The sequence below is a fragment of the Arvicola amphibius genome, chromosome 5 (genome assembly GCF_903992535.2).
Source record: "Arvicola amphibius chromosome 5, mArvAmp1.2, whole genome shotgun sequence".
NCBI classification, from domain to species: Eukaryota; Metazoa; Chordata; class Mammalia; order Rodentia; family Cricetidae; genus Arvicola; species Arvicola amphibius.
This window is the reverse complement of record NC_052051.1, coordinates 98,123,009-98,183,997: the sequence shown is the minus strand read 5'-3', so window position 1 is coordinate 98,183,997 and position 60,989 is coordinate 98,123,009. Positions and strand designations below refer to the sequence as shown.

At 40.5% G+C, this 60,989-nt stretch overlaps 1 protein-coding gene across 1 annotated transcript; it reads right to left on the bottom strand.

Moving 5' to 3' along the window:
- Positions 1-10,261: 10,261 nt before the first annotated feature.
- Positions 10,262-38,205, bottom strand: Dsg1 (desmoglein 1). The gene is given in 20 exon segments (XM_038331577.1): positions 10,262-10,413; positions 10,465-11,335; positions 12,372-12,580; positions 14,338-14,410; positions 14,728-14,864; positions 17,244-17,588; positions 19,081-19,220; positions 19,554-19,814; positions 21,225-21,259; positions 21,261-21,323; positions 21,325-21,402; positions 21,404-21,418; positions 21,727-21,801; positions 21,803-21,862; positions 23,138-23,304; positions 24,957-25,101; positions 26,947-27,102; positions 28,312-28,440; positions 28,911-28,946; positions 38,158-38,205. Coding segments are annotated over 20 exon segments (3,195 nt in total).
- Positions 38,206-60,989: the final 22,784 nt, after the last annotated feature.

Here is a 60,989-nt window from a genome sequence, read left to right as displayed (position 1 = left end):
CCACAGTTCAAAAAGCAGCCCAGCCCAGCGACTGTGGCCCGAAGCCTCTGAGGCTAAGCACCCTTTCTCTCCTAAGCTCACTCTCTCAGGCACCTTGTCCTCACAACGGGAAGTGACCAGAACCTTGTTCTTTATCTATCTATGGCACTCACTGAACTTGGGACATATTTCTATTTTACTATGATTTTGGTTTGAACAAAATCACATCCTTTACCCCATTTTGAGGGTTTTTTTTTTTTTTGGTTTTTCAAGACAGGGTTTCTCTGCAGCTTTTTTAGAGCCTGTCCTGGACCTAGCTCTTGTAGACCAGGCTGGCCTCGAACTCACAGAGATCCGCCTGCCTCTGCCTCCCGAGTGGAGAAAGTCTTTTTCAAATATTTAGAAAATAAACGTTTTTTAAAATTTTTTATTATTTTTTCAGTTGCCTTATGGTTTGAAAAGACACTAGTCAGGTCAAATATTTCCAAATACCATCTTTCTCTTGAAATATTTAAAACACTTGACCAAAACTCATCTGCATTCTGACAAAGTTAAGGCGTTTTGTTACTCAATTCACAGAGACCTAATCACACCAAGGAACAATTCTGAGTAAGCAGCCATCTCTGAAGGGATGGGCATTTGAGGGATAGCGTGATGTGGTCCAGGGCTCAGTTCTCACGCATACGTCAGAGCAAGGATGGATTTCAGGATGATGTTGTAATACTCTAAGCTAACCTATAGGCCCACCTGCCAAGGACCAGATAACTTCCTGGAATGTTGGGAGTTGTAGTTCTTGAAAAACAACAGCAAAGCTCCATGGGAAAGTATGGTAGTGGCCTTTGGGTTTTCCTTAAATAGCTCTGTAGCATGTATTTGTGGGCCACTGGCTGGGAAGTTCCAGGGAGTGGTTCTGACCAAAAGTCAGTATTTAATATTTAAATAAAGCTTGCTTTAAATTTGACTCAAAACTGCTAAACTGAGTTTTCTCTAGTGAATGCCAGAATTAAAAATGTAAAGAGTGAACAGCCAGCATTTATTCACATCCAGCAAGCAACTCTCAAACTTCTATTCAACATGTTAGTTTATAAATTGTTGTTTGTTTATTCAAAATTTGCTACTTAACTTTATGCATATATATATGACATATGCATATATATATATGACAATGTAATTCTTTGGTGTGCCCCATTTTTCCATTTACAGTGTCTTATTTTATTTACTTATACTGAATAAATTTAGAAATCTCGTTATTAAGCAGACCCATATTTTCAGATTTTGCCTTGTTTCATGTGGGGCTATGACCTATAGATCTAACTCTGAGTTTTTCCATTTTCCAATTTAATTTTTTAACTGTACAAAGTTACATGAGGGCATTTCCATGTATGTATGTAATATAGTTTGAACATATTCTCCTCACGCTCTCTCAGTATCCCTTTTCTCCTTCCCTTTATTCCTGTGAGTTAGTCCCCCTTATTTCCCGGTTAGCTTGCTTCTTGTCATCAGCACATCTATGCTTCAATGTATCTATACTGTTTAGGGTCCAGAAATGAGAGGAAACATGATATTTCTCTTTCTGAGACTGATGGCTCATCTAAAATGACTGCCACCAGCCTCCTGCACACAACAGTTTCTTTCTTCTTCATGGTTCTGTAAACGTCTGCTGTATATAGGAGCAACGTTTTCTTTATCCAGTTCTCTGTTGTTGGACATGTAAATTGGTGCCATTACTTAGTGGTGAATAGCGCTGTATTAAACATTGAGGTCCCCTTTAAAATAAGCTACCTGTAAAGTTCTGTCTCATTCGGAGCACACTGGCATGATGCTGCTAGCGACGTATTGGAAGACGCTGGGATTACGGCTGCAGAGACAACTTTGATGAGCCAGCCACCTTTATTTCTCACAATAAACAGATTCTCAAACATTCATCTATCCAGATCATTCCACAATACGCAAAGTCATGTATTAGAGGTGAGTGAGAGCCTGGGCTCCCAACAGGGCAAGCATCTAATTGATGTAGGTGCTATTAATATCAATGTTAGTAACAAAGGGGCCTTTACACCCTCTGGCTTTATTACTCAATACACCAGTACCTTGGATCAGGTCTCATCTTTATTTATAGATGGGATGCCCAAGTAAGTCCTGTCCCATCAGGACATCCCGATGTAGGTGACAGATGCCAGGTGACAGACAGATGGTCTTGATAAAGTGCTCTCCATGTTTTGCTCATATCCACCTATTCAAACAATTAGCACATGCATTTTTTTTTTTACTTCAGTGATGCCCAAGTTGCTTTACCCACCTAGGTGGCTGGTGGCCTGGGTTATTAGCTGCAAGCAGTTGGCATATAAATGTACAATCTTTCTCACAATTTGTATGCTCCTGCGGTGGGCATAAGATTCACCGGCTCCCAGTTGTTGGTCAGGCAGCCTGAACTTCGGTAGCCTGTGGTAATGATTGGTACTGTATTGTGACTTTCATCGGCTGCCTTCCCTTCCGCTTCTCTTTCCATGTCTTTCAGTGAGTACCTTTCACCAGAATCATCCCAAATTCTGTCGTGTGGTCCAGCTCTGAGTAAACCTAGAATTAGAGCACAGCCTGGATGAACCGAGAGGCCCAGGCCTGCAATTGATCAGGGCATTTGTCTGAAAGGAATAGCTCAAAAGTTGAATACGAAGGTGATTTCCTGTGACGAAGTGTGACATTTGCATCCTGGGTGGAAGCACATGTGAGTCCTGTTGAGAACAGAGCCTGGCATTCTGACGTTCTGGGGGCAGAATCTTTTTCCCCTGGGTTTTGTATAAGAGAATCCCAAAGAACAGTTAGCATTGGGAAACTGGGGTGCGCAGACTGAGTTATTCAGACTGGGGGGCAAGATCTGGGGTGTGTGGACTGGGGTACACAGACTGGTGTGCCCAGACGACTCGGGTACGCAGACTGGGTGCCAGACTAACAAAAGTCGGTCTCCTACGGTGTCAGAATTTGTCTTATTCGAATTCAGAAACCAACTGTTTGGCAAGAAAGTGGCACCATTAAAGGCGTGCGCCACCACGCTTGGCATTTCCATAGCATTTGATCAATGGAATGTTCTTACTATTCTCAGCTTTTCCTCAAGGCAATGCACAGTGAGATTTAAATCGAAGTGGCTGACTTGGAGTGTGTGCACACCCTTCTCTTGGACATTCTTCCTGGGAGTCTCCTAAGAGTAAACCTCGTTCACTAAGGGACCTTGGGATCTAGGATTTAGGTCTCAAACTGAAGTAACCACTAATGCTGGTCAGGAAATACCCTAAAATTTCCCCAAAGCATTTCCTCATTTTCCCAAAACACAAAGTGTCCCTAGATCCCTTCTGAGATGAAACCTCAGAAGCCTCCAACACAAGTGTCTCCAAAGACATTCAACTCCTACTCTTTCTTGAGAAATAGGACACACTTGTGAACCCCGTCTCTCCTATGAGAAGCCCCCACACACTCTTCGATTTCTCTTTCCCTTTTTCTGAGCTCCTCTCCTTCTTTTAATCCCCATTTTAAACCTGTTGAAAAGTCTGCTGAACTCCAGCTTTGCTCCATACTAGCTCATCCTGAAATTCTTTGCTGAGGCAAAACTAAGACTTCTGCTTTTGCTGGGTGGAGATCTTGGAAAAGACCTGCTGGGCACTGCAGGAGGCAGCGGGGAACAGTGCTTCTGCTGCTGCCAATGTTGACATCATTGTGGGTTTGTCCATCATCTATATGAAACATTGTTGGTGTGTTTCTTCAGTGGCTGTAGGTGCACTGTCATGCCCTTTGCTTGCATGTCTCTGTTTTCTCCCAGAGACCCGTGTAATGTTCAATGAATGCCATTGACCCCAGAAAGAGAAATCCACTCAGGGCTATCCATACTGTACTCCCGAGGCAAATGAAACAGTACACAGACAGTCCTGAAGGGCATCATTATAAGGACTCTTCCACCAACATTCTAAAATACCCTTTTGCCTCCAGGAGATCAACTTGAGACTGCTTTGAAGCAAATTGACTTGGGGTACACCCAGAGGAACCTCTTTTATTAAACAGCACATCCTGGATCCAAAACACATCTTGCCTCTAAAAAGAATTCCTTCAGCTGTTGATAACATCATGGAGCCGTACCTCATGTATATATCCTCCGCTTCAGTGACTGGTCTGTAGAGGAAAGCTGCAGGCACAGGATGGAGCCTGCTCCTACATAGAGGTCTGAGTGCGGTAGGAGGCAGAGTTGAAAGGGAGGATCTACCCAGGCCCTTTGGAGCCCAGACAAATCCATACTAGACAGGTGAAGCTACTTGGCATGCAGGTATAGGATTTGGTACTTTCTACTTTGCTTTGGTCCAATCTCTCCTTGCTGTGTCTCTACTTCTCACTGTTGGAACTAGGATTTTTACTCTGGGCTGTTGTGTACTGACAACATGTAACTTGTGATTTTCCAATCCACAGACTTAGGGGGTTGCCTTGAGAGTATCGTGCAGTTGGTGGACTGCTTAGTTAGCATACATAAAGCCCTGGGTTCAGTCCCCAGCCCACAGAAATTTAGCATAGAAGACACACCTGTAATCCCGGCATGTTGGATGTGGACAAAGAAAAATCACAAGTTCAAACTCATTCTTGGCTGCCTGGCAAGTTCCAGGGGAGCCTTGGGGTGGATGGGAGAGAAGAGACTGCCTTGGACCTTTGAGTGTCAGGACTGTTACTGACTGTGGGCTCTTGTGGTACAATGCCATCGAAAGCCCGTTGCCGGCAGATCCCGGACCCTCATGGAAAGGCTGCTGTTGTTTTGCTAAATGGACATGATGAACCCGCGGAATTATTCTCTCCATAACTTGTTCACACTGAGGTTAGTGCTGTGTTAGCTTTGCTCAGAGAATCTCTGCAGTGCTCAGTAGTGACTGCTAAGATTCATAGCTGGTGAATGTCCTGGGAATAAGGGACTGATGGAGTCTTAGCTATAAACGGGATGCCTGTATCACTTCCTTGGAGCTCAGGGAACATCGCAGAAGAGATGGAAAGAATGGAAGAGCTGGAGGGGGCAGGGATTGGGGAGTGCTACACAACTTCCAGACACAACATAGCCATTGACCTCTTGAACTCCAGCAGCTGTGATTACATTGACAAGATCTGGACAGAACTGGGTCTGTCAACAATCCATCATGGAAGGGGGAGGCACTCACGAGGTTTTCTCCCTCCCTCGCCCTGAGGATTTATATACACTTGATAGTTGATGGAGGCAGGGGAGATGTTTTCTTCAGTGGTGCAGTCACTGGTAAAGTGCTCACGCTCCTGGAAACAAACCTCACCTGCACTCATATAGCCAAGCCTAATGAAATACACTGGAAGCTCCCCTCCCCCTCCACCCCCTCCCACACACACCATGAAGTAGAAAGGAGACAGAGAAGAGGAAGGAGATTGGTGAGAGTGGAACTGGGGCTAGAGAGGGATATGGGAAAGGATTAAATATGATTGAAAAACATTATATATGAAAATACCATAATGAAACCCAATATTGTGTATAATTAGTATACTGTAATAAGAGACAAAAACCCAAACCAAGCAGATAAGACAGGCTATGGAGACTCGTGAGGTTGCAATGAAAGCATCCTCCTCTATGAGCTGGCCACCAGTCCCCCGGGGCAGGGGCAGAATGGCTTGGTTTAAATGTGAAATGTCCCCAGAGATTCGTCACGTTGAGTAAAGCTCAATCATAGTTTGAAGATGAGCCAGTACGAAGGGGAGCTGCCGTTTATCAAAGGACGTTTTTCACAGAGCTAAGAACGTCAGTTCACAGAGGGAGTCACTGAGGGAAGAATTAAAGTGAGCCTGAGAGGATGACTGGGCTCTCCAAGGAGAACTGTACTCCATGGTCTTTATAATAGCAATAGGCAGGATTTGGCTCATTTACGACATTATTCTCTTAAATGACTGCTAAGGAATTCCAATGAAACCCTGGGGTGGTTTCTGAGGGCCACCTCACAGGCTCCCAATGGCTGACGTGAAAGTGCAGACACCAGGGTTGTAGGAATAGGGTACCTTCACTGTCCACAAGGCTAATAGTCTCATTTGTGAAACTTCCAGAAAATTCCAGGGGGTGAGGGGAGGATATCAAGTACACTTTGGCCTTAAGCGTGGTTTATTGCTGTTGTAATGCTCTTGTTTACAGAAATATTTCCATATAAAAGAAACACTGCCTCTTAAAAGTTTAAATGCACGCCTTATTATTGTACTTCTGAGTGTGGTGAGTGTGCTGGTGACGGCTGCTCTGTGTGATCACTAGGCAGTGTTGGGAAGAAGATGCCTACCAGTAGACACAGAATGAAAGGAAGCTAAAAAAAATAAGAATGAGAAGATATGTAAATATCGTGACAGTAAAATAATGATCTCCCTGAATACAAAATTAAAATAATAACTGGATTTGATACACTCTAATTATTTCTTCTAATCTAAAATCTCCCCAACCATATAATTTCAGGAAGAAATAGAGGCATATTAATCATTTATTGTTGCAAATACAACTGTTCAGGAATTACAAAGTGTCTTAAAATAGTCAGTAGATGATGAACTAGCATCAAGTGTTTACAGTGAAAGAAAGCACCTTGTCTCTAAAGACTGCAAAAGCTGGACATGAGAATTTAGAAAGTTTGGAAAACAGTTTAAGAAAAATGTGTTAAAGTAAGTACATTTTGGTAAGAATGTGTTTATGCAAATACAGCTAAAAGGAAGGGAATACAGAGAATTAAGAAACAAATTATTCATCATTTTAAAGTATTTGGTGGATGGTTGGATGATCTCCTTGAGCTTTGAGTAATCTGGAAGCAGTGGTGGACTGAGCTTCATGGATGTGAGAGCTGTACTGTGGCTACCCCAGGGCAATATGCAGTGGGCCTCCAGACACCAGAACTATCCCAGGGGCTGGGGCTTATTAAACACATGGGGAAGTGTGCTAAGTACTTGGGAGTTTATTTGGATTTTCAATGTTTTTCCAAAAGAGACTGTAATGTTTTTAAGGTTCTACTAAAGTCATGCAAGTTGTACCCTGGTTGTCAACCAGATCTTGGCATGAATTCAGAAATAAATGGTATAAATGAAAACATCTACTCAATATAGCAGTGTGATTTTTGAAGATATATAATTAAAATTCTGTTAGCACATTACATTGTGTGAAATAGGACAGTAAAGTCTTTTTACATAATGTTGAACAGATGTCCAGAGGAACTTATAGCAAGAATACTTTTTCTGTAAAATTTTCTGTGCAAACATAGTGCATCCAACAACATTCATGGGAGAGGTAAACAGCACACAAGGACACTTCTGGAGGTATATATCAAAATCAACTGAGCATGTCATTTGGTTCATATTCAACAATAAGGAATTTGTGGCACACCTTTTTCTGTCCCCAGGGACCACCTTTACAGAAAGTCAGATGTTGGATTAGGGTTTATTTTCAAACAACACACGAATAGTATCATGTTGCTATTTGCTTCTTTCTCCTTTGGTTGAAAGAAAGCATGTTGGTTTAAGATTCAGCCTGGATTATGAATCTAAAATTTATCTATTTATTTGTGGGAGGATTCCATGTCTTTCCTTTATTGGTGGAATAACACTTGTGATTCAGATTAAATCACTGAAAGAAAGGAGCAAAATCCTTCCCAAAGGCCATTCATGAACAACTGCCTTTCAATGATGCAATGATTTAAAAAAAAAAAGCTATTGTAGGTTGCAGGGCTAAACAAAACACTGTTGTTCAATCCTGAAAGGAGTTTGATCTGAAGTTAAGTTTCCTAGGAAGGTAGGAGATAATTTCTCCATTTAAAATTTTATTTTCCCAGGTCTTATATAACTGATGAAAGCTAAGCACTTTTATTAAAATGTGCTTATTTTAATGACAAAATGGCCATATTGTCACCCCCTTCAAAATCTTTGGCAGCAGATACCTAAGTAAAAATAGATGGGTATCTTTAAGACAATGAATACACTTTCTGTAGCAGTAGATCTTTCCTTTGGATGAAGTAAATATGTAAGTAAAAATATATTAGTTTTATCTGTTCAAACTTCCAAACTGAGGCATCCCAAGTATATTTCAGCAAATATCTTTTGAGTTTATTTCTTAAAAATGGCATATTGGGAGGAGGTTAGGGAGTAAAAATTGGAATTGGTATGTAAAATGAAAAAGATTGCTTAAGGAAAAGAAAGAAAAAAGAAAAAAATGCCATATCCTCAGTGTATTAACCTAAATGTTAGAAGAAAACAGAAGACTCCCCTTGAGTGACTTTATTTACACCTCTGCATTTTAGCTACCTTCCAGTTAGCAAAATTTTACATGCTCTCTACAGTTGAAATCAGACACACTGTGATGTTTACAATAGTCACTGCATCTGCTCTTATGTAGATCAAAGTAGCTCCTGCTGGGCTCATCAGCTCCTAGATCTTTGACGCGTGCTGGAGTTATATACAGATGGTTTGATTCTGTAGCAACGGAGAAATGAGTAGTAAAAGAAAAACAAATCTTTGAAAGTTGCATGTAATTCACTACTCCAGGGCCATTGTTTTCTCTGTCTTTATTTTGCCATATCCCATTTCACTTTAGTGCCCTTATTTTAACATTGAGTTTAAAAACAAGAAAAGATTCCTCTACCTTGCCATAGTAAATGTACCTGTCGCTTAGAAGGCTTTGGTTCTTCTGAGAGATTTTAACTCAGGTAACACCACATGTCAAACACACAGAAACAACGCATCATAAATAGCACATAACGAAATTTCAAAGCTAGAAAAAATATATCACACCGTAGCTTGTAAACTGTCTTTAAGTCAGAACACTTAGAAGTCCAGAGATTACTGACAGATCAGATGAAGAATTTCAAAGTTGTGTGTGTGCAAATCTTAGTTAAGGAGTGGATTTGTCTAGCTACTTTCATTCTTCCCAAAACGGCATCTGCTCTGGGAAAGGGTCCTGGGTGATCACTCCCCGTGACAGCCGAGGACTATCCAAAGAGACGCACCCGTCTCAATTATCTTTAATAGTAGGGTATTCCTTAACTGAACAAACAATTCTGTTCTAACATCCCACTCAAGACAGTTTTTATGTTCCAAAACCAAACAGGTTTTTGCCCCCTCAGATCCCCTTAAAATATTACCCTAAAGCTTAGCCACACTGCAGGCGCTTCTCCCTCCACCCCACCCCACAGCTCAGCCTTAGAAAACTATTTTATCTTCGAAACTGTGCACTAAAGAGCTGCATAGGAGCGAGTGTCACTTCCTGCTTAGACTGAAGATTTAATACCGCCCCGTCTGCTTACTGAGGAGGTGACTTAACACCGGTGATGGCAGCCACATCATGGTCACTTGCTTTGGTCTAAGGTAAACTTGGCAACTTTCCTTTATTATTAATTCACTACAGTGGCAAAGAGAAAACAATGAGCATTTGCCCTACCACCTCCCCAGTAAGCAACACTCTTCAAAATCATACCCATTAAATATAATTAGCACCTGAGACACTCCTGTGAACAACCAGAGCCTGAAACACCACACCGTGAAACACACGGAACCTGGGAAGTCCTTGACTCCACACGAGACTTAATGAACTCAGTTTGGGCTAAATAAGTCTCACCCTATTGTTACTGTCTGTGGATTCCCTCCTAGGACATTATTTCTTAATTTGAAAATTATTCCATCAAGTACAGTTTAGATGTGGTCAAGATAAGGATAACTGGGGTCTTCTACACTTAACTATGTAGTTACAATTTCATTAGCCTTGACCTGAACCTGTGGGAAGGTTTTTAATTTGGATTACCTGTGAAACAGACAAGTTATAGGTGAAGAAAATGTCAGCCTCTCCTCACCTAAGAGAGCACAGCCACACAGCGAAATCTTTTCGGTTACTTTCTGAACAGCAAGAAGAATTCCTCCAGTTGCCACTTAAAGTCAATGCTTTTACATAACCACATTTTATTCATGCAACATGCTGGTGATACCCTACAGGGCACACATATTAAACAACTAAACAAACAAAACCAACCCTGTAGACCTCATAGCCACAAATAAGACTGTGCCTCAAGTTCACCATCCTTATTTCATGAGTGTTAATATAAGAAAAGTTTCCCAATGCGAGGGAGCATTCTGCCCCATGCAATGTTTCCCTTTACTCTCACTGTGGCTCCTCACCTCGCTCCACAGGTCTCCTATAACCTTCTCTGCGTCATAGATTGCACTGTTAGATTTGGGGGGCAGGAGTTGAATGTCAGTCACCACGATGGTGACGAACACTACTCTGGGACCCTGACTACTTGGTATACTGTACCGTACTGTACTTTGTGATTCGACTCCGAGCCATGCTAGGGGAGGCAGACCCAACTGTCTGGCTAAAGTGATGGTCAGAAGAGCTCCTCATGTGGCCAATAGTGGCTGTCCCGCCCATGCTGCTCATGCCCCCGCCTCCACTAAAGCTGCTCAGCCCGGTGGCTCCACCACCTACTCCAGTCCCACTCAGACCCCCGCCACCAGCACCCATGGTGCTGCTAACCAGGCCGCTGCTGCCTATGCCTCCAACACCACCTATTCCAGTGGTGCCGCTAATGCCGCTTACACCGGCACCGGAAACCACCCTCTCTGTCACAATCACGTTGTGGGCATTTGATAGCTCAGGGCTCATGCTCAGGTTACCCACCATGCTGGAGGTTGGTTGGATCACCCTTTCTGTCACAACCACATTTGAAGACTCTCTAGGATTAGGGAGGGTCAGAGAGGTGGGTAGACTCGAGCCTGGGGCTATTACCCTTTCCGTCACTATGACATTGGATCCATCTCTTAAGTCGGGGATTTCTAACATTCCATGCAAATCAGCACCAGAGATGGGGCCCACTACCCTCTCCGTCACCACCACATTTGAAGCCTGTCGGTTATCATGAAAGTGGACAGAGGGCTTCACAGTGCCAGAGGTGGTATATGACTCCATCACAGTGACATTACCATAGCCTAGAGGGTCAGGAATCTGCATAGGGTGCTGTACACCAGGCCCGGAGGGGTAGGTGTTCTCAGAAATTACCGTGGTAGTGCCATAATGTGAGTGCCCACTAGTAAGGGGCTCTGTTTGCTGGGGGCACATGGGCTCAGTGCTTTGAGGAGGCCAAGAAGGTTCGGGATCTGGATATGAGTCTATTTCTTTTCCCAGGCTGATGTCTGCCAGTTTCTTAAACTTGGGCCCCAGGGTATCCAGGAAGCTTTCATCTAGATCTTCTCCAATGAAGCTGCAACAGCCCACGGAGCCTGCGGGGGAGCCCACACCTTCAATGTCGTAGATGAGTAAACAGTCATTGGACGGACGTCCCTCATCTTCATCAGCGTAAGCGTAAGCTTTCTGAATTTGCACAGGAAAGAGAAAAGAAAACAAAGAGTAACAACAGTTTAGAGTTGACTGTATCTAAATTCTAATATTCACTAGAATCACTTTAAACGTGATTTCCTGGATGCTTGAAAGAGTTCAGGTCAAAGCTGTTTTAGCTACAATTCCAGGACATTTTGATCTTTAAATTTTTTCTGGAGATGAACTTGCTTTAAATAGTGCACTTTGAACACAAAAATCACATTCAAATATTCGCATCCTTATTTTTATCAATAACTTAGAAGGAGGGACATAAAAATAGGGTGCACAAAAAGTTAGTGGGAGGGACGGTTTTGGTCTAAAGGGATACTTAGAGTTGACAGGTTCACTTGGGATTGCATTTTTTTTTTTTCATTTAGGCAAGATGAATGCAATGATTCTGGATGCCAGTTTTGATATTTTTTGATAAAATGGAACAATTTGATTCTGGATTCAGGTTTTATTGGCAACATCATGTAAATAATTCTTGGGTTGGAATTATAAAAATAGTGGCCATAAACTAACAAACTTTTAGCAATGATAAATTATAAACTGTGTTAAAAAGAAATCACAACAAAGTGTGGAATAAAGGTGGATCCTGTTCTGGACGAGAGAGTTCACTGCTCAAGACAACAGCAACAACAGCAAAAAAACAAAACAAAACAAAAAACAAAAACAAAAAAAAACAAAAAAGCAAGAACAACAACAAAAACCCAGAATTGCAGAGTGGACCAGAATGACCAGAGGCTCCAGGTGAGCAGTCGGCTGTGAACAAGACAAGTGAGCTGAAGCTGAGGGGTGGATGCCATTGTGAGGTGGCACCTGAATCATGAATTAGAAATTCATACTAGAGACAAAATAGAGCCGTTGGCAGGAGAGTAATGCTCCGGCCAGAGCTTCAGAAACAGTCAGCAACAAGAGGGACATCCATGCCGTCGGGCATGAAGATTAGTCTCCTGCCACAGCCCTCGGGGGAGTCGGTGGAAGCTTGGAAGATGACAGATGGAGAGAAGCACATGACTAAAAGCCTTACCTGACAGAAGTAGCTTTCCATGAAGTTCATGTTGAGACCTCCGTCTCTACATTCTCTCATTGAGTTTCTTCTTAATGTTCCTGAATAGTCTTGGCAGATCTCAGGTGCGGCGGATGTTTTAACGCCGTCCATCATTTCAAATCCTGTAGTTCTTTCTCCTCCTCCCAGGTCCTGCATTTCTCTGCCACAATACTCATTTGTGTAAACTCCTAAAAACATTGAAAACATCAAATTCATTTTTCTAGTGTAATGTAAGCGAAAAGCTAACTTACTGTCGTGGATAGTTTCTCCATTCAAGGCTGTATTTGTGAGCAGTGAGATGAAGTGATGCACGAAGGATAGATAACTGTAATATTTAATTCCAAATACTATTAATAAAACCTTAATAGTAATTGGTTTGCTAATTTTAATTATCTGTTGGCAGACTTTTCTATATGATGCGTGGACAGACGTGCAATGAAATAATAAACATTTGTGGACTGAATAGTTTGATCTCAATCTGAATTAATTTGAGTTAAGTAGCTCTAAATCTAAAAGTTAAATAACGACATCAGTGTCCTCCCAATGGGTTCCTGGATGCACGCTGCATCCTGTAGAAGGCATAAGAGCCACTGGGTTTCCAAAAGAGGCCGTAGTTACGAGAAGAAAGATTTCCGGAAGTATCTTGGATAGCTCTTGGGTAGTAGAAGGGAAAAGAATGTACATGCTTGAGGGGTGAAATAAAAGGTGACACAGCACTCTAACTTGAGTTCGGGAGAGTCATACTTTTCATATTCTAATTATCCTGATGCCTTCCATGCTACTTTAAAGCTGTGTGAAAACTCAAAGACTTAATAAAAAATCAGTGCATAAATAAATATTGGTGATTTTGGTGAATTGATGGGTCCCGGGAACCAACTAGGGACTGGTGGGGTAGATGTGATCCAATGAGGACATATTGGCAACACTAACAAAAATGGAGACATCAGGATGAGAAATGGGACTGGTGATCTATTGTATAGGAGATATACAGACTATTGAATCCAATTCTACAAAATAGAATCCTTTCTGGTGACTTTTAGAGTGCTCAAAGAAGAAAAGTAATTTTTTAGGGGCTGAGAGATGACTCATTGGTTAAAAGCACTGGCTGCTCTTGCAGAGGGCCTGTGTTTGGTTCCTAGCCCCACATAACAGCTCACAGCTGTCCAACTACAGCTGCAAAGGATCTGACGTCCTCTTCTGACCTTTGAGGACACTACACACATTGTGCAAAGACATGCAAGTAGGCAAGCACTCATACATATAAAATAAAAATACCAAAATCTTTAAAAAGCAATAATTTCTCAAAAGATTAAAAGAAAACTGATGGACTAAGTAGCATTTACTGTTATAAAGATAAAATAGTAAGACTATTTCTAAAAATATAAAATAGTAAGACTATGTCTATTGACGGAAGAAGAAGTTATTTTAATTGTTCTTTTTATTACAGTAGTAGCTTCCTGGTTTCTGCTTGGGAATTAGTCTATAGATATTTGGTTCAAGATAAGTTGTAGATACCCAGTCTTAACTCTATGTAAAGAGGAACTTGCCCATGTGTGCACAACCTTAGCTGAAGGCTTTAAAAGGTTTTGAAAGTGTCTTGTCTACTTGCTTTCAGTTTAATAAATAAAAAAACTGTTTAATAGGTCAGTGTTTATACTAATGCCAATAATAGACATATTTTTCACTGTAAAAAAAATGAGTAGGTAGTTGGGTGGTGGTAGCACATGCTTTAATCCCAGCACTTGGCAGGCAGATACAGTCTGATTTCTGAGTTTGAGGCCGGCATGGTCTACAAAGCAAGTTCCAGGACAGCTAGGATTGTTATACAGAGAAACAATCTCTGTTTTCCCTGTCTTGAAAAATAAGGAAAACAAACAAGGAAAAAAATTAGGTAAAGTAAAACAAAACAAAATAAAACAAAACTGAACCATCTTCTTTTTCTTACCTGAGTTGTCAATACATTCTATAATATTGGCATTACCAGGTGGCATTTGTGGCACACAGATGGTAGCTATGCCCTAAAAACAAGAGACAACATTTTACTATTAATAATGAGTCTTTTCTTTCTCTACGTATGTATTCTTTATTCTAAAATTTTCACAGAATTCCTAAAGAACACTATTTAGGAAGGTTTTGAATTCTTCTTAAAAGTCAAATCTCTTGTTTAAATCTTCCCTTGTGACTTCTGCCAAATTTTGATGGCCGCTCTTCTTCCTTATTCACTACACAAGAACCAAGACTTGTGTAGACTGAATGATTCCCACCATTTTAGGCCATGTCTGGACACTGGGGTCTAGCGAGTCCCCAAATTCCATTCTTACAGATAAGCACTTACATCGTGGGGTTCAGGCTGTGGGCCTTCTACTGCCCATGTGTGAATTGCTCCATCAGAACATTCTGGCACAGGCTCAAAGCCAGCTCCACCACCAGGGGCACCTCCGCAATCACAGCAAAGCAACAAGAAGGGGACCACTGTGGGAGAGAGAGAAGTGGGGTTAGCAGTGGGCTATGTTGAAAGAGAACAATCTGGTTTCCAAGCATTACATGAGAATATGAGAAATTAATAATAGTCAGACCCCCAGATAAACATGAGATTGGAAACACCAGACTGCAGTGGATTTTAATTTGTTTTATAGTATTAAAATTACAGATAGAATCATATGATTAAAATAGTTGATTCTTTTCCCCACTATCCCTCAGGAAAACAAGAGAGACTGAAGAAAGTTAAATTCAGGCAGCGCTTTGGAACCTTTGTGCCTGTACTTACTATTCCAATGCACACATTTTTCTTTCTCCTTTTTTTAAAAGGGAAAATCTCATTCAATTACTCAGTTATCCTCACGAAGGTTATTGTTTCCCCCCATGAAGTCCTTTTTTTTTTTTAGAGAAAAATATTTCTCACATAAATAGACACTGTCATACTTTGGCAATGTCTTCTCTTTCTAATCTGTATGAGGTTTCACTCATGTATTTCCTATTGTCATAGAAGCTTGCTAGATCTTTTTCAATGAATGGATGAAAAGGGAAGGTTTGTAAATGGTAGAAGGGAATAAAGATGGGCATAGGTAAGAGGGGAGGAGAGGAAGAAAGAGAAGGCAAAGAATTTGATGAGTCTTGCTTGCTTTGGATACCTGTAAAGCTCGGAGAAGCTTCTCGACCCAAAGGCTTATGTATAACATTGAACGTCTTTATTGGTCACCTTATCTGATGTTGGACAGTGATATTAGGGAAACTGAAGATGAAAGTTGGCTATTATTTATGGTGGTTAGCATCAGCTCTTTGTGTTTAGTTTGTTTCAGTAAAACAAAGACTGGACTAGAAATTGTGTGCATTATCTCAGCTCTTGTCCACGTCACATTCACTCTGCATTCTTACATCTTCCTTTATTTGCTTCATTTTGATGAAAAAAAATGTGTTTTTAAACTTGTTATCTTTCTCATAGAACTTTTCCTGGTCCTTATTTCTTTTTATTTCTATTTATGATGAGCCAATAGCAATGAATTTTTGTTATTTAACACAGAACGATCATTTTATCTTAAATGTATTTCAAATTCTTGGGACAGTGCTCAACTTTAAACTTCTCTCTCAGCATGTCCAAATTTCTCTGTGATTTAGATGGATCTAAGTCAATGAAACATTATTTAAAGTCAGAGAAAACCTAGTATTCATTTGTAGCTACTCGCGGCTTAAGAGAAATGAAGAGCAGTTAGGGAGGTGGCTCAGCAGCTAAGAGCTCTTGCTCTTGCAGAGGACCCAGGTTCTGTTTCCAGGTTCTGCACCTCTCAACAGCTTCAGTTCCAAGAGATTTGTGGCATCTCTATGGCCTCTGCAGGCACCAGGTCCACATGCTTTATGTTTGCATATGTGTAGGCAAAACAGCCATATGCATAAAATAAGAACAAATATATCTTTTTGAAAGAGAGAAATGATGGCAGAAAAATATTTTAAAATTTTGTATGTGAGGTATCTCAATGAACATTTTGTGAATAACTAGTTAAATAGGTGAGATATGGTTTACCACCAGGATTTTATGATTCTACACTTCAAAATGGCAATTTTCACATTTTTTGTATTTATTTACTTGGAGTTTGCTGTATATATATCATGCTTGTTTCAAACTCACGAGCCTCCTGTCTCCACCTCCTGATTGTCTGAACGGCAGATGTGTGCCAGCTCACACAGTTGCAAATGTCAACATTTGCGTTAACTTAATGACAGTGTGTAGGCTTCAAGACAGTACCCTCCTCCCTTTCCACTGCAGCTCCCATCATAACCCAGGGCAATGGTGAAGTCCACCTGGAACATCCAATGGACTCTGTGTATGTATTTCTGTCCATAACTAAAGCTACTGTAGTGGCCCCAGGACGTGCCATGGACTTCACGCGTGCCATTTTTCCATCTACTAGTGGTGTTGTGAGGGAAGTAGCAGGAATTATTTTTGCAAGAACAATAGCAAAACTCATAACTGTTAGGTAATCCTTGGAAGACATGCCTTGTTAAGTTGAACTCCTGCCCTGTTTGGTTCTTTTCCTTAAACTTTGCCACCCTGCACTGCATGCGATCCTCCAGGATCCAGCCTGGCTTCCTAACTGATCCCTTACCACACAGACTGGCACAACTTTAAAGTCTTCACCATGGGAGTTCTCTATTTTAATGTGAAGCCTTTCATTCTCTTGGCTTTTTTTTGTATACCCTGCCGCCCCCAGTAAATTCAATACCAAGTACAGACATTTCTGGATGATTACACACTGTAGGAGGATGTAAATTATATTTTATCAAAGAATGAAAATCCTATTACTTTCCCCATCTTTTTCGAGAGGCCCATGCCAAAAAAAGTGTTGAAGCACTTACATCCTAGGATTAAGAACCCCATGACGAGCAGCCCGATGCCTGCAGGACCCAAGTGAACGTTGTCTCCAGGCAGTTGCCGGTCAGTAATATCATCATCACCATTATTGTTGGTATTATCGCTACCACCGCCACCACCGCCATTGTTGTTATTGTTCCATGAGCCTGTGGTGACTTGTGTTTCTTCAGTGGAAGTATTTCCACTTGTGTCACCTCCGGAACTGCTACCACCTTCTGTACTGCCTCCTGTATTGCTGCCACCACTTGAATTGTCCTGTGTGCCTGGCACATATCCAGAGCCACTAAGCTCAATGATGACTGTCCCAGTGCAGGTCCTTTGCAGATTATCTGTAACAAAGTTCACAGTGGAATAGCTGTCTGTACACAGCCTAGTAATCGTCAGAAACACAGAGCCATTTTCTTTTCCCACCTCAACTTGTTTCTTTCTTTACTCCCATCAACTCAGTAACTTCCCTCAGTTGGTGTGGCTGTCATGCATGAGTGGCTGGGTGTGGCTGGGGGATAACCTCAGGTGTGGAGCCACAAGTGTTACCTACTTCTTGTTTGATTGTACAGAGGTCCTCAACAGCCTGAAACTCCCGGAGTAAGGCTGGGCTGACTGGCCAGCAAAAGACTCAGCCCGAGGATCACCTCCCCATTGCCATTGAAATTATGATCGGTGACAGACATGCCCAGCTTTTTGTCCAGGTTCTGGAGACTTCACCAACCTATCTGTCTCCTTTGTCCTTCTACTCAGATTTTAAACCAGTCAATGACTGTATTATTTTAACTAACTTAGCCATTATTACCAGCGATATTGTTTACTGGATAGTTTATAGTGTTGTTAGTTAGATATTACATCTAAACTGAATACTACAAAAACACAAGCAGATGTGAGTCGAAACCCATAGCGTCAGTGTCAGTACATAAGGATAACTTTGTAGATGCTGTCATGATCAGTTGTCCTTATGCTAAATCTCAAGTTGCTTATTTAAGTACATTGCTGGACCTTATGGTCCATCCTACTTTGAATGGGATTTGAAGGTTGTTTTTTTAAACTTTAAGCTGCACACACTCTTTCATGCTTAAGTACTCATTTGATTAACATAATTTCTGATGGGTACATAATTTTGTATCAAATGGACGACAGTTTCTTTCCTCAGATACCTGTGCATGTTGCTTTCAATAGTCCCTGGGGAAGACAGTGCTGCCAGCATCTCCGTGCAATCAGCCTTCTCTATTTAGCTCTTCCCCAAAGATTACTGAAGTGGGATCATCAAGAGGAATCAGGACATGAGTTGGAGTTTGGGTGGTGCTATTGCAAGGCTATGATATGAGTCTTACTTTCACCGACAGAGCCCCAGAGCCTGGCCCAAAAGCCAGAATGTATTTAGTTAAGACTCAGTCCATACTTCCTGAAGAAAAGAATGAAATCTCTGGAGATGTGCAGCAGGCATAGTTCTAAGGCCACTTATCTGGCCTTAAAGGCTATCCCACACATTCTATTACATTCATGCTATTGTTACATGCTTTGCTATTTTTATCATTATCGGCATATATTGTTATTGACCCATTTTATAGAAAGCCGGGGTGCAGATGGGTGAGATGGCTTCTAGAAGATCGAGGAATAAGTAGGTGATGGGGCATGACAGCCACCCAGTCTCGCCTCAGACTTCAGTCTTAACCTCGTGCTATTGACAGTTTGAATACACATTGCTCAACATGACATGACAACTTTTATTGAAAAGGGGACTTCTTTAAAATAGAATAGTAATTTTTAAATCATATGAGAATATTTAAGCTTGGTTTACTCTGGAAAAACGTTAAATTGATTTCTTACCATCTATTGACAGTATTGTTCCCTCATATTTCCATTAAGCATGTCGTATTGTTTCCTTAGTAACTCTGTTTCTTAAAGTTATTATGCCTGATCTTGAGACAATAGCCAGCAGGTCAGCAGGGTTATTTCCCATTACATATCTGTATTCAAAAGAATTACAATAGAAATTAAAGCTTACCCTTTTAAAAGAAACTTTGTACAATTAACTTTTAAGGTTAGAATAAAATAATAGGTTTATGATTGTTGTCTTTCATAAGTGTGTGTCACACACTTGGTTCTCCTCTATCCCTTCTTTCCACTTCCCACCTCACACCCTGCCTTCCTCTGACAGTTTCCCTTCCTTCTCCACAACAGCTCTTGCTTTCTATCACAAGCAGTCCGTTACCCACCCCTTCCCCCGCTCCCTTAAGGTTGCTTCTTCCCTTCTCACGATCACTAAGATGATAACTTTAGCTGGAAGACACCAGCTCTACCTAACATTTGTTGAAACTTGGTTTGTGTCCAGGTCCGGTGGCTACGAACTCTCCCACTTGTAGTTTTGCTCCCATCTGGCTGTTGATTACAACGTCTTTGAGCCTGGCCGGAACACCGAGCCCTCGACTACGTTCATCACAGTTACAGTGATCATAGTTGCTGTGATTCTGTACTGAGAAATGATGGACTGGTGGAACTCAGCTACGTTTCGAACCACAATACTAAGTGCAGATTCTGTGTGGCCTTCATAATCTAATGGCCTAGAGAAACACAAAAAGAATTAGTTTTCCTGTGAGAATCCCTTCAGGCGGACAGAGAGAAAACCATTGAGACTAGTCAGAGTAATTATTGTGCTCTTCTTTCGGTTATAAAATTGAACATAAATCAATTTGATTTACCTAGTCTACCTTTTATTTGGTTGGGTATTTAGTTCAAGATGCAAATGTAGTAAGGGAAAAATCGAGTTGTCTTGGATCTTTTGTTGAAAGTTTAAAAGCACAGGACATGAGTCCTAGTTGCTCACAAAAGCCGTAATACTTAAATCAACATATGATTCAATTCATATATTTGTAGTAGAAAGACAATAATATGTTAGCTGACAGCATTGCGTGTTCTGCGAAAGTCGCTTTTTTCATAATAAAATATGAGTCAAATATATCAGAGACTGATCATTTAACTAGTTTATCCTGGTAGAGTTATTTTATAAAATTGACTTCAATGTGGACTTTTTGAATGTCAATGATAATACATACATATATGTATGTGTGGGTATATATAAATAAAAATATTTATTTTTCTTCAATATGTTCTAAAAAATTATTTCATACTGTAAAATAATCAAGCAGTAAGTTTTCTTACGGAAATGATACCCCAAATCCAACCATTCATCTAAAATTTGCCAAATACCTGATGTGTTCCCCCATATACCAAATATATTTTGAATGTTTATTGTATTTTAACTAAAAATATCCATTAAACTGAGCTCTCCTATTCATCTAAAATTTTATGTTAAATAATTAGTTTTATTTTCAACTTAAAATACCAATTATACACATATCTGTGTTCAGCATGAATGCATATATATACACACACCATAATTATATTACCTCTCTATAATTATAATAAATGGATTTAAAATATACATCATATTGGGAGAACTATTCTAGTTTTTACATAGATATATTAAGAGCAAATAGGTAAATAATTTTAGAGTAATATAAATTGAAGTGAACTAGATTAGAGATTATTTTCACTAGTATCCAGTCCTAGATAATATTGCTATACTCATGTGCACACAACCCACAGAGCTATAGGGACACACACATGTAATTAAAAATGATAAAATAAATCTTTAAATAAATACAAATAAAACCTTAATTTCAAAGGTTAATCATACTTGGTTGTTTGAAAGCCCCTCGTTTTACAAATTACCTCGATGTGATCTTTGGAGGACTGTATTGAAAAAAAGGGTTTCAGATTCTTAATGTTTATTTTCCTGAAGCAATATAAGTACATACATTCTAATTAAAGATATTTGTATCTTATATAATTTTAAAGCACGGCAAAGTTTATCATTTTTATAGAATCATTAATAAATGATGATATCATTTTAACTTCGATATTTTTGAAAAAGAAAAGACCACAAAGCAAGTTATTTAGGATAATTATGCCATACCTTGACAACTTCAGAAACTCCTACATTTGTTTCTTTCGTTCATTTCTATTTCAAACCAATTTCCCTCATTTCCAGAGATAAAAAAAATGACCGACCTTCCAGTTGTCTGAGAATTCCTCATCCAAGTCAATGACTCTGATCTGCACTAGCTGCGAGCTGCAGCGGTTTTCTTCAAATTTTGATGTCATACTGAAACAAGAGGTAGAATATCAGAACTACCAAAATATCCAAAAGCAGGGGAGAGAGAACCCGTACCAGGCTGTCCACAGCTTGTTAACTATTCAAGAAGCAGCAACCTTGCTTATAAGTGCATACTTCATGGTCCAACACCACTTTTCTTACTGTAGAAAACCAATTTAAGGAAAGCGTGTGTCTACACCGGGTGCTGTAGACAGCAAATGCAGCAAGCACACCCTGAAAACTGAAGGGGCATCTAAGGAGTTGGAATGCAATGGATGTAGAATCATTAAATCTAATTCCCAAGAGCAAATGCTTACTGATGAGTGCTCCAAGTATGGGATGTTGTCATTGACGTCCAGGATTTTGATGACACACTCACATTCGGCAGACATTGCCATCTGCCCCACCATCACGGTCTGAGCCTCTCACCGCAAGAGAATACTGGCTGTATTGCTGAAAAAGACACATTGCAGGCTATGGCACACTGGGCATTGACAGTCTGTCCTATGCAGTGGTCTTTTAAAACACTGGCTCAACATTTACATACATCCACGATAGAAGACAAGGTAACAGAGATGAAGATAGAGACCTCAAATCACTCAGTACAGAATTGGTCCCTTCCATTTCCAGCGATTTATCCAGCATAATTTCAAAAGAAGCAACAGTTTTGTTAAAGACTTCATTTCTTGCTCATGGAATGTCCAGAGGAAGGAGAAAGTTCTGAAGGGTGAGATAGGTCAGAATGTTCAAAACAAGAAAGATTTGATCCATCAAGGATGCATATTATGAAAATGCCACACTATGAACAAAAATTCACTAAGTGCTCAAGGCAAATAAAGAGTATCTAGTGACAGGTGGAGAGGGGGGAAATGGAGTTGCTGATGATGTTTCTAGTTTTGTTTCTATTCAGGGGTGCTTCTACGCTTAGAAGTCGGTGAAAGTTATGGAACCTTCCTTAGACTTGTGCATAAACATACTAATTCCCATTTATGGATATAACTTCAGAACATCTTTTCATGATCCCTGAATCCCCTATGATTGTGGAGGGCCATAAAAATCCCCCAAATCCCAGCACCGAGGAGAACTGGACACAAAGAAGCTATTTACAACTGATACCAGCTGGGAAAGCAAAATCAGTTTTCTCCGATGGAATGACACTAGACACATCAACTACACACAAGGACAGGGCCCCTGTCCAGGACTAAGCTGCTCACCACAAAACAGACCCCTATTTTTGTGTGTGTATGTGAATCTTTTATTTTGATACTTTATCTTATTGTTTTGTTTTAATTTGCTTTGATCTTTGTTTTCTTTTGAGAGAGAGAGAATGAAATTGAGAGGGTAGGGAGGTGAAAAATCTAGGACGATTTGGAGGAGGGAAAAGAATATGATAAAAACATATTGTGCACAAAACATTTAAATTTAAAATTTGATATAAAAAAAACAGGACTAGTAAGATGGCTCAGCAGATAAACGTAGTTCCCACAGGGCCTGACAACTTGAGAGCCATCCCGTATGCTGGAAGGAGAGACACAGCCCTGAGAAGTTGTCCTCTGACCTTCACAAGCATGCCACCGCTGGACATGACCACATTCCCCCCAAATAAAGAAATAAATATAATGCAAATTTGCAGCATTTGAACACATTCTTTTAGTTTTTTCCTTTGAGTATTTTTACCTTTATAACCATCACCTTTTGAATAAAAATCTTTTAAAGATGAAAAATTACCTCTCTGTCTAGAAAATTGTTCATTGTTCGTATTTCTCCAGTTTTTCTGTTGATGATGAACATTGGTGACTCTGAAGGTTCTTGTCTTATGATCTTGAAAGCTATCTGTGAGTTCAAGTTATTCGGCTCATCTGCATCGGTAGCGTCGAGTTTCATGACCAGCGTGTCTAGAAATCAAGGGTAATTGCCACAATTGGAAAATGAACATTATTATGGTCCAATATGCTATCTGTGATTATGCAGTGTGCATTCAACTTTCTTTGATTTGTACAACATCAACATACCAATATATTAACTCCTTTCTTTCCTTTTGTCCTGATAAAAAGACCATATTTGAATAGGAACCTAGACATTACTGAAGGGAAATAGAGTCTTATATTCTGACTTTATTTCTTATTCTAACATAACTTCTTTGAAACAAAACACTTATGGTGAAATAAAGTAGCATTAAAACTCAGTTAATGTTTTCCCCAACTGTGCTATGTGACCTTATTTCTACTGTGTGATTCTGTCCTTACTTTCCATAGTTACAAATGAGAATTGTAGTAACACCACACTCGTGAGAATTCAATAGCAAATGAAAATATTGACCAATGCGTCTACTGAGTAATGCACTTTTGATGAATATTATTGTCCATTTTGGGCTTTTTTTTGTTGTTGTTTTAAGTTGGAATTGACTCTTGTATAGGTGCTGTGTACCTAGGAGCTTACATGAAATAATTGTTTAATCACATACACAGCCCTGTCCTTCTCTTCTTTCTTAATCTAATAAAGAGTTTGATGAATGATATTAGTGGGCATGAAAAACTGCAAACATTTGTTTATTAATTGGAATTCTGCTCCACTTTCTAAATTGTTTCCAAAATAATTGCTAAAATGCTAGGGCATCCATCCCTTCCCTTTTCTCCTCTTTCCCCCTCTCACCTCTCCCCTCATAGATCCACACCTCTTGAATAATCTTCAGTGGTGTGCAAATGGCTAATATCCATTGCAGTCATCTAGAAATAATTTAAAACCTCTGGAGGCATGTATGTGAGTTGCAAACGACATCATTTGTAAAAGGATGCGAACTCCATAGATCTCTTTATCTTTAGGGTTCCTGGAGCCAAACCCAATAGGTAAGAAATGAAGACTGCATTCATTATAGGATGCAATTATTTCTTGGCCTTTATTTGTTGTTAATGAAGAAATGTTCTTAGCATCAAAAGAGATGACTTGGAACAGATATCTTTGAATGACACTAAAATAATAACCTTCTTTCTCTTTCCATTACTCACTGCTCCCCAATCTCGACTGGCCACTTGTCCCTTCATCCTTCTGCAAGGGTGCTTTGGAAATGAGTGAGAACACATGATATTTGTCTTTCTGTGCCTGGCTTGGCTTGTATAAAAACAATGACCATTAAAACGCTCAGTGGGGTGACCAAAGTTACAATGTATGAGCTCTTTGGGGTTGTTGTTCTTCAGCTGAATAGGGTAATCTATCATACATATCAGAATGATTATAAAAGATGAGTATGGAATTCTTCAGTGCTTACTGGTTATAGACACAGAAATGCTCTTGATTATTATTTGATTATTACGCATTGTATTGAATAATGTACACCCCAAAAGAGGTACATTTCTTTTGTCTGAGTAAACAACAAATTTGAAGTAAGGGTGATGACCACATGTGAGTGGGATTGTTTTTTTTTTTTTTTTTTTTTTTTTTTAACAGTTTCTCTCCCAGTTCATGTTTACCTGGACACATCAGCCCAGTTGCCTAGCAACAGTAACTTAGTCATCAACACATTGTTTCTTTAGTAGTGCAGGTGACTCACTTGCATTAGAATTTTCTTCTATTTGTCCTGTAAATGTAGTCATGGAAAACACAGGAGGGTTGTCGTTTATATCCATAACCCTGACTCTGAGCTCCAATGGGTTCTCCAAATCTTGGCCTTGGGCATTCAGTGCTCGGCAGTAGATCTAGACATGGAAGAAAGGGATCTCTGGTGAGGTATTGCATTTGTTAACTTCTTACAGAATGAAGGTACTGCCCTGGTACCACATAGGATTAAGGGGCACCATATTATTATTTCCCACTAAAATATAGACATGAGCAAAACATATAACGAATAAGAAAAGGCAAAGAAAAGCATAAGGTGCCAGTTTAAAAAGGTAACTTGATACATTGGGCAGAGGAAATACTGCGGATTCTTTGTTTAAAATCATGAAAAAGAGTAGCAGGGAAGGGCTCTGGAGAGTGTGATCACAGAGGGTCAGGGAAGCTCTTCCCAAGCACTGTGGCATTCTCAAGTGATGGGGTAGCTGTGTGGCTTCTGATTCATCATTACTACTTCCCTTGTGCAGACGTATAATGTGCATTAGTTCACAGAGGTCATCTGTTCTGTGTAACAATGCATTGTGCCTTAAGGTGGACTGTTTTGCTGATTTGCTGGATTCGTAGGGAGATGCAGTGGCAGGAAGAAGTCAAGAATCCGTATTTGGAGTTGGAGGCTAAGAAATTAAAGTAATTCTAGAAATGCAGATGAGCAGTGTGAATGAAAACAGCAAGGACTAAAGGATATTTGGAGTTAGTTTGGAATATTACTTTTTTCAGGGCTGGGAAATGAACCCAGGTTTTCACAAACAATAAGCAAATGCTTGATAGTGAGGCTACTTAAATTGCATTCTCAGACATTTGATGGGATTTTTAATAGAATAGATTAAGATCATTGAAAAGATTGTTTTAATATTATTATCGTTGTTTGTTGCTGTTGTTTTTTAGACAGGGTTTCTCTGTGTAGTTCTGGTTGTCCTGGCACTGGCATTGTAGACCAGGCTGACTTCCACCTTACAAAGCTCTGCCTGATTCCATGTTCCAGGTGCTGGGATTAAAGGCATACATCACCACTGCCCCGCTTATTTTATTTTATTTTTTTTGATTAAGAAGTGTTAGCCATGATGACAGATGGAAATGGAGGCAGCCAATGGCTAAGAAGAACACAAGGAAAAAAGTAGCTGGTAGGATAATGCTCTTCAAGACACAAGTAGCAATGGGGAGGCAGATATGTCATGGAGAAAGAGCCAGGAGGACAGAATGCTGATCATGTTTTCAAACTCAGCGACGAATATGTCTCAGCCAGAAGACAGAATGCTATGAGTTTCTTTATTAACCAATGAAAGTAACACATAGACAGTCCTATTAAAGGGCCAAGGCAGTTTCTTTATTAACCAATGAAAGTAACACATAGACAGAAGACCCTCCTCCATCAGCTATGTGTACTTATGGGAGGTGTTGCGATAGGTGGCTTGGTTTTGGAGTGAGCTACTTAAGAGAAATGAGGGGAGCATTAGAAGAGAGGCTGCTTAAGCTATGCACCTTCTACAAGGAATGTGAGAGAGAGATTGAGGATGAGTGAGTTTCTGAAGTTTCTTTAGAGCCTAGATGATCTTGACCAGTGTAAAGTTATGACGATTTATGTTCATATGGAACAAAGAGCCTCAAGGAGCTCCAGGCTCATAACTTGGCAGTGGAGTGAAAAGGAAGCATCAATTTCCACTGACTGTCTGTTTTAAGATAGAGTAAAAGTTTGCCCTTCTAAACAAATACTCTAATTTGCCATGGAGCTGATGTTAACTAGGATGTTTGTGAACACGTAAGGGAAAAGTTTCTATATTAATTTATTCTCATCTATTGGGTACCTGTGAATTAAGAAAGATCTCAGAATGTCTGATTTAAGGACTCTTGAAATCAAGTCTGGTATGGTCTAAGATTTTTCCAAGAATAATTTATACTCACATACAAATATTGACACAAAGTCCACTTACAATGAAAAAGGGGGTGACTTCACGATCAACGATGGATGTTATATTGATTTCACCCGTTTTTTGATTAATAACAAAGATTCCATAAGGTGGCTGGTCAATCCCGACTCCAGAGATGCGGTATGTCACTTGCTGGTTTGCGGCACAGTCAGAATGAATCTGTACAGAGACACAGGTTAAGACATTACAGCAGCTACGTGGATTTCTACATGTGCTATATGACAACCGATTCCCCTGAGAACTGTTGAATGTGCTGTCTGTGACATAACTTGAGAAGTTTTGAAAACAGGGAAATGTACTTGTGGTAGGTCCATGGTCAGTGCTGTATTATTAATGGCAATTAGCAGTGGAATAAAATAATTCCATTTCTATGTCTTTTTTACTTTTGTTTTTGTTTTTTCGAGATAGGGTTTCTCTGTGTAGCAAGTCCTAGCTGTCCTTGAACTTGCTTTGTAGACCAGGCAGAGATCTCCCTGTCTCTGCCTCAAGAAACAAGTATCACCCTAAGAAGTCTTTACTGGTATCATGAATAGATGCCATAATCATTGAGCATTTATAGTTTTATTTTTGTATTAGTTTTGAACTCTATGTCAGCTCTTTGTCTACAGTAGGTTATTTCTTACCTTCTTAGAGAGTTTTATAATGCTGTTATCACATAATGTTGATGTTTAAATTAAAAAATACAAAGATTCAGAAAAAATATTTAAACAGATTTTTATAGTAACAAATTATTTGAAGGTTTTAATTCTGAAAGCCCTAAAGAAAAGGAAAGAGCCCACTCAAATAAAGGATCAAAGTCTGGCCTTTTGTCCAAATAAATATTGCATGAGTATAAGCAAATCTTACAAAGGCGTTGCCACATCTCTCTGTATGATGGTTGTGTTTGCATCTGTGTGTCTCTTTATGTCTATGACTGTGATCTGTGTGCATGAAGGAAGTAGTTTCCTGAGTTTGTGCTTTTGTGCACGAAGAAAAGAGGGCAGGGAAAATGATAGAAATTTGAGATTATGAATGAGGATGCTTTGAAGGCTTATACAGACAAGTAGGAGTTAAACTCTAATGGGTTACAAAGTAGAGAACACCCACACGCTGAGCAAGTTGAATTCTAAATCCATCTGTAAATTATGGTCTTATGGGAGTCTAGTATAACAAGTGTTCACGTGCATCACTTCTGTCAATGAGATGAAACCATGTCTGTTTACCCAAGTGCCCAACTTCAGTGGTTTACACCTTTAGGAATTTTAGTTTTCGTAGTTTAAATGGGGAGGAGCTGATAGGTCATAACTTTTCAGTAGTATGTGTGCACTTCCAGAACTGTGACCCTATCCATTGGGCTGTTTGGATTGATGCTTTAGGGTTCACACTTACTTTGGCAATTGGGTTTCTCTTTGAGTTGTCTTCACCTTCCCGACAAGCTGCAGCGAACTTGATCCATTCACGTTTCTGCCTTTTGATGGAGTACCACTTGGTACCATTTTTGACATTATAGTCTCTTGCCTTGAATAGAGAGAGTAAAATAAAGTGTCTGTTAACAATTATTTATTATTGATATTCCACTGGAGATTTGGGAGAAAGAGTAATCATGTCAGGAAGAGAAGATGGTTAAGTGGAAAATTAAGAATTCTGATGATTTTAACATTGGCAATAGTAAAATTGCAGTCATTTCATATTTAGAAGAATGCGTTTTTTCTTGAGTATAAGTTGTTACTGCTAATCTGTCTTTCCCTTTGGTCTGTTTCCTCTCTCCCTTTCTCCCTTGTCCTCCCTTTCCTCTTTCTTGATTTTATTTTGTACTGTGTGTTCATCATGTGATTTTGAGACAAGGTTTCTTTATGTATCTCAGGCTGGCTTCTAATCCACAATCTTCATGCCTCAGCCTTGGGAATTCTGGGATTAGAGGCAAGCACTACTATACCTGGCCCTTTTATTTTTTAGTTTGGAATAAAAAAATAGATTTTTTTTCTTACCTGGATTTGAAATTCACTGTTAACTTCAAGTACCACCTGCAAAAAACAGTCACAATAGTTTATTTTTAATGAATGTGTTCAATTCTAGGTTAACCGATAACTAAAACACATAACAATAGAACCAAATAGTGCATGTGTGAGCTAGGTTAACGGCAGTAGATGCTTCTTAGCTGTTTTAGTCCTGACTAGGGAACTTCTCTCTGCACCAAAGCATGTACTATTGAACAGAGCTCTGCTGAAGTTTCAACTTTTGAGTGTTGCACAGAACTTGTACTGAAGTATCAGGATATATTAAATTATTTTAATCTAAAAATTGGAATAATTTCTTTAAACACCATTATTCACTTATCAAAGTAATGTGTCTGTATACTTGTTTAAGACATGGAAAATGTATGTTTAAAAGTTGAACTTTTTTGCATTCGTTGTTTTAAATTGCATTGAGGATCATTTAATACCAGTGTACACCTTTAAATTTTGTAAATATCTTTTCACATAAGAGGTATGGAACTTCTAATTGAGTTTTTTCATAACAGCAAAGCCTTGAAACCCATGCGCATGATCAGATGTTAGCACTTGTATTAAAAGCTACAGTGTGCATTAAAAATATAAATATTAATAAGTTTAAACATGATGATTAGTTTTTCACACCTCGTTTCAGTTTCATCCTTAAGGAAAATATAAATTTCAGTTTCTAAGAAGAAGTTTTGAAAAAAATGTCAAAACAAAAAGTTAAACAAACAAACAAACATATATTTATGGTCAACATAAGTTGCATGACAAGAACTTTTAGCCATGATGCTATGTTAGTCACTTCAGTTGTTACTATTGCCATTAATTTGATGATAACTAAGTGCAAGGCAATGTGGCCAAAGAACTCTGTCTATCTTCATCACAAACCCAGTAATGGCCATTCTTATTATTTCCTTTATACCGGAGAGGTAACTGAGGCCTGGCAAGTAACTTAAGCCAAAATGCAATCCCATACAGTTCAGCCTAAATTTATGTTTATTTTACAATCAAGTATAAGATAGCCTGCTTTCTCAAATAAATTATTAAATAAAACATTACCAAGAATTGATATTATATTTTTGAGAACTTCAATGTTACTGTTTTGGTCTGGTCTCACAGTATTTTTATTAATTACTTTTTTGTTGTTTTTGCTGTGCGTGTGTATTTGTGTCTGTGCATGTGCGTGTTTGTGTGTATGCGTGCATGTGCAGGTGTGGGTATGTGTGTGCATGTGTGAGTGTTTGTTCGAGAGTGTGTGCTTGTACGTGTGTGCGTGCACATGTGCGCACACGTATGTGTATGTGTGCGAGTGTGTGAATGTGTGCGTGTGTGAGTGTGTTTGTGTGTATGTGTGCATATTTGTGTGTGTATGTGTGTGTGTATATGTGTGTATGTGTGTGTATTTGCGTGTGTGTATTTGTGTGTGTGTGTCTGTTGTTGAGCACATGTGTTTTCAGGTGAAGGCCTGTTCACTTGTGCAGGAGAGAGAGAATGACACTGAGTGTTCTGATCCTAATATTCTTAGCCTTATTCTCTAGAATCAGGGCCTCTCCGTGAACTCCACCCCCACAGCAGTAGGGTCACAGGCACTTGTGGCCATGCCAGCTTTTCATGTAGATGCTGGGACCTCAGATCCTCATGGGTGAGCAGCAGCACTACTCTCTCGCTCTGGACCATCTCCCCAGCCTCACTGGTGCTGCTCATATGGAAAGAGCAGCCACAGCAGCAACAGTGATACACGGCCACAAAGGAGTCCACGCAGCTTAACGGTTAGGGTGTCCAACTGCAGTGTTGTCTATGGAGCCGAGCTTGGTACAGAACTCCCCTATTCTAGTGAGTTCTCGCTGCTGTGGGATTTTGAGCTCTTTTCTCGAGCTCTTGCTTGTGGGTGGGACAGGGCTGCAGGGCTGCCTTATCTCTCTCTAAGGAAGGCCTTTCTTCACAGCTACAGCTCTGTTTACTCCTCTGCTATCTGGTATTGCACTCCCCTTCCCGGAGTGAAGCGCCAGTGCCTACTGCTTTGGGTAACTGGCCAGATGACTAAGAACTCTTCACAACTTTATGAAGCCAGGTCATCCTCTTTCCCATGAGAAGCAGCTTAGGCAAAAGACCAAGTAGGTTTCACCACAGTGTCAGACTCACAATTGAATGGGTAATTAAAAAACCGCCTAGTCTGCTTTTTAAATGTGGTGGGTTGATGAGGTTTTTTTTTTTTTTGTTTGTTTATTTTTTTTTTTTTTTAGAGTGTAGAATAAATTCAGGTACAAAATATCAGGCTTTACAGACAAAACAATGACATGGAAGAATGATTGGGCAGTCAGAAAAGGATATATATAGTGATTCTCTGAGCTTTATCTCATTTGAGATGTGTGTGGACAGACCACACATAAATCCTTTTCCAGGTGTAACACCAAATCCTTAGGTGCCATAGAAGGATGCTGAAGAATTTTGGTCATGGGAAAGGCATGCTGAAATTATAGGTTAGAAAGATTACTTGGACAATCGTCTATAGGGGCAATGGGAAGACTTAGAAATTACAGGCTGAAGGCTGTTGGGTTTTCTGCACCAATCAAAGCAGAGGTGAGGAAGAGCTAAGTAGATGCAGAGGCAGTGGGAGCCACAGGGAAAGATCAAGAGGGAGATTCTGGAAAGACAGGATCCACAAGATGAGGGAACAGATGGGATGAGAGATAAAGAGAAGGAGTGATCCCCAGAGCTAGCAGTCCAAAAGAGGCCAGAGGTAGGACAATGTTTGAGGTGCTGGAGGAACGCTGCCGTTGAGAAAAACCTAGCTTGGCTATAATGTCCAGGTGCATCCACTCTGGTAGAGCTGTTGAAATCATGGGAGAATTCCATGCTTGTAAAGCACAGGATGCAGCAAAGAAACAGCCCGTGGGTGTGGGTGGCACAGGGAACTCCCGCCTTTGTTTAACTGGGAATCAGTGGAAGAAAGTAGGGGTGTGGAGAGGTGGGGCGTGGTGGTGGTGGTTTTGAAAGAGGGAAAAAAGAGGGAGAGATATACAGAGAAAAAAAGAGAGAGGAAGGAAGAGGACAGGAAGAAGGGAGAGAGGAAGGAGGAAAAAAGAAAGGCAGGAACGAAAGTGTGCTGTACGGATCGGAGGAAGTAAAATGATGCACAGATGGACCAGAAGGGGCCATGAGACGTGAATGTCTGTGATCTTCAAAAACTGAGCTGTGTGAAATTTGAGGAAATCCCAGAGTGTCAAGTCCTTTTAGAGAACATTTTCAGCTAGACAAGGCAAAGACTGGCCCTACCAAAAGAGAACACGGGCTGGGGAGGAAAGGAAGACATACAGTTTCTTTCCTAGGAATTTTGTTGATAAAAGAGAAGAGAGAGACAAAATGAGTTTTAGGTGTGGAAATTAGTGAAAATTTTCTGTCCTAGCCCTGGCACAGGCATGGCTTTTGTGTGTGCAATGATGGATTGGGCTCAGAGACAATCTGGATTTTGTGCAGTGTTCACAGCAATGGCGATCCCCCCTGGAGACAGGGCTTGTCACGGTGTTTAAAAAGACCCTGCTCTCTTGCCCACTGGAAACTTAATCTGTCTGTGCCACAGTATTGTAACAAACATTGAAAACTAAATTCTCTTGGAGCCCAAAAGTTCTGTAGCAACAGTAAATAAAACTCAGCTCAATGAGCCCTTCTAGTTATACCAGCTTCGTAGCCAATCAAAATATGTTTATTTAAAAGCCATAGGATGCACATTCTTGACACTTTTAACGATTATCCAGCTAAAGTGAATTTCAACAAGTCTTTTGAAGTTAAAATTTGTCATTTTCATATCCTAAATTTTGACTTGAAGGGTAATTTTTATGAGGAAATTTAATATAATATTTATATTTTATAATATATTTATAATTTATAATAAATTTTATTATATAATATATAAATATTATAATATTTAATAATAGTGAGGTAGTGACAATTTGTGAACAAAATGTTAACTATTAGGTACATCACAGGAATAAGCTATAAAGAACACATAAAATAGAATTTGTTTCTTTACAAAAAATAAACAAAACAACAACAAAAAACCCCTGTTTTGTCTTTCTTTTGGATTTCTCCGACAAAGGACGTAATGTTTGAAATGGCCATAACACAATGGGTTGATTTCTCATATTTATTCATGAGGTGCTCATTTCTTTGACAAATGTGTGTTACAAATTCTGAGACATCATGATGGCATTAAAGGAGTGGTTCTCAGCCTACAGCTTGTAACCTCTTGGGGTTGAATGACCCTTGAAATGGTCTGTGAACAGAGTTCACATATCCGATATCCTGCATATAAAATATTTACATTATTACTCATAACAGTAGCAAAATTACAGTTATGAAGTATCAGTGGAATAATTTTAGGGTTGGGGGGGTCACAAAAACATGAGGAGCTGCATTAAAAGAACGTGGCATTAGGAAGAATGAGATCCGGAAAGTTCTGGTAGGCTTAGAATGAAATGTCAAGTGGGTGCAACACTCTGCCTCAAACCATTAGGAAAAGGCAACATGGTTATTTCCACACTGATTACCTGGAGAGCATAAATTTTCAAGTGTGTATGGGAAAAAAATTTGAGCTATCTCCAATTTCCCTTTTGGTGTTTCTGTTCTGTGCAGTGAGACTCTGTGGATCAGCCTTGCATTGAGTCTCTTGGTTGAGAGAACCGTGAATGATACAAAGGTTCATCAGACATGGAACTTGCCTTCAAGTGGCTTAGAGTCAAAGAGTTGCATAAACAGCAATCAGCTGCTAATTTGTAGGGATATGATTCTAATTAGACAAGTATAAAAGACTGTACTCCATGCTCGTAGAGCAATTAAGAGCATGGATCACCAGTCATTGGCATGAGAAAATTTGGACCTGTCTAGGTCCATTACAAGAGTTTGCACACCAAGCATAACTAGTATCGGCAGCATGACCCAGCACCCTGGAAGGTGTTAACTCAGCTGAAGGAGCAGAAGAAATCCAACCACAATGCCCAGCAGATCAAGCTTCCTGCCTGTACATTAGACAGTGTCTCTTGTGACACCAGGATGTTCATCACAGGGTCCTTGTTAACTGTAGAGTAGAGAAGCATCAGAAAATAAGTGATGTACACAGGGACCCAAGTGTCCTTTGTCTGCGTTCTCTTGCTTCTTCCAAGACACGCGTCTTGATTCATCCCCACAGCATGCACGTGTCAGCTTTTCTTGTCATCGAAAGGGCTGTCTTTCACACTGTGATGGCCTACTTCAGTGGTGATGGGTGTGACTCCCACTTGTGCAAAGTTGGAGGACAATTTTACTCCTCAATTTTCAGTGAATAAAGAAAGCTTTCACGAATACCACATCTGTAGAGACGAGCCTGCTTAACTTCAGTTTCTCTCACTAACCAGAGGAATAAACACTGATTGCATTTCCTATAAAATATTGGGTTCAAATGCTATCCTCTGCAATACATACCAATTTAATATATGTATAGAAAAACATCAAAATTTCTCATGAATTGTCTTCTGTTTGGTCTATACTAGCTGTTTAGTACTTTTTTGGTGTCAGTGAATGTAAATTAAATAACTTGCATTATCAGGTTCAAATAAGTTCATTAACTCTGCCATAAATGAGTACCATTTTAACCCCTGCATGTATTCTTAAAAAGTTTAACAAAGCTCAAATTGTAGGGTTAGTTTATTGGGTGTTAGTTAATTGAATGAAATAGTAATCCCATAAAATTCTCATAAAAAGAGTAGACCAGAGCCTGGTCTAGTGGTGCATGCCTATAACCCAAGCATTTAGGAGACTGAGACAGGGAGACATGGAACTTAAGACCAACTTGGGCTACATAGTGAATACAGGGCTAGCCTGGACTGCAGAGTAAGATCCTGAATCAAAAATTTAAAATCAAGCAAAATCCAAAGCTATGATTAGCATTATTTTTGTTAAGAGATGAAAGGAGATTTTTTTCTCTGTTTTTTGAGCTTAATCTGCTTCTGTTGTCTCTATAGAAAAGGATGTCTTCAGATTTGTATTCATGTTTAGCAGAGTAATCAGACGTGGCAAATTTGCAGGCTATTTTCCCCACAATCACTAGAGTTCTCAGATCTTACTGTCCCCCTTCTCAAGGAGGCTGTGCGTTCCCTTTCACAATCATCACAACCATCTGCACAGATTGTTTTTCTGTTTGATGCACAGGTATAACAGTGTTCTCTGTCAGGAAAGGATTATAACTACTCCCTCTATATAGATAGACAGACAGACAGACAGACAAATAGATAGATACATGCATACATAAATACATACATACACACAGACAGCTCAATACATACATACATGGATGGATAGATAGATAGTTGGATGGACAGACAGATGGACAGATAGCTAGCTAGCTAGGTACATACATACATACACAGACAGATAGATACATATATATATATATATACATATATATATGGATGTATAGATAGGTAGATAGATAGATAGATAGATAGATAGATAGATAGATAGATAGATTAGATAGACAGACAGACAGACAGACGGACAGATAGCTAGCTAGCTAGGTACATACATACATATACAAACAGATAGATTACATACCAGATATACAGTGTATGGATGGATGGATGATGATGGATTAGATAGATAGATGATAGATAGATAGGATAGATAGATAGATAGATAGATAGATAGATAGGAGAAGGAAGAGGATGATGAGGAAGGGATAGAGAAGGAACAAGAGGAGGGAGAAAATCAACCCATGCCTCCAGCTTGCAGTACTGTATCAGATGTGAGCTGCCATCTATCCAGGAGACATCTGAATTGGTAGAAAACTCATACAGAAGCCTTGGTCCCTTTAGGAACAGCTCTCTGCTTCAGCATAGCTGGTCTACTTACTATTTAGGCAAGGCTTAAAGCATCCACTTCCACATGTGCTGAGCAAGTCATGCACTATAGGCCACCAACACACAGTTGCCAAGTTCTCTAAGTAGCTTTAATATGAAAAGACTATCAATTTAAAATCTTAAAAATATATTTGCATTTTTCTAAATGTATTTTTTAACATCTAACATGGATTTTGATTTATTTACTTTGAACAGCGAAGAATACAATGACCTGTTTTCACCTTTTCCTTTGTTAAAAACAAACACACTCAGTGAGGCTAGGAACAGAAAGCTGGAATTGCAAATCGTCTCTAAATTAGCAGTGAAAACAGGACCTTCAAAGTGTTCAAAAATGAAACATTTATACCAAAAATATCCTAGTACCTGAAAATAAAGCGTTTTAATTAACTATAGTAAAGTTTCTAAAGATGAGCTGGCAGATGGCACAGAGGTGACAGGCATGTACTGATCTTCCAGAGGACCTGAGTTCAGTTCCTGGCATGCGCGTTCACTGAGTCACCATCCTATAGCTCTGGCTCCAAGGTAACCCCACACACTGGTTGCAACACATTTACACAGACTCCACATGTAAGTGAAAATAAAGATACATATTGTAAGGCACCTGAGAAATTTGTGTTAGATTCCACAGTAAATATAGTCACAGACTCATCCCTCTTTCCAAAATCCAATTCATAGGTGTGCACGCGGCGCGCACACACACACACACACACACACACACCACACACACTGTCTTAGAGAACAAAGTACAAATCCTCAGAATTTTTTCTCTCCAGGCAGACAATTGCATGAGAACTTTAATAGAATGATATATTTTGTTGATAAATGACTAACCAGGAAATAGGTGTTTGGAGGAATTTCGTAAGATGTGATTAATTAGAAATAATCACATAAATCAAGAAATAAAGAATTACTTATGAATTCAATGAAAATTAGCACATAGGTACTGGAACTACATTAGTGAATGGAAACACTACAATAAGAGTTATTTGACTTAAAGAGTCAAATTTATATGAAATTTAAAATTAAAGTATTTCATTGTTTAGCAAGAGACAGATATTCCTGTGGTCAAATGACATGCTATATAATACTCATTGATCTTTTCCATAGTCCAGGTTGTGACATCAACTGAACCTAAGAATCCATTTAAAACCCATTGAATAAAAGTCACATTTGAAGGGCAGCTTAGAACCAAGACTATTGAGAGTCACTGCTCACCGTCTCCCTGGCTTTCTATCACTCATTTCCGGGAACAGAACTCAGGACCTCGTGCATGCCAGGCAAGTGCTCCACCACTGAGCGACATCCTCAGCCCTATGACCCCTCTTGATAAATAAACTGAAATCAAATTAGCTAGCATATAGCAAACCAAAACTCTAACTTGTTGCAATACGCATCCAACATTCCAGTTCAAAAATTAAACAAGTAAAAACAAATAAGAAGCACGTCCTGCCAAAGCTGGAGGGGATTTACCTGGACTTGCCTTTTAAGATTCCATTTATCCTCCTGTGAACTTTGAGAGACCTTTATTGCTGAGCATGAAGTTGATATATTGGTGTGACACTTTTATCAACTCTAAGAGAAAATGAATGACCCGTGGGGGGCAACAGTAAATAATTGCACTGCACGGTCTGAACATCAGATGCACAACTTGTGTGCGGTGTCCTTATTGAAGGACAAGGGCAGCAACAGTTACACTTACCCCTTAATTATGCTCATTCCCTTGCCTGCTATATTACCTATAACTCTCCTGTACTTGCAGTTTTCGAAATTAGCAATGACATTTTAATTCAAGTTGTAAACAAGATGGGGATTTGGGGGTTAGTTGGATGGAGTCTGACAACTTCTGGAATGGACAAGAGCGCCAGGATGGTGAGGCTCGACGCTCGCAGCTGCAATTCTAGTGTTTATACATCCTTTCATGGCTGTAGAACACACCGTCAGTCTGTCAGTCAAACTACCCAAAGAAGGGGGAAGTGTTTAGATTGAAACCCAGACACCTGGAATGTTTAGTTCCAAAGCCCCATCCCACCAAAGAGAGCTTGAACAAGCAAATACAGCAACTTGAGGACTTTCTTAAGTTTCAATATTTTCCAAGAGTGACCAAGCAACGTCTGGAATGTCAGAGACGTGATATGATGAGTGGACACTGGGACCTTAATATGATCTGGAGTCTTCAATATAAAAGAGAAACACCGCTTAAAATCCCAGTTCATAAAAACCACCTTGTCATTAACATAAACTTTTAGTGGTTTAGCATAGAAGTGCCTGCAAAGAACCCTCTCTGGCTAGCCCTGTTCGGTTATGCTGGGGCTGGAGGGTGAAGGACGCTTTCAGGAGAATCAGCTTACCTGGAAAATGAGCAGCACCGCAGCTATTCTGAAGGAGTGCCAGTCCATCGCTGCCACTGGCTTCGGTTACATCCACGACCAAGGGAGTTTTGTTTGTTCTTCTCTGCTCTTTTTCTTTCTCCCACTCAGCTGGTGTCTGATTAAAATTATTTCCCAGTAGATGTTCTTACATGCAGGCTTTGAGGTGTTTCTGCCTTCTACTGGGAGAAGGAGGGAAGGTACGTATAACCAGTCTGGATCCCCACCCTAAAAACTTGGGCTGGTCTCAGTGAAATGCTTGACAAGATCATCATTGCTCCCAGGTAAAAACTCAGGGACACACCCTTCTGCCAGCTGAAAAGCTGCTCTCTATGGGGGTAGGATGTGCCTCTCCTCCACTGAAGGCAGGGAGTCAAAGTGAACACAATATGGGGGCTAGTGTTCATGCTGAGGACTTCTTGGCTGTTTAGAGGTTTGCTCCTCATCAGATTAATAGAGCAAGTATGTTTAGAGTGTCTGCATCATTCATAGGCTTGTACAGTTTATGTTCAGAGCCAAACCCTCAGGTCACAGTAGAAAATTATAAGCTTTTCATTTTAGTAGATGTTAGGAAAGATGCAGCGATTTCCTAAGTTGTTAATAGAAAAAAGTTGCTAATGATCAGTGAGGTTTTTTTTTTTTATAGCATTTCCAAACAGACAAGACATAACTCTTACCCTCATTTGGTTCTCTGTGACCTGTCTAAGTCCGGGGAGGCCTCCATCTTCCCTCTATGGATTTTTTACTCACTCTTTAACCTTCTCCTCTTTGAGAGCCTGTCCTCTGAAAACACAGTAAAACAAACTTAAAAATTTAGCCAAGGTAGATTTAAAGGAAACAACCACTGCCCCCAGTCAAAATCCTGTTGAAGTCCAGTGTTGAAATTCTAATGAGAACACGGAAGATGCACTTCAGGTAGGTGGGTTAAAAGTCAGGCACAGTTCCCAAGCACAGGGCCAAGACACTGCACAGAGAGCCAATTAGAATACAGGGAAAGGCTGCCCACACATGCAGAGCTGCAAGAGCCAGAGCTTAGCAAGAATATTGACCCATACCAGGCAACGTTCAAAAATTCTCTTGGGAGATCTTCACTTAAATACTGTCTCAAGAACCCTGTTGGAGCTGAATATCTTTGGGGTTTGCTATGGCACTCTGAAGCAAGACCTGTGTGATAGTATGTAGATTATTGTCAGAACATACTAAACATGTCTCAGAAAAGAGAGAGCTCTCTGGGGGCCAGTCTACAGAATGCTGTCATTTTGCTCTTGGTATGTGGTAACAGTTACTGGTAGTTTGAAATCTCACTTGGCTCACTGTACCACCCAGAGGGGTGGATGAAGGGGTTCTGTGTTTACAGTGAGTAAAGATGTTTGTGGTAGGGATTGGTTGGTGTGAATAAACATAGGAGAGGAGCTGACCACATTCCTCATTAGCAAATGAGAATGAGTCCATCTGTGACACTCCAAACTGTGACTTAGTTTGAATAAGGCATTAGAGGTGGATCATGTGGCTGGGGATGACAGAACCCTCACTGGGCACCCAGGACAGGAGGCCTGGCTCTAGTAGGCTGTCGGTGACAAGGGGATGTTCTTCCACCTGGAATTCTGGGCTTGATGCCAGAGAGTGCACGGACCTTCTTCATCCCTTGAATTATCTTTCCCTGAGCCCATCCCTGGCTCCACCTTAACTTAAGGCCCTATTCCAACAATGCCAACCAACCAGATGGTTTGGGGGACCAGCAACTTATCTAGCAGCTTTCTGGGGTGGAGGTAGGGTGGAGCCCCAATCTTTCTGAGTGGTGGTAGTCTAAACAGGAGAGCTAGCTACATCAAGCAGAGTGGAGAGAGCGCTTATGAGTCATCATTTCTCTTTTTTTTGCCTCTTTCCTTGTCTTTTCAGCTTTCTGTGAAGTCTACGTTTCTACAATGCAGAGCTATTCTCCGCTCTGTAGAACACAGCGGCTACTGACTGTTAACTGCCTACTGAGCGTTTGAAATGGGACCAGTGCAAGTGAGGAAGTGCATTGATTTACTTAGTACGAGGTGTAATAAGCATTTGTACGTGTGTGCTACTTTTGTTCCTGTTTCCAACTAGCAAAGCTTCTTTACATAGCCCAAGATGGCCTTGAACTTAGTGTCTCCTCGCCACAGCTCCCCTAGAACGGGGCTTGCTGCTGTGTTCCACTATATCCGCTTTCCTTTTGGTTGCCTTTCCTTTCAGAAATTCCATGAATTGTGGGCCCAGACCCCTTTCCTGACTGTGTGCTGCTCCCATGTCCTGAGGTGGAGGAGAGAAAATATCTTGAAGTGGACTGTGTAGTTCTTCTTTCCTCTCTTTATGCGTTTCCAGTTCCCTCAAGAGGCCCCTTCTCTGCAGCCCCTTCCTCACTGTGGTGGAACCTTCTAAGTTGCACCTGTCCCTTAACACCCTCCAAATTTCCACTCAATATTGGTGACTATGTAGAAGTATTTCATTTCACAGAAATTTTTATAAAATTTGTCAGGGGGAGAGGGTATTTTTGAGTTGGAGTTTCCCAAATGAGTTGACCAAGTTCATCAATGGTATCAGAATTCTGGTGAAGGGATTTCCCTTTTTCTTGATAATATACTGTGAACCTTAGAATGCCACCTAAAGGGCCAACATTTCTGTATTTTCTCAGCAAACTTGGGACAGCATAACCCTTTCTTGGAACAAACACATGCGTGTGCTCACCTGCACACACACACACACACACACACACACACACACACACACACACACAAATCCTTAAGGATAATAGAGTTTAATGATCTTGAAATCTGTTGGCATAATTAATGGAATCCCCTGCTTCCTTAACCTCATTTTCAGAGTGCCCACAGCAGGCATCACATTTCAGAGAAACCTTTGAGAATATGCTGTTTTGACATATGTAAACCTCTAGCTTGAATAAGTGTCAAAATTATCCTGCCCATCCCTACACATTGTCTTATATAAGATGGCAGATGAGGGTATTTCAACCACAGTGCTGCATGAACACAGCCAGCGGTGGAGGCCTGTCACTCTGAGACTGAGGAGGGACAATCAGGACAGATGTTCTGTCATCCTCAGCTACACAGTGAATTTGAGGCCCATTCATAGGATTTGTTTTACATCTGTCCCAACTTTCTAGTGATCATAGTGTTTCATAGCGCTCACAATGAGATGATCCCTTAATGAGTTAGCGTCATAAACAAAGATGTCTGAGATAGGCGTCTCTACCTTAGATGAAAAGGACTTCATACATATATAAAAAATAAAATGAAATTTTATGCTAATTAGATTACTGGTTCAACAGAGAAACTTTGGTAGTAGCTATGGGGATGTTCAGGGAAGTTTAAACAGGATTAGTAGAGAAATAGTATAGGGGTTATTAGGGTAGGTCATGTTACATATTTATTTATACACCCATGTATATATCATATATGCTTAGTTATGAAAGGAACTCTTGTGATAATGTAAATTCTTTCTGGTCATTCAATGATTAAAATAGATGAAATAAATACAGAAAAATCTTAGCAACTACTAATGCTCAATGATAGCATAAGGTATTCTCTGTTATTTTTGTTTATTTGAATTTTTCATAGTAAGATAAAAGTAGTAGAGTGGGCATCAAAAATTATAAACTTAGATCAAATCTGACTCTCTGCCTGTTTTGTCTATAATTGGAATGCACCAGACTCATGGGGTCTTCCATAGGGTCTATGGTAGTATCATTCTGCACAGGTGGAATGAGTTTGGTAGGGATCAAGTAGTCTGAGAAACTTAAAAATTACCATCTAATCTTTATAGACAGTAGTGAGTGATGCTTGCCCAGAATAGTTTCATCAAGGGCTTGAGGACAGTCCGTGAACAGGTAAACGATTTACTGCAGAAATTGTTGCCTTTGCTGTGTTTTTAAAACTCAGTTCCCACAGCATTTCTTTGGACTATTAAGGATTACAGTGGTTGTGGGGGAGCTAAATACAGATCACAAAATTCCCATTTATTTACCATTAGTTAGAGTGTGAACTGGTGCTGCCCCTGTGGAAATCGGGGTAGAGGCTTCTCGAAAACCCTAGAAATAGATGGACTGTATGACCCATATAGACCATTTCTGTGCATATCCCCAAGGGATTCTTTCTCCAGCTATAGAGCTGCTGCTCATTCATGTTTATTGCTGCTATATTCCCAACAGCCAGGAAATGGAAACAGCCTAGGTGTCCATCAGCTGATAGATGCATAATGAAATTGTGGTGCATATACACAATGGAATATTACTCAGCTGTAATAAGAATTTTAAATTGTGAAATTTGTAGGTAGATGGATGGAGCTGAAAATATCATTCAGAGTGAAGTAATCCAGACCCCGAAAGAAAAAAAAAGCCTCACGTTCTCGCTCATCCATGGATGCCAGCTTTGACTCTTTAGATATGTGTGTATAATTGGAGTACATATAGAAGTCAGGAAATAGTGAGGCCCGCGGGATGTGGGTTTTGTGGGAGAACACAGGTACTATGAAGAGGAAATGGGAATAATAGACAAGGAAGGCCTAAATGGAGTGGGGGTTCAAGGGCAGGTTAGAGGATGGAGTTTGGGAAAGTTTTAACACTTGAAACCTTTGAAAAATTCATATGGAAATCTACTGTTTTGAAAACTTCACAAAATATAGATCTATACTGAGGGAACTGTAACTAAGACAGTGACAGACCACTTTATTACTGGATTTAAAATTTACTCCATAAGATGGGACTCATGTTGGTACCATTAACTGAGCCAAAAACCTGTCACTGGCAAGGTCCACAGGTCATAAAGCCTCATGCTAGTATTCTGCTAAATGGTTATAGTAACAAAATGTCCCCCTAAGGGGATTATAGTACACCAGGAAACTTAATTTTCTTTTTCAAATTAGAAGTCACGATGAAGTCAATCTGACCCAGGATTGAATGATTGAATTCTCTCTCTCTCTCTCTCTCTCTCTCTCTCTCTCTCTCTCTCTCTCTCTCTCTCTCTTTCATTTTCTTTTCTTTCTTTTTTTTGAGACAGGGTTTCTCTATGTAGCTTTAGTGCCTATTCTGGAACTAGCTCTTGCAGACCAGGCTGGCCTTGAACTCACAAAGATCAGCCTGCCTCTGCCTCCCGAGTGCTGGGATTAAAAGCATGCGCCACCACCAGCCGGCTCTGAAGCAGGTTTTCATTCTTATCTCTTTGCTGTTCACTTCTCTACTTGACACCTACAGAGACCCCCATCACCAAGTCACAGAAATTATCAAGGAAAAGGGAGTAGAAATGTAAGATCCAGAGGTAGTAGATATCTTCGGTGAAACAGTGTCTTCCAGATATTACAAAGCCTATTGTACACATCAACTCCCGGTGGTTATGACTGCAAGACCTGAGCCAGGCACAATCCCGGCATGGATCGGGAAGGGCTCATGAAGTCCCACCCCAGGCTAAGGACCTATTGACACCTGATGACTGCTAGGGAAGGGAAGAACCTGCTTTCTCCTACAACACAGGCCCAGGGAGGCTGCCTATGCTCAAGCAGAGGGCCTTATACTCATGAACATGTAGGAAGCACCAAATGGACTCAGTGGATTAAAAAACAAAACAAAATGAAAATATAAGAAGCTAGGAGGGATAAGTGATACAGATAATAGAGGAGGTATTGGAGGGGAGGGAAGGGATGAGGATTTGATGAAAACGTTATAAGCGTGTATGAAATTCTCAAACAATAAAAACAAATTTTGCAAGGTTCTCATCACAGAGATGGTGATAATTTGTCTAGATCTTAAAAGGCCGAGGGGCATAGTTTACATATAAAGGAAACTAGCTGAAGAAATTTGCAGGGGAGGTTTGGGGTTTTCCGTGATGACCACATACTCACAACAAATGGATAACAAAGGCAGAAAGAAATGTTATTTCCCAGGCCGTAAATTATGAGAGGGAGCAGGGCTGGCAAGGGGCAGAGCAGAGACCAACTCTGAAGGGTTTGACGGCCCTGCTGAGGAACGTGCGTGATAGTCTATGGCACGGCGAGGCACTGTGAGGGGTTAGCCTGGCAACATTATGATTTATGAGCTTGTCCAGGAAGCTTTGTGAGGAACAGTTAGGGAGGGGACACTAGGGAGCAACATTGGAAGCAACCGTAACAGTTACGGCAGTGAACCTGAGCTGGGAAAGGATGCTGGAGACATGATGGAGGTCATACAGATGGTCCAAATGGAGCTTCCATGGGAGGAGAGGAGAGGGGAAATGAGGGCATGGGGAACACTTTTGTTCTTTAGAAATTAGATTGACAGGGAAGATAAGTGATTTCTAGTATATTAACATTTTTGTCCTGTTAGTCTTTCTGTCTGCCTGCCTCTTTCTCCACGTACATATTTCTTGTTTTGATTTTGTTAAAAGATTTGAATATAAGTTGAGGGTAGCATGTTACTTTAATTCCAAGTGCTATACTTTTTTATCTTTTAATAACAGACTTTTGCTGCATAATAATAGCCTGAGTGTCTTTGATGCAAGAAGTATCAAAAGAAAAATGATGCTTATCACCCCTGGTACATTGACTGAAGAAAGAATTCACAAGATCCATGAGCTCGTAGGGCTCCCTGAATAAAAGTGGCGAAGGAAAGCGAGCTCTCACTCAGAGACTGCTGCCAGCTGAGAAAGACAGGGCTCTCACTCAGAGATTGCTGCCAGCTGAGAAAGACAGGGCTCTCACTCAGAGATTGCTGCCAGCTGAGAAAGGCAGGGAAAACAGACTTAGAGAACGTTGACATTGTTCTTCATTTTAAGATAAAAAGCTGGAGTGTAAATAAATAGTATGGTCAACAAACTAAAACTTTTGTATCATAAAAGCAACATTGCTAGTGTCACATTATTCAAGTGGAGGAGAGAGAATTCAGTTATGATACAGTGTATAAGGAGAGAAATACATGATGCCACTGAAGGACCAATTGAAAGAGCAACCTGCTTTGTGGGGAAGCTAAGAAGAGTGGGAGCTCACGTAATAAAACTTGAAAATCTCCTCAGGGACATGGAGATAACATGGATTTAAAAACAATAACTTGCTTTGATGCAGAGAAACTCAGTATTGCAAGCAGACCCCAAGTGCGTCTGTGCACGTGGTGTGTGTGTGTGTGTGTGTGTGTGTGTGTGTGTGTGTATGTGTGTGTGTGTTAATAAATGATCTCCTGTCTAAAACAAGGATGATTTGTTAGTGCTGAGAAGTATGGTGGGGCTTTTAGAAGGAAGTTAGGTTACTCCTTATACCACAGAAATCTCCAACACAGTAAAGACTTCGCTGAAATAGAAGCCCACACTATATTCCCTGTGGAAGCTCAAGCCAGACTAAGTCCTAGCATTGAGAGGTCTCACTCGTAGCTGAGGAGGTATTGACAACAGACAGCTGCTGGAGGCAGAGTCGGGTTTGTTTTCCTGTCTAGTCCCAGGTAAGCTGCTGCACTCCGTGGCAGCACAAATTTGTACATAATGGGTAGAAAGACATACAAAATAAGAGGATACAATGTTAAATGGGTAGGGAAATGGGGTGAATCTAGGAGGAGCTGGGGGAGGGTTGAGTATGTTGAAAACACATGAAGTTATCCAAGAATTAATAATGGTTTTTAAAAAATAAAAAAGAAACCTACTGTAGAGAAATTAACTGAGTGAAGATTTAAGTACTTTGAAATGAGGATTCCCTGTGCAAACCCAGAACCCGCAAAGTAAAAGGCTGGCGACTTTCACCAACATAAAAGTTGAAAGTCTATCTGGAGAGTAAACATTAGAACAGAAGAAAAGTAGTAAATTAGAGCAAGATCATGTACATGTGTAGAATACAAAGGTCCCGCTTCCATAAAACAAAATGAGCATTTGCAAGCCACCAAGGAAGTCGACGATCCAATCACAGGCAGGAGATGTGACTGGAGATGCCACTCAACAGGATGCACAATGAGCAACAGGCAAATGGAAAGATATTTGACCTCAGTCAACAACATAAAAATAACACCGACACCAAAACAAATAAGAAGTGTTTCACCAATCAGAGGAGCCTTTGACATCAAAACATTAAACAATACCTTTGCGGAAGAGGATGGAAAACCCGGGAAGTTTTCTATTTCCCTCCATTTGCATGCAAAATTCAAGATGTCATTGTTTTTTACCGCCGAGTAGTACTCTAATATGTATGTATTCCACACTTTCTTCATCCATTCTTCCACTGAAGGGCATCTAGGTTGTTTCCAGGTTCTGGCTATTACAAATAATGCTGCTATAAACATAGTTGAACAAATGCTTTTGTAATATTATTGGGCATCTCTTGGGTAAATTCCCAAGAGTGGGATTGCTGGGTCCTGGGGTAGGTTGATCCCAAATTTCCTGAGAAACCTCCACACTGCTTTCCAAAGTGGTTGCACAAGTTTGCATTCCCACCAGCAATGGATGAGTGTACCCCTTACTCCACATCCTCTCCAGCAAAGGTTATCATTAAATATATACATATTAGAGTACTACTCGGCGGTAAAAAACAATGACATCTTGAATCTTGCATGCAAATGGAGGGAAATAGAAAACACCATCCTGAGTGAGGTAACCCAGGCCCAAAAAGATGAACATGGGATGTACTCACTCATAATTGGTTTCTAGCCATAAATAAAGGACATCGAGCCTATAATTCGTAAAAAATCCTAGAGAAGCTATATAAGAAGGTGAACCCAAAGAAAAACATATAGTTATCCTCCTGGATACTGGAAGTAGACAAGATTGCTGGACAAAAAAATGGGAACATGGGGGTGGGGTGGGATGGGGGGATGGGGGGATGGGGAGAGAAAAGTGTGAAGTGGAGGATGGGAAGAGCTTGGGGGAATAGGATGGTTGGGATATAGGAAGAGTAGATATGGGAACAAGGAATTATATATCTTAGTTAAGGGAGCCATTCTAGGGTTGGCAGAGACTTGACTCTAGAGGGGTTCCCAGGTGTCCAGGAAGACGCCCCCAGGTAGGTCCTTGGGCAGCTGAGGAGAGGGTGCCAGAAATGTCCAGATCCTATTGCCATACTCATGAATATCTTGCATATCACCGTAGAACCTTCACCTGGCATTGGATGGAGAAAATGACAGAGCCCCACATAGGAGCACCGGACAGAGATCCCAAGGTCCCGATGAGGAGCAAAAGGAGGGAGATCATGCGCAAGGAAGTCAGGACCATGAGGAGTGCGTTTACCCATTGAGACGGTGGGACAGATCTAACGGGAGACCACCAAGTCCAGTTGGAACGGGACTGATGGAACAGGGGACCAAACCAGACTCTCTGAATGTGGCTGATGGTGGAGGAGGACTGAGAAACCAAGGACAATGGCAATGAGCATGAACTCTACAGCATGGATGGGCTCACTGTGAGCCTTGTCAGTTTGGTTGCTCACCTTCCTGGACTTAGGGGGAGCTGGGAGGACCTTGGACTTAACATAGTGAAGGGAACCCTGATGGCTCTTTGTCTTGGAGAGGGGTGGAGTGGGGGTATAGGTGGAAGGGAGGGGAGGGAAGGGGGAGGAGGAGAGGAGGAGATGGAAATTTTTAATAAAAAAAAAATGAGAAAAAAAATAAATAAAAAAGAAAACCCGGGAAGTACCTCTCTGCACATGAGAATTAGTGTTGGCTTAATGTGTTGCGCTGGAAATTTGACAATGTCTAACAATAATTAAAAGTGCAAACTCTTTGTTGCAACAAGCTTTCAAGTTATATTTTAATGTTTTTTTTCTCTCTCTCTGTTTGTGAACATGCACCAAAATCAAAGTGTCAGATGCCCCTGAAGCTGCTCAATGTGGGTTCTTATAACCAAACTGAGGTCTCCTGATGCAGCAATTTTCATGCTTTGAATTTACTCGCAGGTGTAGCACAGATGATAAATCACATATGAGAACACTGCTGCATTGCTGATAGGATAGTGAAAAATTACAATAACTTACATGCCAATCACAACAGAGTTGGCAAAATCAACTGTTGTATGTTTGCACAATGGAATAAACTAGGAGGAATATCTAGTTCCCAATAGAGGAGGATGTTGATGTCATAGTAAGTGTGGAAACTGAGACAAGACAGGAATGAAAAATATGTTACGGATACATATTTATATATGCCCAAAACTTTTCTGGAACTTTTCACATAAATCTTCATGTAAGACAAGGGAGTGTTTAATTTTATACCCTTTCAAGCTATTTTAATAGTTTACAACACTCTTATTTTATAATAAATAATGGAAATATTTTATGTTTCATGGTTGTCATTCTAGTGTGGTGTAAGCAGACAATCATGTTGAATGCCCAACTGCCACAGAGAAGTCTTAGAAGATTGTCAGTTGAAACATGCTAGTGAAATTGCACAGAGGACAAAATCATCGAAAGAGGACCTAGAGAGAGGCAGAAGATGGTACCTGAGGGGAAATTTCTGCTTACATTTGCCTAGAGAAAAAGTCAGCCAAGAAGACAGAAAAGCTGCTGCAAAGGAGTGTTTACCAGCTTTGTCCAGTCTAATTTAAATCTCAGGGCTATAACACAAGGGTTTCTAGAAGAGTTCAGAAGATCAGAGAACCATGAGAACGGAGCCGGCCCCTCAGTGTGTGTGTGTGTGTGTGTGTGTGTGTGTGCACCTGTGCAGCCTGCATGTGTTGGGAAGGAGGCCAGAGGTCCACGTCCATTTTCTCCTACTGCCCTTCACCCTATTGTTTGAGGCAGGATCGCCCACTGAGCTAGAATTTTCTTGTTTACTCTACTGGCTGGCTCGGGAGGCCCAGGAATCTGTGTGTCTGCTCCCTGCACCATCCCCAACACAGGGATTACAGACTGGGCCACTACACTGTGATTTTGTGTGGTCGCTAGGAGTGGAACTTGGACCGTCATGTTTGCGCCACCACCATTTGATCACCCGAGCCCTCTGCGCAGGCCTCAAGCATGAGCATTTTCCTTCTGAGCTCTGTTAACTTTTTGTTTCTCTGCTGTTATATTTTCCATTAACCATGCATCTAGTGTGTCCTCTAAGGGTTGGTTCTCTCTCCACTTATAGTTTCCCCTAAAAGTGATCTCACACAATACCAACCTGCAGGAACTGCATTCAGAGCAGGCCTTTCCCCAAACACCAAACCGCTACATCTACAAGCCTTCTTGATATTTCTCTTAGAATTTGCAACAAATATAATTTGAACTCAGTATGTCCAAAACTCATGGCTCCATCATCACAACTGGGCAGATGGGGGATGAAGCATGTCATCCAACTATTTGTTCAAGTCAGAGGCTTAGAAATCATGAATATTTCTCTCCTTCCCCTTTCATTTTGATCCATTACCAAGGTCTACTGATTTTTCATCTAAAACATCTCAAGTCGTATCCCTTCTCTCCAACTTGGTGTCTTAACTAAGTGATTGTGTTCCCAGCCCCGGGTTGTTGATATAACACACTAACAGCTCTGCTTCCGTTGCGGTAAGTCTGATCTGTTCACCATCCTAGTGACTGCGAGCAATGTCAAAGAGGAACCCCGAGACTAGCAATTTAAAAAGCTCACAGACCCTTAGAATAATAGGAAACAAGAGCATTTGTTTGAGGTGTGTGGTGCGTGATTGTCTAGCACCTTCCTGACTTCCAGGCTCAATTTAGAATTCATCCTTATACCAAGTAAGAGTGACCATGGCCTTGGTACAGTTCTTTTTGCAATTAACATAGCAAATAACATAATTATATGTGTGACTGCTTAGTGTCTATGGTTGCTACTGAACTGTTAAGCCCAGTTTCTGGAAACAAAGCAAATGGTACTGCTTTATAAATACCTTTGAACTAATTGACAAACGAACAAAAATAAAGTGAGGGTTCATGAATAAAACTTGTGTGTTTCAAACTTTATTGAGAAATATAAGCAGGTGAGTTTAAGTACCTAGAAGAAAGAAATGAATTTAGCCAGTTCTAGAATCATCTCGAATAATAAGAGGGTGGGCTTTGGAAAGGTATCCCACAGCTGGACTAAGGGCTGCTCTGGAAGGCAAAGGCAATGGAGGTGTGATCAGTCTGATGAGTGTTGATTAGGAAGCAGAAGACATGAGGTCTCCAGGGGTAAAAAGGGACATCAGATGTGAATGAGACTCCAGTACAGGAGATTGCAGCCCCCAAACCTTCACTTAGAGCTTACATGCTTAGAAGTCAGATCTCTAAAGGTATAGGGTGTGACTCTGAGAACCAGTGTTTATGGAGTCATGAATTAGGTTCTGGAGCAGTGTGTGTGCTCCCTGAAGTGACAAGGTCCTCGGAGACGCTCCTTCCTTCCCTTGTCTTGCTTGCATGGGAATCCAGTAAGTATGCAAAACGTATCCATTAAATTAAGTCCCATATTTTAGAAATTGATATCATTTTCTTGTAGTATTTACTTCAACTCTGCCTCGTGGTAACCTCTATACAAATTTAACCTCATTACAGTTTCTTGAATGAATAAATGAATAACTGGTGTTTATTAAATCATCTACTTTCTCATTACTTGGTCTCAAACAAGATGGGTATGTAGAATGTGTATATATGCATTAGTATTATATATAACTTTTCTACTATTGATGACTTGAAGGATTCAGTTGTAGTTGCAGCACGTGAGCAGGGAGTAGAGTCTGGCAATTATGACAAGGGTTATAGCAAGAAATCAGAGAACAGGTTTTAAATCATGTTTCTGGCTTGGCAGAAGTTCCCCCCCACCCCCACTCAAGCTACTGCAAACATCATCAAAATTCCACGATACCATCAACAAGGCGCTTTGAAACGCTGATGACTCACCTCTGCAAACTCACATGTAAGCCGCCCAACTTGTATAGTCTGAGTCACTGAGTGGTGGAACCCAGGCAGTGGGAAGACACCCAGTGGAATCTGCATATGGTCAGAGACCTTGACGGTGGGACAGCAACGCCCTAGTCTATCCAGAACCTTGGGTCTATGTTTGTCATCAGCTGTAATTCAAGCCAAACTCTAACCAAATCCAAGCTATACTTATCACTGGAGATATGGTATTAAATGCCTTGTACAAAAAGCACATAGTAACTGCTTCTGAAAACATACTGAAAATGCAGATTTTGGGGTGGGGGTAGATTTTACATCATTCAATCCGTCTTTTGAGAGAATGGGGCTGGAAAACTATTTAGATAAACTTTCCATAGAGAAATATATATCTTTCAAATTTGAAGACCTTTGATGTGGGAATAAGGTTGTTAGTAAGATGTGCACCATGATGTCCTGGTATTTCAGAAATATGAGAAAAACGAGCAGAGACCAATGATGCCAGGAAAGTCTCTATGTGAGCTGCTCTGGTCAGTTTACAGGATTTTACAGTGTGGCTGCTGCTGCTGATTAAAGGGAATCATCAGGTTCAGAGGAAAAACTGAAAGTTTGAATCACATGGAGCTGAGCTCCAGGCCGGGTCTTCCATTGTGAGGCTTTGGTCAAATCAATGAATGCATCTTGGTTTTCTTATTTGAAAAGTGGACATTAATACCATGTTTAGCAGGCAGGCGAGGATTAGAGGAGGGGGTGAGAAACCATAATGAATTTGGGTAGCTTTAAGCAGTCTGTTGAGCTGAACTGAAACATGAAGGGAAGTGGGAAGAGGGAAACCCACAGATGTGGCTATGATTGGTTTTAGAGCCAAAGGGACGCCTTGAACTTGATGATAGGTTCCCAAATCCCAAAGTGCTCTCATGGTCTTTATCTTACTAGCGCTATCCAGAGCTATGCTGTGTCCTTGAACAAACTCGGCCCCGTTTAACCTTAGCCTCATTATCTGAGAATCTAGAAAAGGAGGCAGCAGCAGGGGAGCAGGGGGCTAGGGGAGGAGGAGAATCATAGATGGGGAAAGATTTGGAACAGTAAAGGTTGCCATTGACAGCCTGAGCTCTGCCAGCGAAGGGTGCCTGGGGTCACTGTACTTCAGGGAGCAGTATGTGTGATCTGCTATTTATAAAACATATTGAACTAGGATCTGAGGATCAAAGTGAGGCTCATTCACACCATCTGTTGGGGGAAAATGAGGGTCAAAGAGAATTATGTTATGTGGCAAGTTTTGTTTCTTGTTTTGGTTGTTGTTTTTGAGACTGGGTCTCACTATGCATCTCTGGCTTTCCCGGAAGTCATTCTGTAGACCAGGCTGGCGTTGGACTTTCAGAGATCAACCTGCCTTTGCCTCCAGAGTACCGGGAATAAGGGTGTGTTGGCACTATGTCTGGCAAATTCTGTGTTTTCATAGAATTATATAGAAAAAGGCAAGGGGGCCACTAACCAGGGAGAAAGCCTCCCTGCCTCCCCAGAGGACTGGATGTTTGAGCCATATCAAGAGGGAAGAGGAGAGGTTCTGTAGATGGACCTGGAGGGGAGGGGGAGAATGTGTCACCCTGGAGAGAACAGTTGTACCAAGCCTGGCTAATTGGGAGAGACAGGATGCTTGTTGGGATTAACTTTGCTGTAAAGGGCCCTGCCTTCTTTATTCCATTGACACTCACCAGTGAACTTCCTTTTCCAGCCAGAGAGTGGGTTGCAGAAGCCTCACAGGGATGGCATGCCGCGTGGGCTGCATTCTCTTCTCTACCCATTTCCTCACCAGATCCGTCCCTACAGGTGGCTTTGTAATCACCAGCAGCCTGCTCACTGCAGCCCACATCAGTTAGCTTTCTGAAGGCCAAGATAACTTTCCTGATGCTTGCTCAACAGTTGCTCTTTGTTCATTCGCTAGGCATCTTGGGACTCTCTATGACAAGCATTTCCTCTTTAGCTCCGGTTGAGGGTGACAGTCCTAATGGTGAGCTTTCATGTCTCTTTTATTTACACAACTAGAATCCAAAATGCACTTTTTCTCTTTTATTTACTTTTATTTTTTATACTCTATTGTTTTTAATTGAGCTATACATTTTCCACACTTCTCTCCCTTCCTCCTTCCTCCCTTCTCCCCTTCTGACCCTTCTCACGACCCCACACACCCAAAATGCCCTTTTAAAACCAAGAATTCTTTCCCAAATACTTACTTAAAGTTCATTACTATTTCTTTTAGTCATGAATGTTTTGCTATGGATGGGGTGGGCATCTTCTCAACCTGTGTGTGTGTGTGTGTGTGTGCATATATATTTTTGGTGTGTTATGTGAAGCTCAGTGTGTTAAATACTCATTCTCCTTTCATGAATATCTTTTGTTTATTATTAAGACTTTGAGATGAAACCAGGTGTGATGGCAAATGCCCTTAATCTCTCAGCACTTAAGAGGTAGAGGCAGCAGATTTCGGGGAATCTGAGGGCAGTCTGGTCTACATAACAAATTCCAGAGCAGTCAGAACTACATAATAGGGAGAGTATGTTTTAAAAAAAATAAACTTTGGGACCAAGAAAGTTTCTTATGGAGCGACATATCTCTTGTGAAATGTCTACATTTTTTCTTGATTCTAGAAATAACGATCTTTTGGCCTTGGATTCAACCTTACCAATAATGGGTCTTTTTAGATCAAGATTCTAAAAATCTTGGTAAGAATCAGTTTGACCTTGAGGGATGTGCTACTTCTTCAAAAAGAAGCCTTTTCTAAACCCACCCCTTTACCTGCAAATTTCAGTTTTCTTTACAGCTGAATAATATTCCATTGTCTGTATGTACCACATTGTCATTACGTTGATTGGTTGATGGGTATCTATGTTGGTCCCATTTGCTATTGTACATGGAACAGCAATAGCCATGGAAGAGCAAGTGTCTATGTGGAAGGTTAGGGAGACCTTAAGACATCGCTCAGGAATATCTGCGTCAGATAGTTCTCATTTTACTATTTTGAGAAACCTCTGCATTTTCTCATGTGCCGACTTTAAGCCTATGAAGCATCCATGTGTGTGTTTAAATGGATATGAATGTGGATAAAGCCTAAAAATTTAGAAAGGAGACCAAGAGAGAGAGAGTTAAAACAGCTTATGAGGAAGGATGTGGCTTGGGCAAAGGAACACATGAAAAGAGAAAAAGAGAATTGGAGGTATAAGTCGGGATGAAGGATGGCAGAGAATGGGTGAGATTTGGGAAAGAAAAATCATCAAAACACTGAGAATGTTACAATGACATCGAATGCCTTGCACATATTTTTTAAAAAAATTTAAAGAGAGGATGTTGCTGCGGTGTGCTCAGCGATGCAGACAGAGGAGGCGCCCCATGGTGTGAGGGGCAACACAGGTACTGTGTTGGCTTCGGAGTGAAGGCAGCTGCTCACGATCACACTCTGCCCTCGGGAACTCACACTAGGAGCAAGAATCTTTGTAGATTACTAAAACGGTAAGGAGAACTTAAGAGCAGAGTAGTTTGAAGAAGTGGTAGGTTTGAGGACTTGCCAGTTTGTGAAACTGGTCATCTATTGATTCAGGAAGAAGCTAAATTCCTATTGTCAGGTGCCATGCTCTGTGTTGGGATTCAGTGTACTTATGAGGAACTCACGGTCTAGAGAGCATTGTTTCATATTTATATTAGTATCATTTGTTTAATAAGGTTTATAAATCCAATCATTAAGCTGGAAATTTGATGGACCGAATTGATTGTAAGGAGTCTTTGCTATCTTATGCTGCTCCATCAGCAGAATCTAAATCACTGTTAGATGCAGATCTGAACATCGCCAGCTCACGATGTGGAAGAAAACATCTTAGAAATACTCCCAAGTATTTTCAGAGGGTGCCCTCCTTGTAAAGTCCTGTAAAAGTAATAAAATACTAATTAAATCAATTAGTTAAGACTTTAGTCATTGAGAATTTGCTTGACAGATGTTATTGTAATTTGTGCTACCATAAAAACTTTTATACAGCCATAATGTCTATAATAATTATAAGAGAATTTTTATACATCAAAATGTGCAACTTCTTGAGAACCAATAGCCCCAGAACTTTGAAATCAAATGGAGGCAACACATGGATTGAAGTCAGTTGATGAGGGCTGGGGATGCAGTTAAGAGGGTAAGTCACTCCCCAGCCCACACAATTTCCTGGGTTTGACCACAAACACAACATAAACTGACTGTAGGGCTTGTAATCTCAGCCCTTGGGTGTTAGAGGCAGGAGGATGAGAAAGTTAAAGTCATCTTTGGCTACGCAGTGAGTTTGAATCTAGCCTGGGATACATAACACTATGTATCAATTAAAAATAATAAGATTTATTTTATTATTTAAAATAATAATCAAGGGTGAGTAATTCATTATTATTACATTTATTCATTCCATGGATATTAGTTTGGTACCTACACGCCAATGCTCATGTAGTACAGAATACTCTATGGAATTTGATGAGTATGAAAGTAATAAGCTACTTAACAAAATACACTAAATTAATATATTAATTAAATAAATATATAATTAATTTCTCCTTCATTTTAGACAAAGTTGTTAGCATTAAGCTAAAATGTTATCAGTCATGGTAGAAATATGATCAGGTAAGAGTTTGGGAAACAGTGGCTGAAACACCAGTGTTTTTGTTGAGAAAAACTGGAAGTTTAGATTTCTTCTGATCTTCTCTTTCACGTGATGTCTTAACTACCTACCCTTTCCTATCACAACCATTTTGGGAAATTATAAAACTATTGAGCTTTCCAGTATGGGACACCTTTCCTGTATAAGTGTGGCTCCCAGTCCTCATCACCAAAGCTTTACTGCGACGGAGAGCAGCCCAGAAAACCACAACGGAACACGACGCGGAGATCAACGGATTGTGGGGACTCCCGCCCCAGTAGACACAATCGCACCATAACTACTGCATCGGGGACGTCGCAGAAGAGGAACAGAAAGATCATAAGAGCCAGAATACGAGGAAGTCTGCTGTGGAACAAATGTCCCAGAAATGCCGCATAAATAAGACCAGGACAACGGTAACATCAACCGACATGCTGTTGTGGAATGGGGAAATCTCATGGGATCCCACCTCCGGTAAAGAACTATAGACGCCTAATGACTGCTGGGAAAAGAGCCTTTTCCAGGGATGAGTACTAGTTGTTCAGTACAGAGTGGTCAGCCTTGGAACCATATACACACAAACAACAAAAACTGACTCAGCAACTTACATTTATAAATACGTATTTGTACAGATACATATGTATATGTATGCAACAAATAACAATCGGAAAAATTGACTATTAGTTTGAGAGAGAGGGTATAAGATGGGTTTGAGGGAGGGAAGTGGGAAATAATGTAATTCTTTTTCAGTTAAACTTGCTTTAATTTAAAAAATGGAAAAATTATCAAACTTTCTAAAATTAAAAAAATCCACAAGTATGTTGAAAATTACTTAATGTCATTGTTTTAAATCTAAAATAAATACATGTTCTGAAAGAGTATAAAATCATTAATAAATCACATATATTTTGCTATACTATTGTGATAAAAAGATTTTAAATTGAATGAAAATAGTTGAGAAACGTTAACTTTTAAATTGCTGTATATTTTGCATAAAATGCTTTCTTTCTTTGTAATCATTTTGAAGAGAAATAGTTGCCACCTTTTGAAGCATTTTTTAAAAAACTACCTAGTTTAGTTAACAACTCTTGAATTTCAGGAAGCTGTGGGACTTGATGGTAAATTCTGGCTACTTTTATGTTCCAGGACCGATCTAGAAGCTGTCAACACATGATAGCTACGAAGAAATTAGCTGACTGTGACATCTTTGCCCATCTTCTCCATATAACCTGAGTGCTTCTTACTTTCTAGATGCTCCAGAGATATCAATGAAGTGTTTGCGGAATCTAGCTAGGCAATGATCCCCCCACCCCAGATCCTGAGGAAGTTGTTGAACTGTGGAGGTGATACATTATAGAATTTTCTAGAACCATACATGTAAGCAGTATTGAGATAAAAAGGTGATACATGGTTACCAAACTCTCTAAGCTGGGATGACTATTTGGTTAAAATATTAAGCCATTCATCTCAGAGTGATTTGCTTTTAGAGATATTAGTAGAAGCCAAGTCGTCTTCCTTTTCCTGACTAACAACACGTTCAGTCCTTTGGTGACAACTCTCAGGTAGGACCACAAGTACAAAGCAGACACCTCCCACTGGCGTAATGGTGCATGTTCGTGTTGAAGTGGAACAAGCCTTGCATAACTCGGGAGGTTTTCCCACTGTTTTACAGCCTTTGCTATCTTATCCTACTGGCTACAACAGTTGCTTACATTAATATTACTATTATTTTTCTAAATTAATAGGTCTGGCTAAGGGTGTGCTCAACAAGAACGTGTTAGACTCGTTTTTTTCTTTGCGTGGGTGTGCCCTGCTCATGAAGCTTCACACTCTACCTGCTCTCTCTTGAGCAACTGTGAGGCACATGAAACAGTTCAGTCCATGAAGGGTTTCAAACGTTTACACACACAGAAGCATTAAGAAGCTAAGCCAAATTTTTCTCAGTCTCACAGTATTGTGGCATTAAGGAGCAGAGATTTTCTTGGTGATCTTTAAGGAACTTGGGGGAATTTTTATCAAGCCTCGCTGCCGTTTATCTTAAAATAAATTATGCTTAAGCCTTATCGACCCATCTCTGGATTGCAGAGTTCTTTCCTCCAAAGCGAATTGTTTTATTGGACAAAGTAGGGCTGCTCCTAGCCATAGCACTGTGAGAGTCCAGGAAATAAGTGCCCATGATAAGTACATTTTCTTCTAAATTTCAGAGAAAAAAAACCCCAAAACATTGGAATTGTGTTAATGGTGTGGCTCTTAACACAATCATTAATTACCTGGTGCTTTTTTGCATGCTGAAAATCTTGTTCTGGCATAAGAGCAATTTCTTGCTTTTATAGACACTAGTGAGTTTGTTTGACCCAGTGTGTGTTCTGTACATTTGAAAAAGAATTAAATCTGGGCTTGGGAAAAGCTGTTGCTTTAATGTAGTGCTGCCCCTCTACAGAAGGCACTTAGGGACTTGATAGGACAGGAAAGACTAGTCCTAGGTTGACTGAAGTCCACCGACTCTCTTCATGCATGCTGCCACGCGGGGTCCATCTCTCAATTCATTATCTCATAAATATGGCACTTTGGCTTGGGAAAGTATAATTCGGACGTAGTGAGACTGATCAGTGCTACCTAACGATGGTCAGAATGATGAACTCACTTGTGGGCACCCTCCAGAGGAATAGAGACCAAGGTATCACTGTTAGCTTCACAGTTAGACTAGGGGAAACCACAATTAATAGTTAAAATTGACAAAATTTACAGTCGGAGCTTTATTGTTTTTCTTAACATGTGGAAAACATTTCTGTTCAGTTTGCTAATCCTCTTGATTTTTGTTAATCCTCTCAAATTTTAAAAATGCTTTTAACTTTTGAGAATTTCATACAAATATCTTAATAGTATTCTTTCCTCCACCTTACTTCCTTTCTGATGTTTCCCCATGTCTACATGCCCAAACTCATGTTTTTTCTCTCAATAATAATAATAATAATAATAATAATAATAATAATAATAATAGACAAAAATACACCCCAGACAAAATAAAACTGAGCAAACTAACAAACCATGAATTATGGCTTGTGTGGCCAATGCCTGCGCATGGGGCCTTCCCTGGGGTGTGGCTGATAAGCCCAGTGTCACCCCATTGAATAAACAGATGTTCCCCCTACCAGTAGCTATCAATTTTAAAGAGGTTCTTATAGGGGGTATGGATAAGGCTCTTGACTTTAAGATTGAAGGGAAATGGGTAAAGCCTCATTTTTAGGATATTTTTATTGACATTCAAGTTACAGGAATTTTACTAATACCTACCTTTTCCCCTTTAAAGTGTAACAGAAGGATAACTGCAGGCTTAGCTTAGAGTCTTTTGGGTCCTTCTTGTAAAATCCATCTGTTCAATCAGCTAGATATGTGATTAACTAAAAATGTGTTTTATATATAACAGGAAATTGTTATGGCAATTTGTTGTATGAAGATGATTACATTATTTCAAAATTTTACAAGAAAATGTCAGCAAGAGTATTCCCTGTGTGTATATAGCATTGACTCAGAATAGTTTCAATCATAAAAAACTGTGAAAACCCTCAAATTACCCTAAATAGCGATAGACTTCATTGTATGAGCTAATCCTAGGCGGTGTTGTAAAGCCGCCCATATCTGATACCAAGGCCAGGGCTCCAGCTGAAGACTGTGTCAGCGTGGGTTCAGATCCGGCGTCAACCGCTTCCCACCTGCAGTGACTATGCTGTGTAGTCTTTCTGTTTCTCAGGTTCTAGCAGAAAACAGAGCAAATACCCATGCTTACTTCATACCTGGGAAGACTGTGCAACTTAGCACGCTCTCCAGACTCAAGCAAGTGCTGGGCAGAATGTTACTAGTGCAGTACAGAAACGTATATAATGCATACAATTAATGAAAATCACACACACACAATTTTGATTTCTGTTGTTTTAAAACATGTAGTTGAGATAGTTAATATGTACTATTATGCACATTCAGTTATTTCTTCTATTGTGTTGATTTTTTGCCCCTCTGGCTCTCTGTCTCTGTCTGTCTGTCTCTCTCCCCACCCCCCGTGTGTGTGTGTGTGTGTGTGTGTGTGTGTGAGTATGAGTGTGCGCGCATGTGCACTGGGGCAGAGTGGAAAGGATCAAAGTGGAAAAGGTATTTCTTGAGACGGGCTATAGAGAAGAAGAAAAGAACTGAAGGCCGCTGTCCTAAGAACTCCGGCTCCTCCGGGACTCAGCCCCTCGGGAGGGACTGAGTGATCCTCAGTGGTTTCCACCCTCTGGTGAATAATGAGCAGTAAAACTTGCTGGGGGTGGGTGGGGAGGGCTGTGACTAGCTTGGGAGGGCAGGTGAGCACCTCTGGGTGTAGGTGGGGGTGGCGGGTGGAGAGAGATGGCAGGGTGGGGCTGGAGAGGATCCGAGAGCAAGCGGCAGCCTGCTCTCAGACTCTGGGCTGGGCTTGGGATTTACTGAGGGCTGGGGAGGCTTTGCTGAGATTAGGCATGTTTGGGCCTTACAAGGATGGAATGGTGGCTGAGAGAAAGGAGAAAAACGGGAAAGTTTGCCAAAACTCGCAGGGTATAGGACGCAGTTCTGTGGAGGGTGCTGTTGAAAACCCGGTAGGGAAAAGACGGAGGGAGGGACGGGGCGGGGCGGATGGTGAGACTGAAGGGATAAGCTGAGGAAAGGTTGGCACCAACTGAATAAAGCTGTGGAGGCTGCCGACTCCTCATGACTCAAGGCAGAGCATTACACTGGGCTCCTAAAGGCAATTAAGAGCTGAGTGGAACAATGGCCACCAACACCATGCTGCTGTGTATGATTTGACTGGATCACAGAGGCCAGCGAGAAGACGCCTGCTGCCTGCAACCCCAAAGTCTGAATTCGGTTTCTGTACGGATGATGAGTTGAATCTCACTGTAGAGTTCATAAGGAACTCAAGCCGAAGCTCAGTGTTCCAATTTTTGATGGGATCTGTTTAGGACTTTCTCTGAGGAGATATTGAGTCACATGGGAAGCTAGCTAAGGATTTATGTATCTACTTATTAAAAATGATAAACCGGGGCTAGCAAGATGGCTCCATGACTAAAAAGCAAACAAACAAATAATGTAAAGAAAATAGTAAGCTGTAGAAAATCAGGAAATCGTGATTTGTGGGTGAAGGGTGAGCAAACAGCTCTGGCACTTCTGTTATAACAGATCTCTTCTGGTAGAGGGAGTACTCCAGACTGCCACAATGACCACCCTTTAACACCCTGTCCAACCATGTCTGGAGGACTTCATGCAAGTGATCAGGAGCAGAGTTGGCCAGAAGCCATGTGTTGGATAGATGGCCCTTCCCCAGACCAGTGTCCGTCTTCTATTGGGAAAATAGCC